Source organism: Hibiscus syriacus, unplaced genomic scaffold (assembly GCF_006381635.1).
Source record: "Hibiscus syriacus cultivar Baekdansim isolate YM2019G1 unplaced genomic scaffold, ASM638163v2 tig00110174_pilon, whole genome shotgun sequence".
In the NCBI taxonomy this organism is placed as follows: Eukaryota; Viridiplantae; Streptophyta; class Magnoliopsida; order Malvales; family Malvaceae; genus Hibiscus; species Hibiscus syriacus.
This window is the reverse complement of record NW_024062612.1, coordinates 2,058,857-2,130,945: the sequence shown is the minus strand read 5'-3', so window position 1 is coordinate 2,130,945 and position 72,089 is coordinate 2,058,857. Positions and strand designations below refer to the sequence as shown.

General features: G+C 34.1%; 1 protein-coding gene and 1 pseudogene across 1 annotated transcript; one reads left to right on the top strand and one right to left on the bottom strand.

Moving 5' to 3' along the window:
* Nucleotides 1-20,827: 20,827 nt before the first annotated feature.
* Nucleotides 20,828-22,876, top strand: LOC120216901 (annotated as a pseudogene).
* A 5,185-nt stretch (nucleotides 22,877-28,061) lies between these two features.
* On the bottom strand, nucleotides 28,062-28,911 carry LOC120216829 (zinc-finger homeodomain protein 2-like). The gene is given in 2 exon segments (XM_039214133.1): nucleotides 28,062-28,236; nucleotides 28,238-28,911. Coding segments are annotated over 2 exon segments (765 nt in total). The 5' UTR covers nucleotides 28,883-28,911; the 3' UTR covers nucleotides 28,062-28,116.
* Nucleotides 28,912-72,089: the final 43,178 nt, after the last annotated feature.

Sequence of the window (72,089 nt, the reverse complement as noted above, 5' to 3'; positions counted from 1 at the left end):
TATTTTATGTGTGCACTTTTAACATTTTCAGTTAGGCATGTGTTAGTAACTTGAGTTTGAACATTGCTATGATCTGTTCAGTTGTTATCACTTATTAGACATTCATTTGACTATCGCAACGGGGAAATCGCAACGCGAAAATGACTATCGCAACGCGAAAATGGCTATCACAATGCGAAAATGGCTATCGCAATGAGAAAATCGCAATGCGAAATGAAAATCGCATTGCGATTTTATCGTTGCGATAGCCATTTCGCATTACGATTCTCTCATTGCGATAGTCAGTTTCGTGTTGCGATAATCTGTTTTACCTTCAACATAATGCAGATTGAAAATCAACAAATCAACTATTATATTTCAATTAAATAAACAAGCACAAATAAGAATTATGTACACATCAATTAAACAAATCAACATTTACAAATAATTTTTTACAAATCAATTAAACAATCAAAAAATAATAATAATTCTTATTTCCTCATCAATTATTGAATCAATGAATCAACTTTTGCACCTGTACATCCATTTCACGCAGCTCACTTAAGGATTAACCTGCAGAAACCAAACATTTGCTCAAACAAGACTTCCTACACATCTAAAACCTACAAACAGCAAATTATTGAATTCTAGGTACTTAACCAAACATTTTCAAACCAAAAGGAGTATATATGTTAACAAAACTTGCATTTAACTTACCAATTAACAATGGATACTTTCATAACGCGGATGCAGGTAGGCAGCGTCTCGAATATATCGCTCTAGCCATATAATGCCGAAACCACAAGCCTACTGCAGATCTATCTCTATCGGTGGGAGGTAGAAACTCTGTGCTTCCCGTCGTCAAACGCGCCAAGCACATACATACGAGAGGACCACAATCCCCTCTGGCTCCCGGTGATTGTTGTGGCGCGGTCTCGTCTCTGACAACTGTGACATTGAACTTCTTTGGCTTCTTGTATCCAGAATGAGTCCAATAATTAATCCCATCCAAGAATTTAGCCAAATGAGAGCTCCATCCCTTGATAATATCTCTCAAATCAGACAGTGATATGTAATTTATCATGCTGTCATATACTATTATCTTCAGGGATGGGAGCTGAAGTTGGACGAGAAGCCAATGACGACGTTCCAAAATAGGGATAAACACCTGCAATCATAAGTAATAATTCATTTATTTTTCGCACTTATTTATGAACACCTTTAAAAAATTTTAAAAATAAACACTAACCTTATCGACCTCCCACCATGCAGGATAAAGTTTAGCTTGTCCATTGCCCAACGAAAATGATTCATCTCGTTGATTCTTCAAGTGAACTGCGTGAAAAGCTGCCGGCATTATTGTATATCGCGAATTTTTTTTATTTTTCCTAAGCTTCCATATTATTAGAAGACGTGACACCCACGCATCGATATGTTGTTTTACAAAAAAAGACATATATTAGTGAATTACATTAATTTTTAAAAAAATTAATCAAAATCATATATAAGACAAATATAAGACTTACCTCCCCATCGAAATAGCCACTGTCTTCAACCCCTAATAACACACCCCACCAAGACCGATTAAGCAACAAATACATCTCATCGTTGAGTTTGCTTATGTCAGTGTAACACCCTTGGCTCCGCTCATGTAGATAAAAATCAACTGCGGTCTTAGCCCAAAGGGTATTATCCAGAATTGTTTCCGGTAGTTGTCTCCTCTCCACTTCAGATACCGGAAGGGTACTAGCCGGTAACTCATACGAGAGCCAACTCTCATCCATCATGTCCGGCAACGGTGGGGGTTTCTCAATAATTCGATATATTACCCCATGTGAATCGGGCTCTGGAATGGTGGGAGGGACCTATTCAACGATGACAGTGGCCTCTTGAACGGTGGGGGGACTCTTGAGGGATGATAGGGGCCTCTTGAACGATTGGAGGGGACTCTTGAAGGATGACAGGTGAGTCGGGCTTCTTCTTGCGGAGTCTTCGCACCATTGGGGTGAACGGAGACATAATAGCACGTGCACGCCGTCTGATGCGTGAACTCCGTCGTGCAAGGAAAACCCGACGTAAAGCATCCACCTTATCGGGCCGTTAAAAAAAATTAATACATAAATCAGTAAATAAACATACATGATATTAAACAAAGACAAATATGTTTCAAACTTGCATTGTATTCACCCAAGTCATTATTCTATCATAGTTCACAAAATGCATCAGATAACATTCCAGAAGTAAGCACTTATTTAAACATTTAAAAGGACAACATATATAAACATTCCAGAAGAAGAATAGTTTACTTTCGCAACACGAAACTTACTTTCGCAACGCGAAAATGGCTATCGCAACGTGAAAATGGCTATCGCAACGCGGAAATGGCTATCGCAATGCGAAATAAAAATCGCAACGACAAAATCGCAACGCGAAACACAAATCGCATTTTGATTTTCATTTCGCGTTGCGATTTTGTCGTTGCGATTTTCATTTCGCATTGCGATTTTGTCGTTGCGATTTTCATTTCGCATTGCGATAGCCATTTCCGCGTTGCGATAGTCATTTTCGTGTTGCGAAAGTAAACTATTCTTCTTCTGCAAATTGAAACTTGAATGGATTGCATTACTTCAACCAAATGACAAAAACAAAACCAAAAACAAATACTAACAAAAACAGTTTAGCAGTATTGGCAGCAACTGAATGAAATTATTAAGCAATCTAAGTGAAATGGTTAATCTAAGTGAAATTACGAGTAAATTTATCATCAAGTTAAATATGAAAAATCTTAAACTTACCTCGTTGCGTAGAGTATGAACCTCATTCTACAACGATGCTACCATCTCACGTAGAGCGGCTACCTCACCGCGTAAAGTAGACACCTCAACACGCCATGCACCATCGTCTTTGCGTAAAGTACCGACCTCCTCACGCAAGGCATTGACCTCATCACGTAACTCCCCTAACTCATCCCGTGGAGGTGGAGAACAGGGAGATAAACGTCGTGGCATCTTTGCCGGTCGCCTATCTTGCGGTGATGGTGGAGAAGAGGCTTGATGATGTGACAGAATAGGTGATGGCTGTCGTTGTGGAAATATATAGTCGGGTCGATCAGGTGATGGCTCTGGGTGAGGTAATAGCTCTGGGTGAGGTAATAGCTCTGGGTGAGGTGATGGCTCCCGAAGTGGAGGCTGCTCATCATCCGTGCCATCAAAAAAATGCTTACTAGCTTGCCACCAATCAGTGGCAAGCTCAGCTTCCGTGGGTGTCAGCCTCTGTAATAGAGTGTTGGCCTCCTAACAATATAAAAGCTCAAACAAAGTTAAACGTGTACTAGTAATAACTTGTTTATAAACATATGGTAGTATTTATGTTAACTTACATTATTTATTGTCGTATACCGTAGTAAATCTTCCCATTGCAAGGTCCGTTTCCTCTTCCAGGAAATAGCCCTGGGAATATCATTTGAAGTTTTTATTGCATATGTCTTCATGGCGGGAAAGGCCTCAAATATCCAAATCTACAAACAATATAATAACAAACATTAGTAATTGTTAAATAATTACTTATATTTTTGGAAACATTATATAAAAATTCTTACCTTAAAGGCCCAAATAAAGCCTGTCAAAGTGTATTTGGAATCATCGCCATGCAAACTTTTTCGATCATCCAAGGCAGACGATAACTTATTCCATGTAGCTTTCCATAAATACGAGCCCCACGGAAACAGGTTCCACGCATTTAGGTCTTCTGCCAATTTGATTAGATCATTCGGAATAGGTTGTCTGGCCTCTCTGCCTAAAAAGCCGGCATGCAAAAGTATTAGAAGGCATACTCGGACAACATCGACGTCATCCATCCGAGTAAAACCATCTTTCTTATTCAATAATCTCGTCAGGTCTTTCACGTGTAGATTCGGCCTCTCCAGCTCAGGAAAAACCCGGGATAACCATGATGGGCGGGTAATGTGTCTAGTGTACCGACTTACATCATCGTGTCCGAAGCGTAGACCGGTGATTAAGCAAAACTCCTCCCGCATTTTTCTTTGTACAGGTGAAAGCTTCGACGCAATTGTTTTGGCCAGGCTGACTTTATTTCTTAAGGTCAATTGAGCCGAATAAAAGTTCTACAAAAATAATAAACATACTAAGTTAGATATACCAAAAACTACACTGTGAAGATATACCAAAAACAATAATAAACATAAAGAGTAATAGTTTATTCTTCAAACTTAAATTTGCAACACTGTGAATTTCTTATTTGTATTTGTTTTTTGGTTGAAGTAATGGAATTCATTCAAGTTTCAATTTGCAGAAGAAGAATACAACAACAACAACAACAACAAAAACCCAATTCCCATATGTATGGGGTAAGGGGGAGGTAGGGTAGTAGGCTGCCCCCAACGCCAGGTTGAGAATAGCTTCCGTGAAAGACCTCCGGCAGTCAGAAAATTAAAAATATAGATAAAATGCAATGCATGTATAAATAATTACATATAAATACATAGCTAAACAGTATTCATATGCAGTCATTAATATCATATGTGCTTCTGTAATGGGGAGTAAATCCCTGCAAAATAATCCCTGCGAAAGAGTCTCTGCATATAGACAGAAACCTAAGACCCGGCTAAAATTAACATAGGAAACATGATGAGAATGATACACATGAGACAACGATGGCAAGCCCAGTTCTAATATTTCATAAATACCAATAACAGAAAAGTATAAAAAGTAAAAGTCAAGGAAATAACTACAAATGTATTTAAAAGAAGACAAAGATGATACACCCTATAGATGTGACCCACACTACTCGACTACCCTAGTCTTAAGCCTCCATAATTTCCTATCATAGGTCATGTCTTCGGTAAGGCCTAAATCCCTCAAATCAGATCTCAAGCAGTCATCCCACTTCCGCCTTGGTCGTCCTTTCCTTCTGGCACCGTCGACTGTAATTGACTCTACCCTCCTGACCGCATCCGACGGTAGTCGCCTAAGGACGTGTCCAAACCACCGTAGTCTTCCCTCCCTCATTTTTTCGGAAACAGACATCACCCCTAAGGACATCCTAATAGCAGAGTTTGTCGTCATATCCCACAGAGTCCTACCACATGTCCATCGAAGCATTCTCATTTCTGCGGCCTCTATCCTCCTAACGTGATCCTTCTTGGGTGCCCAACATTCTGATCCATACAACAGCGCTGGTCTAATTGCCATTCTATAAAATTTTCCCTTAAGTTTTAGAGGCACCTTCTTGTCACACAAAACTCCAGTAGCAGCCCTCCACTTTAGCCATCCCGCCTTTATACGGTGTGTAACGTCATCATCTACACCCCCATCTTTATGTATCATAGACCCTAAGTACTTGAAACAATCCTTTGAGGGAAGAACGTGTCCTTCGATGCATACTTCTACATTTTCATCATTTTGGTTCCCACTGAAGTTTGAACATAAATACTCTGAAAATGAAAATCGCAACACGAAAATGACAATCGCAACGCGAATTTGACTATCGCAACGAGAGAATAAAATCGCGTTGCGATTTTGTCGTTGCGATTTTCATTTCGCGTTGCGATTCTCGGTTGATTTAATAAGCAATCTAAGTGAAATGGTTAATCTATTATTGAAATTACCAGTAAACTTATCATCAATTTCAATATGAAAAACCTAATAATAATGCAAAAATTTCAAAAAGAAAATAATTAAAAAAACTAACCCTCGGTGGTTGATTTGGTTGATTTTCCATTTCTGATTGTGAGGGTGGCTCTGAGAGATGGAGATAGACGGATTTTGCCGGAGATGGGGACGGATTTCGTCGGAGATGGGTGAGAGAGTGAGAGATGGAGATGGGACTGAGTTGTGATTTTAGGTTTTAGGTTATCAGTTGCGATTACGGGATATACTGTGGACGGTTCAGTGTTCCAATATATTAATATTCGTGTTTGGAATTTGAAAATAAAATACGCTTTGCGATACTAGTGGCGCTTTGAAAATCGCATTGCGATTATGTATTATCTCGTTGCGAAAGTCAGTATTGCGTTGCGAAATTAAGTATCGCGTTGTGATTTTCCAAATTTGCATTGCGATTTTCCAAATTCGCATTGCGATTTTCCAAATTCGCATTGCGATTTACTTATTCGCATTGCGAATTGGGAAAATCGCAACGCGAAATTGGAAAATCGTATTGCGATAGTCATAATCGCGTTGCGAATCTGGAAACTGATTTGCGATAATGGAGATCGCGTTGCGAATTAGCGATCGCATTGCGATTTTGTTGGTCATTTTGGCAAATCCGAAAAAAGTTGGTTAAAATCGTATATTATATGGGATTTTTGGTCACTGAGGTTATTTTCTCTTTTTTTTCCTTACAAACTTCTGTCTTTTTTTTTAATTAAAATAATTGTTGGATTTAGACAGCAGCAACTACTGGTTAGTAAAATAGTTCTTTTGCCAATTTATTACAGTTATTTTGGCTTTTGCTTGGAGACAACCCCAATCTTTCATTTTATTTGTAAATAACCTCTTCTAATTTTATTTTCCATTTTTTCGATAAAATCTACATTAAGGATTAAACTGAAAAATGCTAAATTAAAAAACTAATATGGATAAAATTGTTATAGGATTAGATTGAAAAAATGTATATGGAATAGATTACAAAATTGTTTCCATATCAGATTGAAAAAAAGTTAAATTCAAATATTAAATTTTATTCTCTCTTATAATAATTTTTGGTAGATACAAGGCAAGGGGTGTATATATTAAATAGGGGTTATTTTGTCTTTATTAGAAACGTCAAGGATTGGTTTTAACATAATCCCTTGTCTCTCCGGCTCTAAGAATCGCAAAACCCGAAATAGTTGTGTCTCTCCGACATCTATTTAACAATATTTCTTGAATATGTACTAAACTAGCATCTTTTCTTACATAATAAAGGGAAGGTGTGTTTCAAGAAATATGCCTTGTTGACAGAATTAGTGACATGACAAGCACGTGAAAAATGTGTTTCACATGGAGAACCTTTAAAAAAAACCACCTCTAAGTTTGGATGAGTGATTTAAAGTTTTTAGGTTAAATGGTTTAGGGTTAGTGCAAAATTAGAAAAACACAAATATTAAACTCAAAAATGAAAAACAAACCTTGAATTTTAAATTGTAAACTCATAAACGTAGAAGTTAAATATTTATATACATAATCATAAATAATATTTATATGAAAAAAATATAAAATAAAAATTCATAATATTTATATCATTAATAATATTAAAAACATTAAAATTAATTAAAATCTAACAATGTCGTCTTCTTGAATGCGTTTCACATGATGGTGGTTGTTTATTTCGATGAGGGTTTCTTTGTCTAAGTTGGTCATCCTCTTCACTCTCCTCATCTTCAGTATCATCATCATCATCAACACCAACTACATTTTCTTGATTACGAATGGATGACGGTGAAGGACATCTATAGAATAACGAGCCTGGAGAGGTATCATTAACCATCCCACCATCAAAGAAAACTGTGAAAATTATGGGAAAAAAATGGATATCGATGTCTGCAATCCATAAGAAGGTTGAGGTGTTTATGAAGGAGCACCACCCCACCAGATAAGAAGAATATAAAGCAAATGTTGGATCAATAGGCATAAGTGTATAATATCCTTCAGGGGGTGTCATAAAACCTTGAAGGCTCGGTATGTAACCTTGTGAACTCAATATGTAACCCGATAGTGGTGTCATCTAAACTGGCGGTGTAGCCATGTAAACTAGCAGACTTGAGATGTCACCCTACTGTGATGGTTTCGATGGTGGTGTTAAGGATGAGCCGGAAGTGTCTACTCTTCGTCCATGAGTCGGGGACGATGATATTGTGACTGTAGATGTTTTTCTTATCAACGAAGAATTGTCCCCCTCGTGCTTCCTTAGAAAGTATGAACAACTTCCCATTTTTTTGAACCACTCAATATAGTCGTTTGAAACCGAAGAACCAATTTAAAAAATATACTGCTGAGAGGGCATCCATTGATATCGGTTCTCCCACATCATCCAGTCGCTATGCTTCACTACCCAATTAACATCTTTTTTGCCTCGTCTATCAATGTTATGAATACTGTTAAGATTCATAGGTGCTTCAGGAATATATTATGTGAAACCAAACTGATGAAACACATGGTCAATCAGATGTCATTCAAAAATAGCACAACAAATAAGAGGCACAACCGTCAGCCATACGTCTAATTGCCCACTCAAGCGAGGTGGGATGCAAGCCCTCATTTTATCGTTCAAATATGGAAACCATTGGAATTAAAACAAATATATATATTTCTTATCAAAATTAAAAAAAAAGATTCTAATTATATAAAGATAATTAAATAAATAAATAAATTCATTACGGATATCATGATGGTTTTTTCTTGTTGATGACTACCTATTTAATATAAAAATATATTTCAATCTATAGTCAAAAAAATTATTTATAAATAAATTCAGTATTGAAATTACCTTAATAATAATTGGAAGACAAATGACTCATTCACGACCGGACATAAAATATACATGCGATGCCGCACCCAGGATTAGAGAAGAATGAGATAGCCGCAAATAACAGTTTTACTATAATTCGTTGCTCGACATATTTCTCTAAACAGAAATCCCAAAACTGTAGAGCCCCAACTCAATGTGTCGACTACTTCAAAATTAATGAGGTGACACAACCACATATAATGAATTTGGTTACTAGATTTGTCGGGCATCAAAATCCCTCTTATGATTCGTAATATGTATGACCAGTTAAATGCTTTTGCCTCATCATCAGAATAATTTTTGTTCAACTCTTGAAAATGGATTTCAACTATGATAACATCATATGGCTACCGTTGAAGTCAATCGGGGAAGCTCCAAGATACTCCATGCAAAAAGAATGTCAATCACCATCTGCCACACCACAAATAATCATTCCATAACTAGAAGCCCTAAATGAATTGAAACATCCTCTAGGGTAATTGTGCACTCCCCATATGAAAGATGGAATATGTGTCTCTGGTCTCCATCTCTCGATTAGTGCATAAATAAGGGTGGGTTCAATTTTATAGCCTCCAATAATTTTGGCTATGTAACCAAATCCAACCTCAGATAAATACCTCCAAATACGACATAGTGGGTTTATCTTAGTGTTATGAATAAATATTTCTAATAGACGATCATTTTTCTAATTAATAAACATTTTACAAATTAAAATTTGAAATAATATTAAAAAGTAAATTAATAAGTATTAAAAAGTTAAAGTAACATGATTTAATATTTTTACCATATCAGCAAAATGTCTAGAAATATGATCTGCATCCAATTGCAACATCCCGCCTTCCATTTTATAATTGCATAAAAAATTAATAACTACAAGTAATTAATAATAAATAAATAAATATACTAAAGAAATAAAATAAAATAAAATTTATATCTCCAAAATAATTTTGGTGTGATATGAGAAACCTACTAAAAAGAAATTCTAATGAGAAAGATGAGAGAAATATATGATTTTTGGTGTGATTTGTTTAAAGATGGGGAGTTGGTTATATAGGGGAGGGGGTTTAGGTGGGAATCACGGGCGAGAGTGATGGGTGGGAGTAAAGGCATGTCCCTTACAACACGCCTCCCAATTGGCTCGAAAACCCCACTAGGGCACTGCCCCTAAAACGTGCCTTCCACCGTAGCACCAAATCAACTAGAAAGCGCAAACCGTACAACGCCTTATTGCCACCTCAGCAAGGTGCGTTTCACACAACGTGCCTCCCCCTTATTTGGGCAAAAAAGATGTTAATTTGTTACATATTCGAGAAAGAGTGTTAAATCAGTGTTTTCTATTTTTTGGGTATTTTTTGGATAAAATTGTCGTAATGATACAAATTAATAGTAATATAAATCTAATATTTTTTTTATTAATTTAGTATAAGTATATGATAGTATTTGTCTAAAGAATATTCTCAATTATTTGACAATAAATGTTAATATTCCTTATTATTATAATACTCGAACCTAAACCTTAAAGAAAAACATTTCATTTACCATCAAAGTTGTTTGATGCTATAAATCTAATAAATGAGAATTTGATGATACATATATAATAAGATAGTATTAAATTTAACTTTTATTCAAATATATTTATCATTTCAATATTACTAATTATTTTATGTTGTATATAAATAAATTGTAAGATATAAATATTTTTGTAAATTCATTTAGAATATAAACGAATAAAAACGTTAACCAATGTGCATCAATTTAAGTGATATCTATAAAATACAAAATTAATAATAAGTTTTTAGAAAACTCCTAGCCATTAACCATCAATTAGTCAAAAAAAATTATTTTTTCCTTTTAGGAGTTTGATGAGGTTAGTATCATTTAGGTTTGTAAACGAACCGAACGCACACGAATGGAGGTATGTTCATGTTCGTTCATTTAATAAATAAACGAACATAAACGAACATGAACATAAACAAACAATTTTTTTTATTCATGTTCGTTTATTAAGGAATATAACTTGTTCATGTTTGTTCATTTAATAAATAAACGAACACGAACATAAACGAACACGAACATAAACGAACACGAACATAAATGAATACGAACATAAACGAACATAAACGTTGGAGACCTTACCTTCCATTGTTCTTTCATGAAAAATAGTCGACAATGCAAATCAACCAAATCTACAGTGGTAAATAGCGTAAGAGCTTATTAGCAGTGATGAAATGTTTGAAGATATCAAATATTTCGATCGATCTTTTAAAGATATTAAATGATTCACACGACTTTAATTTAACGATATAACATTTATCTTAGTGGTCCATGATTACATATGAACAATCATTTTCCACTACGTTATTCTAATAAATTCGCAGCCTAAAAGTTTTGTGACATCAATGTCTGACTTTAGTGAGGTTTGTTAATAATGGTCCTTTCCGTTGGCAAAGTAGAAAATTTAACCGCATGAAGATTTCGAACGGTACAAATTGGACTACAAGGCAATAACATAGATTCGAAATCCCTTTGATGCTACATATCGTAACTGATATTATTGCTAAACCATCATTCAAAATTTTAACGTACTTAAAGTCTACTCCACAACTAAAGGTCACATTAGAACTATGAAAACAAAAGTTCATTGTCAAAGTGTATTTTCTACTTATTAATGGGTTTTTCCTGGAAAACCCATTACTTTCTCTATTACACTCTTTTTCAGAAATTTGCATAGAAACCTTTGTTTTGTTTTCTGGCAAATTCTATATATTTTTCTCTTTACTGATGCTCATATACTTCCGATTGTTACCTTTATCTTCCCATCTATTTCTAGAAAGAAGTATGATGTGTTTTCTTAAGTTTTAGATGTGAAGATACTCACAATAACTTTACATATCAACTATTAAGCCAAATAAAATAGAGAAAGAGATGAAAACATACTTGTAAAACTCCAGATTGCACTATAATATAACTTGTTTTGAAGCTTTCAGCGATCGTCTCCACTCTCTAATTGGGAAAAAAAGGGGGGAAATGAATATAGGTGCCTCACGGGTTAACATATTGGATTTAATCTCCAAATAAAATTGGGTTAATTATGGAGTTGGTCATTAGAACATCAAATTAATTAATATTTTTAAGATACTTACAAATTGATCACCAAAATTGATTTAAGAAGATTGGGTTAAACATAAATGAATGAACATAAACAAACATAATCAAACGAACATAACCGAACATTCACGAACGTAAATGAACGAACGAGACCTATGTTCATGTTCGTTCATTTAATTAAACGAACACAAAATATTATTCATGTTCGTTCATTTAATAAATAAACGCACATAAACGAGCTTCCCGCCGCACGGTTCATGAACGGTTCGCTGAACAAGAAGCAATAAATGTTACAACGATTAGGAATTTTTTTTCCAACGCCCTACATGGGTGAGTAAGCCCTTAATTTGACTATAAATGTTACAACATTCTTCCATTTTCTTATATCATGACTTTTTTTTTGTAAAACAAAGAAAACATAAGTCAATCATCTAACAATACTAAGGGTAAATTACACCCACGATCATTGGATTATTAGTAAAATTAAGTTTTAGTCAATCATTTTAAAAAGAATATATTTTTATCATTGAACTCATTGAGTGACCTTAGTAGTTAAAAGAGATATTGTTCTTCCAGGTTTTGGAGTTGAACAGTCACATATGCAAGGTGTGTATGTTGTCAATGATTAAGAAAGAGTATGAATGTATACTATCCTATAATTATGTCAAACTATTTTTAAAAACTTTGATATTTATATATTTTAATAAATAATCACAAACGATACCCTAAGTTTTTTTCATATTTTAAATGTTTGGTCCCTAAACAAATAAGTAAATCCCTCTTTCATGTTCACAAAATCATTTACAAGTTAATCACTCAAATCAAAAGAAGGGAGGATAAGATATAAGTAATAATAGTGAATTGGATTATTTGATTTTTAGCTCAAAAAAAATATTACACGCCTTAAACATAACCAAGAAATACGAAGTAAAAGGAATGATAAAACGATTAGGGTTTTTTAAAGTAATTAATAGAAAAATTCGTTCTATTGTTTTATTTTGCATAAATAAAAAATAGAGATTAAGAAAAATGAGTTGAAAGATTAGATGGTGTAATATTGTAGATGCAGAGTTGTATGGATATACAAGGTAGATAGATTGAGGAGCACGTAAAAACGATCCCAACATAACATAAATATTCCACGCTTCTTTACAAGGGAAGGCCCAAAGGCAAACAGACTCTTGATTATGGGCGTGTTCTTTACTCCAATGCTATTCAATATTTTATATATACTTTGGGCTCACCTGTTTCACTATCTAATAATGTATTTTGACGTCACTTTTCTATATTTTTAATGTGTAAGATTCTTTTTCTGAAAATTTTGGGGTCTCGTTAAAAAATCATTCTATCAATATAAGGTTGGGGTCTTATAGGAAAATAGTACCCACTAATCCATTAATCACAAAAAAACCATATCGTTTGTTACACTAGCCTCAATGAAATCGGGATAATCAATATCAAAGAAAAAAAAACATGATGCAAGAAAACTCATCTAGCTAAATCATGAGCCACTCTATTGGCCTCCCAACGTATATAAATCATCATACAACTAATGAACTAATTCCACTGATCACGAATAGAACGTAGATAAATTTCGATAGTAGACTTGTTCAGCTTGGATTAAATATATCACAACCATAATCGAGTCAAGTTCAAAGAGAACATGTTGCCAGCCCTGTTCCAACGCTATATTAACCGCAGCCCCGAGACCGTGCAATTCGGCCAAACCTAAATCAAAGCACCCAGGCGAAGGAATAGCGAGTCCACCCTGGACCATTCCCTGCTCATCAAGTACAACTCCCACGACAATAGATCTAGAAACCAGATCATATGCACCATCAGTATTCACCTTGATTGTTCCTCTAGGAGGCAGTATCCATTTCTTCTCGGTTTTGGATCTCCCACTCGGCGGATTGGTGGAGGCTTGGGCAACAAGGAAGTCTTTATGGATGAGTTTAGCATTTGCCACTAATAACCAAGACGGTTGAGAACGCCCCTCATGAACCAAAACATTTATCGCATTTCATATATTCCATAAAATCATTAACAGTCCCACAAAGCTTTCCACGTTAAGTGTGAACCATAGCCGATTCCAACCACTACAACGGAGACAGACTACGAGAATAAAGGATCGTACCTGGGACATTTGCAGCTTAGAGAACATATCGGGCAAAATAACAATCTCACAGAGCATGAATAGTCATTTCGATATCATAATGGCAAAATGGGTAGAGACCGTTACCAATGTGTGCATCCTGAACTCTAGAACCCACTAGTAAAGCCCCATGAGCCAAATGCCAAGCGAAAATCCTTGCTTTCGGGACTATCTTTAGTTTCGCCATAAATTTCCAAAGTTTGGAACCACCTTAAGTGTATATGTAGGTCGTTGGAGCCATTAATAAACTGATGTGATAGAGTAGGCGCCCGAGTCATGATTACTTCATATTCTCTTGTCTGTAAAATATGGATTTGTAGTATTGACTCAGCATCGTGAACCGTGAATGTTGTCAGAACCTTCTCCCTATCCCACTAAGCCTTATCGCGAATTATGAAATCACCAAATATAGCTTCAAGGAGTCTACTATTTGTGCAAGTCTCTACAAACATATTTAACTTTATGCCTCCCCATTATCCTTGAACAACCGTGTAGGGCTATTGCACCTTACCCTCCAAAATAAGGCCGATACCAGCTCCTATATCACCTTATGAAGGCCTTTCCACGTATACAAGTTGTTATGTCCAATTTTGCATTCAAGATATCACCATCCGAGTAATACTTAGCGCATGAAACACGAGCAAATAAAGAGTGTGATTCTTCAATCAACCTCCATACATGCTTACCCAGTATAACAATATTGAAATTACGGAGATCGTGGAATCCAAGACCGCGTACACACTTAGGCTTACGGATGATTTTTCAATCGAGCAACGGTCATCCACGTGTCGATGTTTTCCCTTTCCACCAATATCGATGCTTAATCCTTGTAATCTCATTCAGTAAATATATCTTTCATAAATATCATGACATAACATAGAGGAAAGCGTGTGCCACTGCTTTTAGAAATACTTCTCTACCCCTATATGATAGTAATCTGTTAGTCGAGCCAGTCACTCTATCCACCACTTTATCTCGTAAATACCCAAATGTTTCAGTCTTATTCTTACCAATCTATAGCGGAAGCCCTAGATAGTGTCCTAACGTGTCTAGTGCCTGTATACCAAAAATAGTTGTCATGCAATCTCTATATTCAGGTATTGTAGACAGACTAAAATAAATAACAGACTTATTTATATTAATCCTTTGTCCCGAAGAAGCAGGATACAACCCCAAAATATCCTTGATATGATTAGCTTCCACAGTCGAAGTTTTAAGGAAAACCAAACTATCATCGGCAAACAAGAGATGGGATACCCTTGGACCATATCGAGAGGCTTTAACTCCTTTGATAGCTCCAGTAGATTGGGCTTTGTGAAATAGAGTCGATAAACTTTGCGTAACAAAAAAGAAATAAGAACGGAGATAAATAGTCACCTTGAGGGAGACCTCTACTAGGTGTGAATTCTTTTGTCAATGATCTACTCACTCGAGCTGCAAACGAGACTGTAGTTACACAAGACATGATCAGTGCAACAAAGCGATTGTCAAAACCTAATTTTAACAGAACTTGTCGAAGAAAGGACCACTCGAATCTATCGTAAGTTTTTTCAGTGTCAAGCTTCAAAGCCGCTCCTTTGTTAATGTCGTTCGTTGAAAAATTCAAATGGTGCAATAGTTCTTGAGCAACTAGGATATTATCTGAAATATGTCGCCCTGGGAGGAATGGTGCTTGATTATTTCTTATACACATTTCCATTAGGGGCTTTAATCGATTGGCTAACACTTTAGATACAATCTTGTAAATAACTGTGCATAAACTAATGGGTCAAAATTGCTTCATGTGTTGTGAGTCCTCAACTTTAGGGATAAGCACGATTATAGTTCTGCTGACCATGAACATATCTTGCTTTCCATTAAGAAGATCCAAACATAGATTCACCACATCATCACCAATAATGGACCAATGTTGTCTGAAAAAGCTAACGGGTAATTCATCCACCCTGGGAGCTTTCTGATGGTTAATGTCATTGAAGGCATCCGTGATTTCATTAATAGTAAACGGCTTAGTGAGCTTTCTATTCATATAAGCTGTTATAATCTCCTCCATCGCATCTAGTATACGGGCATCAAGCGTTGCGTTAGACGTAGAGAACAACGTCTCAAAGTACTCGATCATGATTTTATGAATATCAGTGCTATTCTCCATCCATCGTTCAAGAGCATCGTATAAACCTGTTATTCTATTCTTCTTTTGTCTTTGTGTAGATCGTGCATGAAAAAAGGACGTGTTACGGTCCCCAAAGGCAAGCCATTGTACTCTCGAGCGTTGCGACCGATAAAGCTCATCTTTATCCATCAGGATTTGTAATTCACGCTTGGCTTTAATAAAATGGCCTGTGTTTATAACCCTACAATTGCTCGATAAATTATCATTCAAATCCTTTTAAGCTTGGCTATACGAACTTGCATGGCTCTATAACGCTTGTGTTGCCAGTCTTTCAATGTTTCTCCAAACGCCTCAACCTTAGCTAAAGTTAAGTCGGGCGTATAATCCCACACTGTTTTTACATGCATTCGACATGCATTTTGATTTGCCCAACAATTGTCATAGCAAAAGTAGTCATGTGTAGTAGCATTCCAACTTTTTTGTTACTTGTATATAGCATCCATCACTAAAAAACAATGATCTGAGCTATCAGCGTATTCAGAATAAACACGAAAATGAGGGTACGTAGTTAACCAGTTCGAGGATGTAACATAGAGATCAAGTCGTTCAACAATAGCTATTTCCAGTGTATTCCCATGGTGCTACGTAAACCATCATTTAGATGATTTACAATTCGACAAATCATTACATGATAAGACTGATCGAAATTCATCTAGTTGCACACGTGATTTCCTTCTCCCTCCTACCTTTTTCGAATCCATTAAGATTTCGTTAAAATCGCCCCTGATTAACCAAGATAGATACCGTGCTTGTAGAAGACTATCTAAAGTTTGCCACATTATATGTTTAAATTGCACCTTATGTATACCATAGATTCCAGTAAAATGGAATTGTTCAAGCCCTTTTTCAACAACCACATCAATATGATACGAAGAGTAGAATAAAAGTTTGACATCAATTTCATTATTCCAAAGTAACATGAGATCAGTACAAGAAGTACTTCGGTCAACAGTAATACAACCCTTTATACCTAACTTATTCCTAATGAAATCACTCTTATTTTGTCGCAATCTAGTCTCAGAAAGAAAAATAATATTAGAAGAAAGCTTGGCGACAAATCGCCCAAGAGATTGAACTGCTCGAGGACTACTTAATCCCTAGCAGTTCCAACATAATAGGTTCTTGGCGTCCGACGGAACTACCCTACAGCCTTTGCGGATATCTTTTTAGTCTTCTCAGCTGCCCAACATATGGGAACAAGGGACAGCCAGCCAGCCAGTCAGTCAGCTGCCCAACAACGTTTCCAGAAGTAGATGACACTTTGGATCTTTTTCGCTTAAAAATTTTGCGCCATGTGTCATCTTTACCGCCAAAATCAGTCTTCGATGCTACAAGTTTTGATCCATTGTCTGACTTAAGCTTGTCGTGAGTAACATTGATGTTGGTACCAACCAAGGGGGCTGTGATCTCCTAGCCGTTTTGATTGGTTCCACCACCACACTAGCCTCCTTTTCAGTCGTGACCGTTGCAATAGTATTTTCCAGTTCGACTAGCCCCTCTGTCTCGATTTCATCCATCAGGTCATCACCATTCAAAACCTTATTAAGTTGTTCCACGAAAATATGACTACTACCTTCATCAATAATATGTTCAGTTGCAAGTGGAAGCTCCTTAGGGGAAGACCCCGTCACTTCTCCTTTAATATTATAACAACTAATATTTAATAATTTACAACACTTTAATATATATTATTTCCCCTTTATTATTTAAAAAATATTAATTTTTAAAAATTTATAAAACTTTCGATTTTAATAGGTATATTGTATCATTCAATCATTGTAAAATTATAATATATTATTTTTCCCCGCCTTCTAATTATTGAGATATAAAAAAATTCCTTAACAATTTAAAATAAAAAGAAATTAAAAATTTAGATTTGAGACCTTATGAAGGAAAGTTATAGAGATTTGTGCATAATTTTTAAAAGTAAAATGCCGACATTAGAAGGATTGACGGAGGATTACTTAGAAAATAGGGTAATTATACCATTAACCAATAAACTATTTAGCCTTTTTACTTTTATCATTGATCTTTTAATTTTATTAATCAATCCACTTAATTATTTAATTGTTATCAATGAAGCCACTTGCCGATAACATTTAACAGATTAGGTGAAGTGAAAGTTAAATATTTTAGTATACTTACACATTTGATCATTTTTATTTACACATTCTCTCAATTTAACCCTACTATTAATAAATTAAAATAAATTTAATAATTGAATCAAATGGTACCACATGTCACCGTTCAATTATAAGAATGAATTTATTTTATTTTATTATAATATATTTATTTTCCACCAAGGTTGAATGGTCTAAAATTACAACATCTTTTATATAATTTCTACTTTAATGTATACATACTTAACTTATATTCATACAATACTTTATTTATTAACTTCAAAAAATATTTATTAAGTTCTATAAAATATATGTTTTTAAGTTAAAATAAAAATAAAATATGTATTTTTAGGAATAAAATATACAACATCATCTTATTTTTATCAAAACTAAAATAAGATATTTTTTATTCTTATCAAAACTTAAAAATGTATATTTTATTTTTATTTTTATTTTAAAACATATATTTTATATAAGTTAATAAAAATAAAAAATATTATGAATATAAGTTAAGTATTTATACATTTTTAAGTATAAATAAAAATATACATTTTTAAATTATGAATAGAAATTAAGTATTTTATACAAGTTAATAAATAAAAATGTATACTGTGAATATATGTTTTTAAGTTAAAATAAAAATAAAATATAAAATTTTAAGTTATGATAAGAATAAAAAATATCTTATTTAAGTTTCGATAAAAATAAGATGTTGTTTATTTTATTCTTAAAAATGTATATATTAATTTATTTTAACTTAAAACATATATTTTATAGAAGTAAATAAATATTTTTAATAAATAAAAGTTATTATGAATATAAGTTAAGTATTTATACATTAAAGTAGAAGTTATATAGAAGATGTTGTAATTTTAAACTAAGCAGTGACTTAAGCTTGGTGGTTTGGTGATTGGTTGGTTTTCCATGCATCCTTAGAACAAGTGCCCTTTTTAAACTTTACATTTTTTTGGGACTTTCAATAAGAGAGTGACATCTAATTGGTGGAAAATAAAAATATTATATTAAAATAAAATAAAATAAATCATTTCCTTCAATTGAATGGTGGTGACATGTGGCATCATTTGATTCAATTATTAAATTTATTTTAATTTATTAATATTAGGACTAAATTGAGAAAATGTATAAATAACAGTCATCAAATGTGTAATTATACCAAAATATTTATCTGTTATGTCATAAATCTGTTAAATGTTAACGATAAATGACTTGATTGAGAATAATTAAATAGTTTAGCGGTCTAATTGATAAAATTAAAATATCGATAATAGAAGTAAAAGGGCTAAATAATTTTATTTATAAATTTTAATTTATTTAATTAAATAATTTTTCTATCAGATCAAGTGATGACATGTGTCAACACTAAATTGAAGTGAAAAATAAAGAAGAAAACTTTACACTCTAAGGGAATTAAACCTATATGTCAAGTGCAATGAAGGAGCAACCAAGCGCTAAACCATTGGGCCAAAGGCTACCAATGGTTTAGAATATGCAACAAATAATATTTGTCTTTTAAAAACTTGTTAATGATAAAACAAAGTATAAATAAAAGAAATAGAATTATAACCTACATAAATTATAAAATAAAATATCACATAAATAATTAAACAAATATAATATTTATTTTTATAATTAAATTTTAAATTTTAAAATAATTTTAATATTTAAAATAATTTTAAAATTTAAAATAATTTTAAATTTTAAAATAAAATATTACATAAATAATTAAACAAAACTAATACTTTAAATTTTAATTGATGAAATATTTACAATAAAAATAAATTAAAATAATTTAAATTTTAAAAGTTAATTTAAAATATAAAAATAATTATAATTTTTTTTTAAAAATTACATAAAAATTAAAAAATCTAATATTTATTTAAATATTTAAATATTATATTTTTTTAAATTATTTATATGATATTTTATTTTATAATTTATGTAGGTTCTAATTCTATATTTTTATTTCTACTTTGTTTTATCATTAACAAACCTTTAGAGGACAAATTGTTTTTTCGCATATCCTAAACCATCAAGAGCCTTTAGCCTAATGGTTTAGGCGTTTGGTTGTTTTCTTCACTACTCTTGACATAGGATTAATTCCCCTAGAGTGCAAAGTTTTTTTCTTTATTTCCACTTCATTTGGATAAGAATAATTTAATTAAATAAATCAAAATTCATAAATAAAACTTTTCAATCATGTATTAATATGTGTCACTTTCAGATTGAATGATTAATTTATTAAATTAAATTTAAATTAGAACCAAATTGATAGAATATATAAATATTAAGGACTAAATGTTTAATTATATCAATATTTTTAACTGTCACATCGATATTCCCGTCAATTGTTAACGAAAAGTTGAACATAATTAAATAGTTAAGTGATTTGATTGATAAAATTAAAAGATTGATGGTAAAGTAAAAGGTCTACATAGTTTAGTGGTCAATGTTATAGTTTACCCATATTTAAATTTAAAATTAAAATAAAATTTGTTGAAAACTGAATGAGTAGAGAGATAATGTAGCCTATGTAATGTTGCGTTATCGAGGAGCATGTGGCGTAAGCAAGTGGCAGCTGTTCGCCTGGTTTACAAAGTTGAAACTTGGTTCGTAAAGAAAGAGGAACGACCGACAGCTATTGAAAGAACATCTTCCTCACGAACTTTTGATTTTTGAATTTCGATCCCTCTCCAGATAAATAGCTTTCCGTAGTTTAGCAATTCAATTTTCGTTTTTTTTTCCTTTTCCTTTTCCTTTATCTGATTGGAACACAACGAAACCATGAGCCAGCCGCCGACCGTTCATGAGAAAGTTCCGGAAGCCACACAGTCAGCTTCATCCATGGAGTCAACCCAACCGCCGACTGTCTCTTCTGCTTACGATCCCTACCCGAAATTAGACCCGAACGACGTCGCTCCTCCACCGGAAAATTGGACCAGCGTTTCCATGGGTTCCCAATCGGATCCCAGTCCACGGCCGGCACCGATCTCTAACAGTGCTGCCACCACCATGCCTGCCGTGTCGAACTCGAATCCTTACGTTTCTTCGGCCGGTTCAATCATCTTCCGTCAAGAGTAGCCCACTTGCTTCACTTTTATATTAAATTGGAATTTTGAAAACTGTTTGAATTCTATTTAAATGTAACCGCTTCCTTTTCTAAGAGCAGATAAGATGGAATCAGTGACAGACGCGTTGGGGAAATGGGGAAAGAAAGCGGCGGACGATACTAAGAAGGCGAAAGAGATAGCTGAGAACATGTGGCAACACCGTAATTATTTCCATCTTTTGATCATTACCCTTTCTGCACTGTTTTACATATTGTCAAGTGAATGAACAGTATTGAGTACAATAATTGGCTTAAGTTTGTTGTTTTCATTGTTGCAGTGAAAACTGGGCCGGGTTTTGCTGACGCTGCTGTAGGAAAAATTGCTCAGACTACCAAAGTTATTGCGGATGGTGGTTATGAGAAGATCTTCCGGACAACATTTGAGACTGTTCCCGAGGAAAAGCTTCTGAAGACATATGCCTGCTACTTGTCCACCTCGACTGGTCCTGTTGTGGGAGTTTTATATCTGTCAACCGAAAAGCTTGCTTTTTGTAGCGACAATCCTCTGGCTTATCAAGTTGGTGACCAGACTCAATACAGCTATTATAAGGTAAACAGGCTCGTTTCTGTTCTGGTTCGAATTTTTGCATATGCAACTAAGGGCTAGGGTCGAGTTCAGTTAATGCTGCTTTTTGATGCTGTGACAGCATATTGTTATATTTTGGCAGTTCCATATCATGTCAAAGATATGAATTATCATTTCATTCATTTCTTGGTTTACATGTTTCAAACAATATTGTAATGCTCCAAACTTGATGATTCTATGTGAATTAGTGAATCACTTGAAGTTGACAATCCGGGATGCTTTGTTATCTGAAAACTCTTCTTAGATAACCTAGATTCTTTTTGCATCTGCGTTACTCATCCCGGTTATTTGCAACATCGTGTGGTCATCTTGTTTTTTAAGAACTTCATCTTGTTGGCTCGACTTCTCCCTTGTCGCACAAATTTTTAGTTCATACTTTTGTATTTTAAGTTTGTTTCATTCAAGTAAAGAGTTGTTGATGAACACTAGTGGCAGTGGAGTAGGGACCTTAATTGGCATTTTGAATGTAGAATATCGTATATGAGATGAATCGGGGTGGGACATTTGTCAATAGAGCATCCTCATTTTTTACTAATTTTAATTGCTCATATGATTCAATGCTATTCAAACCCAAGTTGTTTTGCCAAATTAGTTCATGTTCCCCATATTAGGAGAATCTAAACCTTTTTTCCCCCTTTGTTTAAACTGTTATACTATTTAGTATGTGATTTTGTGTCCTGTCCACACACATTCATGTAGGTGGTTATTCCATTACATCAGCCGATGACAGTGAATCCATCGGCTAGCAAAGCTAACCCTCCGTCAACAACCATGAATTCTGGTTCATGGGGTTTGTACACTATGACAGTGCTGTTAAGAATCTTCAAGGTGCATTGCAGCCTGGTAGCTCTTGATGCGAACTCTACACCATGTCCCGAAAAAGGTATCTGCATTGGTAGATTGATGTAGATAAGATACATTGAGTCAGAATTGTAATAATTGAGATATAGCATGTTCATAAACATGTTTTATATTGAATTTATTTATTTTTAGTGTCTCTGTGAGATGACTCCTTTCGTTGTTGAACATAAATTGTTGGTGAATATGTTCGAGTGTCGGTAAGATATCAGCTTGTATAAATGGTTTGCTACCATAAATTTGATTATTTGTACTATTTTTATTTTTATTTTTTATAAGTGCAAAGAGTTTGATTCTATCATATGTTGACATTACTGCTGGGTAGATGTGCACATTTGTCGGATTTCAATCCGATCCGGATCGGTTTTTATCCGATCCGGTTTTTTCCCATAGAAAAAAAACCGGTTTATAAAATAACCGGTTCGGTTTCTAACCGGTTTGGAGGGCCGGATATCCTAACCGGTTTCGGTTTTAAAAAAACCGGTTTTTTTAAAAAACCGGTTATAAAAAAACCGATTTTAATATTCCAGATTGCTCATAGGGAACCGATTCCCCCCCAAGGGGGTACCGATTCCTCACTGAATGGTTTGGCTCCGAGATTTCCAGAATGCTCGGAGGGAACCGATTCCCCCATAGGGGTACCGATTCCCCCCTATTCAACGGTCGAAATATTTGAATTTTACACTTAGGGAACCGATTCCCTATGAGAGGAAACCGATTCCCTATGAGAGGGTACCGATTCCCCCACGCTCCAAGCATTTTTATTAAATGTTTTCACACTTAAACGGCTATATTATCTTCATTAATTATCACTAACGTTCAGAAGTGATTCAAGGTGTATTTAAGCAAGCTTAGAAGCCATTGATCAAAGAAAAGAAACATCAAGCAACTAGAATCAAGAGAGAATCAAAGAGAAAGCATCAAACCTCAAGTTCGATAAATTTAAATATTTAATTGAAATACTTAATTAACTCAACATAATTGAAATACTTAAATACTTCCAAGTTTGATAAATTCAAATACTTAAAAACTTCCAAGTTCGATAAATTCAAATACTTAAAAACTTCAAGTTCGATAATTGAAACAAAGTTTACGATAATTGAAATAAAGTTATAAAATAAACTACATTGCCATCTCTTCTTCATCATCTTCGCCTTCTTCGTTTGGAGGGGATATTCCAAGTTCGACTTCTTCAATGTGTAAGTTTGCTTCCAAATCGACATCAATTGCATCTTCTAGGGTGGTGATATGTTGCTTACGAGCCGCTCCATCCAAATAATCCTTTAAACAAATGCATACTTCCACCGACTCGGGACTTAGTCTTGATCTCCGTTGCGATATAACCCTGCCACTAACAGAAAAAGCGGATTCCGAAGCTACCGTAGAAGCTTGGACGGTTAGTAAATCACGGGCCATGGCGGCTAGAATCGGAAATTGTGCTTCCTTTTCTTTCCACCAAGCCAAAATATCCAAACTTTCAAACTCTTCAAATGTCATTTTTGATAGAAAATCGCATGACATGTAATTTCCCAACTCGCTACTTGGGGTGGTAGTACGTGATCGTTTGGATTGAGAATTTACAAGAGTGTTAAAAAGATTCAAATTTATGTTACTTGGACGTCTACTAGATGATTCCGCATTCATTCTCATTTGATCGTGTATTACACTACTTGATCCGTATTTAGTTAAATAAATTGCAAACATGTCTCGAAAACATTTGTTAAAATAATTTATTTGGTTTTGGACAAAGTTGGGTTCATCATCGGTTAGATTAAAAGCAAATGCAATTTGTTCAATTAGTGTTTCAATCCCACCAACATTTAACGTTGGGTTTAAAGCGGCGGCACAAGTAAAAATGGGGGGAATCTCCTTAAAATATTTTAAAAGTTTTTCCTTCATTGCAAAGCCAATTTCTTGAAAAACTTCGGTTTCAAATTCAAAGTCATTTAGTCGGGTAGCCAACAAAAATATTTGATTAAGAACCAACGGGCTAGTAGGGTAATAAACACCGGATAAAAAAGTTGTTGCATTTTTAAAAACCTCAAGCAAATCGGTTATTTTGGCTATAGTTTCCCAACTCGAATCCGGATAAATGTTTGGGACATGACCCCTCTCGAAAAGCCGATCGTGAAATGTTTGCAATGTTTCCCTTTGCCTTAAGGCAGTATGCATCATCATCCAAGTTGAGTTCCAACGAGTTGGACAATCCAAATTAGGACCCAAAGTTTTTTTATTAACAGACTTACAAAATCGTTTATAATCATTTAGTCTTTTGTTGTTGTTACAAAGAACCGATTTTATCATTGTTTTAAATTCTAATCTAATTGGCTCAATAACCTTCAAACCGGCTTGCACGGATAAATTAATTATGTGTGCAACGCAACGGGTATGAAAAAACGCACCATCTAAAATCGGTGAAAGTAATATTTTCAATCTTGGAACCGCGTTTGTATTATTCGATGCATTATCAAAGGATATAGAAAAAACTTTATTTTCTAATTTATAAAGACAAATTACCCTTTTTAAAAGTGTAAATAAATTAGCACCGGTATGCGGCTCACCGAATAATTCAAACGCGATTGTTCTTTCATCATTTGCCAATTATCTTGATCTAACCAATGTGACGTAACGGCTAAAAAGAATTTCCGGTATTATGAGGGGAACTCCAAACGTCACATGTAAGCGACACACCATAACGGTGTTCTTGGAATCCTAAAATCATTTTTTCCCTCGCCGTACGTCACATTTTTATAGCATCTCTTCTAAGGGTAGTACGACTTACTTGAGTATAACGTGGTTGCATTAGTTGTTGAATTGTTGTCGTGAAATCTTCATCATCAAAGTGGTCGAACGGCAATGCTTTTGTAATCACGAACTTTGTAAACGCTTCTCGTAATTTTTCGTTGTCGTAAACAAAAACACCACATTGCGGTGTAAGATTCGATTGACTAGGATCCGATCTTGAGCGAAGTGCCTTGCATGATTTTGTCAAATGGTTCTTCAACGTTGTGTTTCCTTCCGATGCAAGAAACTTTAGACAAAGTTTACAACGCGCCCTCCTCGAGCCATTTGACATCTCACATAAATCGTAGTGATCCCAAATATCTTTGTTTCGAGTGTGTTCGATCACTCTCACGACTTCAAGGTTTCCCCCGACGGAAGATTCAGCCGTGTTACTCATGATGAATAAAAAATTACAAAACTAAGATTTGAGAGATGTTTAAGTGTTGTGTAATAAGATTTGAGAAAGTTGTAATCAACCAAATACATCCCCAACCTATTTATACATGTTTAGGGTGGTAAAATGGTAATTTTTTAAAGAAAAAAAACGGTCAAAAACGGTCACAAACGGCTATATTAACGGCTAGTTTTTTAAACCCAGACCGGTTTTTTTTTCCCGGATAAAAACCGGTTTTTTAACCGGTTTTTTTCAAACCGGTTTTTTATCCGGTAAAAAAACCGGTCTAGGTTTTTTTCTCCAAACCGGTTAAAATAACCGGTTTAAAAAAATCCGATCCGGTTAAAAAAAACCGATTTTTCCCAAATCCGGTTTCAGATATTTTTTCGTAAAATCGGATATTCGGATTTTTTGTACACCCCTACTGCTGGGCTTTTGAAACCTCGGCGTCAAAAGACCCACCAATTTAACAAACAGTTTGTTTGATGAGGTGTGCTTATTGGCCCAAATGTGGTGGAACCGACAGATCCACTAGTAGGTCCAAAATCTGACCGAAGAGTGGATGTTGTGGCCAGGTCAGCTTGTCTGTCTTCATCTTTAACTGGCAGCCTGATAGTGGGAAACATACACCTATTTTAGTGGCAGATGATAATACATTGATATCATGGGCCATGCATTCCATATTTTCACATTTTTTAGCTAATCTCAATTCTAATCGTCCGTCCCAAAATAAGACCTATAATAACCAAAAGCTGCAAAATTGGTCCTTTGCCATTAATAGTACTGTAACAGTTACATATTCTTTGGATGAAGCCAGTAACTGAAAAAAGGGGTATTTCATTTATTTATTTATTTACGTGTAAAGGTATGGAATGGAAGTGAAGGGTGAACATTGAAGAACAACAACACAAGAGGAAGAGAGGAGGAGATGATATAGAATAGATGTAATGTCAGTGCAATTAATAAAATATTATTCCAGTTTACTTTTGTTTGGAGACAGAGAGCCCACATGTTGTTAAACAGGGACAACCCCAAAAAGAACCCCCCCCCCCCAAAAAAAACAAAAAAAAACAAACTCCAACTCCTTTTTGAAACTCTTATTTCCGACAGCTTCAACTCTCCACGATGCCATCTGCTCTTTACTTGACTTTCCCCAACATCAAACATGTTCAGTTTCTTCCCACATATATTTTCATATTCTGCTTTCTTTTTCTTTTCTCCCACAATGATATAAACATATATATCTCAAACGACTCTTCCTATTTTGTTAATTTTTTGACATATTTTTAATATATTTTTAGAAGTAATTATTGTGGATAAATAATAAAAAGGTGTTGTTAACGTTCCATCCATGGGACCTTTGGGTGGTCAGAAGAAGTCTGAAACACTACAATAAAACTGGCAGAGACTGTGGCTTCTCTGCCATGTTAATAAACACTCCTAACTTCTTCTCTGCTCATTTTCTTTTTAAGTACCAAGAAAGAAAAGGGAAAGAATCAAGTATACGACGTGAAGTCAAGGAAAAATTAAGATTATAAATAACAAAGAAATTTAAGTGATAAGATGAAAAATGAAAAGGTAAATTATTAATGGAAAATGGATAATTACTAATTAGTATAGGTGAAAATAAACCAAAACTGAGAACTCCCGTAAGCTCATTTGTCAACTTCTTTCCTGAATGGTGATTTGGAGGAATTGTTCAGCTGGAAAAGTGTCATGAGAGTTTGCAAAATATAGGTTGAAAGAAATTAATTCAGGTGAGAGAAAATACATAATTAATATAACTTATAGTACATAGAGAAAATATTCCAGCTTTGCATGCTAAATAAGTTTTAGTTCAACTTGGACTTGGAGAAACTCTCCATCGATCCTTTGATGATGAATTTATGATCACAACTTAACCTTGCTTTTTTTCTTTTCTTTCCTTTTCTTTTCCTTGATCCCCTTGCACCACTGTAAGTTGAGCTATGTACGAACTAAAAGTGAAGTTTCGACCATAGAGAATTGGAATTATATGTAAGAGATGAAAAGATCATAAATTAATACTATTAATTAATGAAAAATGGGAAATTTAATGAGCTAAAAGAACTCTTAGAATAAAAAAGAAAAAGTAGAGTTGGCAACAATGTACTCATCAGAAACTTCAGATCATCATCATCATACACTGATCACCACTGATAATAGTAACGGAAACTAATTCAAAAACAAAAACAAAAAAGAAGAAGAAAGGCAAGAACCCTAATACCAAATTCCCATTATCGTATGCTTCTTTGATGTTTTTTTTTACTTCCCAAGTAACATTATTGAAGCATTTTTCTTGTTGGAAATTAGGGTTTCTTACCGATAGTGTACTTGTTGTTATGCATCCAGACTTTAAGAACTTGCCTCTTCAACCCAGTTTCTTCACAAAATTGCTCCACAGCAGCTTTATCATGCTTTTGAATCCTCCCACCCAAGCCTCTTAGCGAAATCAAGCATCTTATCTTTTTGTTCAGGCGTAAATTTTGTTCTAAATCTCTTCTTTAATCCCTCACTGCCTCCACCTCCACCGCCACTGCTACTAGGATTCGAAACATCTTCATATTCTCTACTGTAGGCACCGGCAATACCACCTCCCGACGTTGCCGGCAAGGCCAAGGGCCTTTGCCGTGGCGTTTGCGTCAGGTGGAGATACCCGGCCGGTGGCGGCGCCCTATAGTAGGGAGAGAATTGGGGGTGTTGAATCTGTTGATGGTGGTGAGGATAATAAATATTACTGCCTTCGCCTTCAGTTTCTTTACGGTGGAAGTTCCTGTGACAGTTACAAGCAGCACATTTCAAGGTGTCAAGGGTCCCCTCATCACCTGCCGCAATGAACTCGCCGCAGCCATCCACCGCGTGTCCTCCGATACTCACCGCATGGTTCTTGAGACACTCACGATACCGAATACCGGACCCCACTTTTCTCGACGCCGCCCCACCTTCGCCACCGCCGCCGACGGGTCCTATCTTCGACCAAACAGCTGACGAGTTGCCGAGCGAGTCGTATCCTGGTGGAAATGGAACGGCCACACCCATTTCTTCTAGTTGCTCTTCATGTTCCTCGATATCCATCTCCTTTTTATATAATATAACATATATATGTAATATTTCAGTTCACTGCCCACTCAAGAGAAGATCTACAAAGCCGATGCTAACTCAGCTTGAGATCCACCGTAAACAATAAAAGAAGAGAGCTTAAATAAATAAAACAAGGGGTCTTGTTGTTTGAGAGTGAAATGTTTGGTTCTTTCAGCACAGAGAAGAAGATAAGAGAAGGGAAGAGAGTGTGGCCATGAGTTTGCCGGGCTAAGCCTAACCTGCAAAAAGAAAAAGGGTGTCTTACTCCAAAGCCTTCATGTGCTTTCCATTTTGTTCAAACTATGTAAGCAAACAAACCCAATTTTCATCCCTTTCCCCCCCTTTATTACATTCTAATTATTAGTTTTTTTTTATATTATTTTCCACAATGAATTTCAAATTTCACCTCTTTGATGTTTTAGTTATTGGAAATTCTTGTCTTCTTCTTCTTCTTCTTTTTTTCTTCTATTTTTGTTAAGAGGTGTGGGGATGGCAAGAGTAAAAAACAAAGGAAAAATCAGGATTTATTGCTTAAAAACAAATAGGGTGTTTGGTTCCAAGGACTAGCTATTTCATCATTGGCACATTCAAATTGAAATGATTATTGTGCAGAGTAGTGGAATCCGACTTCATTCTGCCATTAATAACGTTTTGTTATACCATCTCTACACATGACCTTTTATGTTAGAGGTGATTCTTGTTTATATCATAATCATTGACCAAAAAAATTATTAACTAGGTACTCAGGAATCATATATACCCAAGTAAATCACGACTTATGTGATCACGTCGAAGATATAGTTTTAGACTTAAACAAGGAAGCCAAGATTATTGTTTAAATTTTCATAACATTGAAGCCATTCGTCACTTCTGCTTAGTACTTAATTAATTACAGGATAGATCCGGGAAATCAAATATGGAGAGATTTGTTTCAACATTTGGGAGCAGATCAGATCAAAACTTATTGATAAGCAAACGAAATTTAAATGGAGGAATTAACGGATTAATGTTTATTGTTTTTGTCATAAATTATAATTATTTAAGCGTAAACTATTTGAATGGTCACTAATGTTTGAAGAAATTCCTTTTTTTTCATTGAAATTTCAATAGTAACAAATTAATTATTAAAATCGATTTATAACAAATCGACCACTCTTCGTTAACGGCCGTTAACATGGGTGATGTAAAACTTATGTGGCTCGTTAACTGCTTACTTGGCAAAGTTGATGGCCACGCTGGAAATCAAAATCTTGTTGACCGATCAACTCTTTAACTTTAAATAAAAATCCAACCCATTAATCTAATTTACCCAATTTTTGTTCATATTTTTTGTAGAAATTTTCTCTTAGAATTCCTGTTTCATTTGGTAGCTGCATAGGATTGAGAAGATTTTGTTGGAGACCATGGAAAGATGGCACATTTGACTCGGGTTGTTCTTGCATCCGATGATTATTCGATCGCACCGTTTTGCATAGGAAGTTGGGACGGTTCTTCTTCTTCTAATGGATGCCGCTCACAAGTGACGTTACTAAAAGGAGCTGTCATATTTCATAATCACAAGAGGACCTAAACCAGTTAGCATCCCAACAACACTTCCACCTATGAATTGGCCTTCTTCGCCGACTAAGTATATGGTTAGATCCTTCACCGAAGGCGGTGCCAAAGGAGGCAAAAACGAACCCAAAAATGATAATATCTCGAAACGCACATGTAAGCTCACTACTGCTCCAGTTGAGTTTTAAGTTTCAACAATTCTTTAGCTTCTATTAATCTATAAAGGGGTATATTTAATTCTTGCTTTTACATCGTATATAAAGACTTGAGGTCACACTAACCATGCTCACCTATAACAAACCTACAACTGCCAAGGGTCCCACAGAAAACAACCCATTGCAGCTGCCATGGACCTCACTTGTCAACACTCTCCGAATACTTGTTTCACATTCACCCCACTTAGTCAAGACTCAAAAACTCGACATGATAACATGGAGTTCCTGCCAAAAAGAAGAAAAATAAGAATTAGACAGAGGCTTAGTGAACCCATCTGCCAATTGAAAATGACCTGGAACATAATTGACACGAATCGATCCATTCGCAACACGTTCCTAAACGAAGTGAACATCCAGCTCAATATGTTTAGATCGAGCATGAAAGACTGGATTGGCACTCATCGCAACTGTGCTTGTGCTATCGCTCCACACAATCGGAACATCAGTAGTCGTAACACCAATGTAACCAAGTAATGCCTGTAACCACATGATTTCCGACACCACATCAACTACACCTCGATATTTTGCCTTTGTTGTGGAACAAGACACATACCTTTGTTTCTTTGAACGCCAATAAATTAGATTATTACCAATATACACACAATATCCCATGTTATTAGAATTACTAGCCCAATCCACGTCTGGGACAACAAATCACCTTTAAAAGCATGAAATAACACTCCATAATCTTATGATACCAACCAAATAACGTAGAATATGTTTGATAGCTAACCAATGCAACTCACATGGTTCATGGATGTATTAAGCAACACATCCAACACTAAGGTGGCGTTTGGTTCGTTGTAATGTTTCTGAGGGAATTGGAATCTGTCAGGAATTGGAATATGAATCTGAAATCTGTTTGGTTGGCAGGAAAATGAATTGGAATCTAATTCCATATTCTGTTTGGTTCGCAGACATGTCAGATGAATTTGATTTTAGTAATGTAAAATGACAGAATTGCCCTTCTTATTTTTTTTGCTTAATTTTAAATTTTTTTATAACTTACATGTAGCAATATATTATAAAAATTTAAAAAATATTAAATTTTCATTTTATTGATTGATTATTCATTTCAATAAATTATAAAAATCATGCTAATAAACATTATAAGTTAAAATCATCCCAATCAAAATATGTTAATAAGTTACCAAATGATAGATCAATATTTCGATACATCCCAATCGAAGTATGTCAATTAGTTACGAAAAAATATACCGAAAACTTACAAGTCCAAAAAACCAATCAACGTAACAACCCAATTGATTTCACTACCCTTCCAAAATGTATTTCACCCAGGCATCTTTATCGCCTTCTTCCAATTGCAAAAAATGTGTATGATTCGAGAGTCAGTTACAGTCAAAGAAGGGTTAGCACCCTTGAACTGCCCTTTCGGTACTACATAATTTCCAGTTGTCTTTAATTAAGAAGATTGTAACCTTAGATTAAAAGAAAAAAAAATAAGATCTCAATCACTTACCCCTGATGGATTTGGAAGTGTACCCTTAAAAGAGTCGAGAAGCATGTTAGAAAAAAAGGCAATGAAGATAAATAAACTAAAGAAAAATAAAATAAAAGAATTAAAAATAAAAATAAATGAAAAAAGGAAAATAAGATAAATAAAAGACATAAAAAATAAAATAAAGATAAAAAACTAAATAAAATAAAGAACATAAAAAACAAAAGAAATAAGAAAAATAAGAAAAATAAGAAAAATAAATAAAATAATCAAAATAAAGATAACGAGCAAAATAAAATAAAAATAATAATAAAATAAAGGAAAATATTAATAATTGTATATACATAATAAATAAATAAAAAACAAGAGTAAAATACAAATGAAAATAAATATATAAATAAAACTAATATAAAAAAATAAAATAAGAAAAGAATAAAATAAAATAAAATAAAATAAAATAAGAAAAATAAAAAGTAATATATGAAAAATAATGATGAGGGTAGTATGGTCAAATTTCACTTTCCCTCCTCAAAAGGATTTTAATTCTCTCATGTTATGGATGAAATTTACTTTCCCCCTTTGATGGAAAGTTGAAGTCATTTAAGATTCAAATTCCCTTTGAAAACTTGAACAAAACATGGGAAAATGGTAGAATTGGATTCCAATTCCCCTTAATTCCAAGGAATTCTTGCGAACCAAACGCCACATAAAGGTAATATCAGGCCGAGAATGACTGAGATATAATAATCCTCCAACCACACTTTGATATACTTGAAGATTTTCCAGAGGTCGACCACCATCACGAGACAGTTTGAGGGTGGAAAACATCGGTGTTGGAGCAGATCGAGCATCGCTCATACATGCACGTTCTAACAACTCTCGAATATACTTACACTGACTTAAGAGCAACCCTCCACGACATCGATCAACTTCAAAACCAAGAAAAAAGATCCAATTCACCAAGATCTTTCAATGAAAATTCTTTACCAAGCATACCAACAACATCATTAACCAAGTCATCACAATTGTTAGTGATTACTATATCATCAACCTAAACTAGGATATAAACACATTTAATACCATTACACTTAATAAACAAGGACACATCAGCTTGAGTGCCAACAAACCTATTCTCAAGTAAAATATTTCGAAGCGTGGCATACGAATTTCGAGGAGTCTGTTTCAATCCATAGAGAGCCTTTTCTAACTTACAATACAATCTGTATTGGTCGATTCTTGCTCAAAACTGAGAGGTTGAATCATAAACACATCCTCAACTAAATCACCATTAAGAAATGCCTTATTAACATCCACTTGTTGAAGCTTCCAATTATGTTGAACTTCCAAAGCTAACACAACATTTATCGTAGTCACCTTCACAATCGAACTAAAAGTCTCACAAAAATCTTGACCTGAAACCTGAGAAAATCCTTTGGCAACTAATATTGCCTTATAACGAGCTACAGAACCATCCGGATTCTTCTTCACATGAAACAACCATTTACAGCCAATTGCCTTCTTATTCTCAAGTAATGGTACAATGGACTACGTACCATTTGCTATTAGCGCATTATACCCATCAAGAACCGTTTGCTTACATTTAGGGGAGGGAAGAGCTTGCTTGATTGTTTTTGGTTCAACGTCCGCATTGCTTACTTCCATCGCATGAAACACACGAGGTTTAAAATTTCCAAGCTTGCCTTGACTATGCAATGGACAGTAGTTGAAGGCCTTTCAGATTTAAAGCTTTCTGGTTAACCCATGATGATTTCACTTTGGTGTTTAGTAAGACATGAGAAGCAAAGAATGACTTTTTAGTGGAAGATGTGGCGGAAACTAGCAAGGTTATATAAGATTGGAAAGATACAACTTTCGAAAATATTTCAAACAGAAGAGGAATCTGATTAATCGTTTGAAGGGCATTCAAATATCGACGAACTACATCAGATCAAATTATTTGCAAAGACTGGAGAAGTTACTCTTAGAAGAATACCAACAAGTGTTGAATCAAGAGGAGGTTCTGTGGCTCCAAAAATGGAGACTAGACTGGATTCTCAAAGGTGAAAGAAACACTAAGTTCTTTCACTTAACTACTATGGTTAGACGCAATTAGATTCAAACCGACAGTGAACATCAAAAAGTGATATGATCTCACAAAATCGTTAAACATTGAGGAAGTCCACGATGCTCTTTTCTCCATGAAAGGCCTTAAAGCTCCATGACCGGATGAGATGCAACCTATATTTTATAAGAGAAATTGAGAAACAGTTAAAAATACTTTATTCGAATTTGTGAGGAAAGCTTTAGAAACTGGGTCGACTAATCCTAGAATTCTGAAAGTCTACTTGGTCCTCATTCCCAAAGTGAATGCGGCTGATAAGATTACCCTTTTTCGGCGATCAGTCTCTTCAACACTTCATACAAGGTTCTTTTGAGGATTATTGTTCAACGATTACGACCGATCCTCCAAAGAATTGTGGGTCCTTTCCAAAATAGCTTTCTTGTTGGTAGAAGTATTACGGACAACATTATTGTGGTCCAAGAAGCTGCTCATACTCATGAATTTGAAGGGTAAAAAGGGTTATGCTATCTTGAAAATTGATTTACAAAAAACTTATGATAAGGTCAGCTGGACTTTCTTGAAAATAAAAACTATGCGATTTCAACCTGCCGAACTCTCCAATTGAGATAATTATGTATTGTATAAGTTCTAGCACTATTAAACCCCAATGAAATAGTGATACCAGGGCAAGGCCTTCGGTAGGGGATCCTAGGTCGAATTACCTTTTTATTCTTATTATGGAGAGACTATCACACATGATTCTTGAAAAAATCGATAATGGCAAGTGGAGAGCTATGAAGATTTCAAGGGGAGGTCCAAAAACCAGTCATTTATTTTTTGCAGATGATCTCCTACTTTTTGCCGAAGCAGAGGATGAGCAAATTGCCATAGTGAGAGAATGCTTAAACACTTTCGGCTAAGCTTCAGGATTTGATGTAATTTGAATAAATCAAAATTATTTATATCCCCTAACATTGATTTTGTTGTAGCAGGGCAACGGGCAAATTGAGCGGCATTCTGTTGACCGAGGATCTTGGGACATACTGGAGTTCCTATTCTTCACAAGAGACCAAATGCTAACACATAAGCTCATATGGTTAACAAAATCAAGAGGAAACTTGTTGGCTGGAAGGGTAGAGTACTATCAATGGCGTGTTGTAAAACTCTCATCCAAGCTGTTACTTCTGCACTCCCAGTTCACACGATGTAGACTACACTGCAGTCGGAGTAAACTTGCGAAAAAAATTGACAGATTAAATCGAAATTTTCTCTAGGGAGGGACCACGGACTACAGCCACAACCATCTTGTTAACTGGGAGACTGTCTGCAGACCTAAAAATCAAAGAGGCCTGGAAAATCAAAAGTCCAAATCGATGAACATTATGGCAGAAGGTCTACAAAGGCAAATACCTGAAGAATAAAGATTTTCGAGAAGTTTCAGTTCAAGCGAACTGCTCTTCCACCTAAAAGGGTTTGCTATACGAGTTTTTGGCTTGATTGGTTGGTGGGCGACAAACCTCAGAAGGAAATCTACCCAGACGTCCAGATTCAAGATAGAAATGTGAAAGTGGCTCAATTCATTACTGATAGAAATACTTGGAATTTACGAGAAGTCGAGGATATTCTAGACGAGTCAAACATGAATCAAATCCTAAGGACTCCAATTGCAGGTTCGATGGGAGAGCCTAGGAGTGACAAAAATCATCTGGGACTACTTAACAAAATAGAGAATTCTCTATCAAATCAGCATATAAAGTCCTAAGCCCGAATGAGTTAGAGGCACAAGATCAAAATTTTAACTAGATATGGAAATTCTATACTACTGAGCGAATACGAGTCTTTGTTCTATATTTCTTAATAAACTTAACACCAATGAGATTAGAGTGACTAAGAACATGACCCAGGATATTAACTGCAGTAAAATGCTGAAAGACTCCAGAATCGATCGAACACATTTTAAGTATTTTTTGGGTATCACTACGAGTTCGGGATGAAGTTCAGGCAAAAAAACACAACAGTCATTTCGATGTGAAAATTTTCATGGATTGGTTGAAGATGAACTATCGAAGAAAAGGACAGGAGATGGAGTATACTGGGGTACCATGTTCATTTCTACAATTTAAGGATTGGGGAAGAATATGAACGATGTGGTGTTTAACAACAAAGGCGATAATCCAACTCAAATTGTAAATCATAGTCAGTCTTTTGCAAGGGAAATCAAACTAGCTACTGAATCGAAGATGAAGAAAGTTACCTTAGATTCTGTTTTGTTAAGATGGAAAAACAATCTCCAGAAGGTGCTTGGATTGTAAACACGAATGGTGCATGCAGACCAGGATCCGGAACCGTCGCGGCTGGTGGTTTAATTAGACAGTAATTTCTCTGTCATCAGTGAATGCTCTTCCTTTAGTTGGTGTTTCAAGAAACTTGTTAAACTAAGGAATGAGGCCCTTCCTATTATTAGCTCTGGAATTTCGAAGAAAAGAGAAATATAGGAGGAAATGAGAGTCCATAAAGCAAAGGTCTCATGGCACAAAATCATCGCTTCATATTCCCAAGCTGAGTATTATCTCCTGGATGGTTGTGCTGGACCGTCTCCCTACTCGGGACAGGCTCTCTAAAATGGGGAAGAAATCACTTGTTTGTGGAATGTTCTTTTGCTACTTCGCTGTAGAGTTCAATCATGAATCTTTTTAATATGTGCAACACGCATACTTCTTGGGAATCAAGGATAAAATGGGCTTCTCAACATTGTAAAGGTAGATCTATGCTTACTACCATTCTAAAACTTTCTTGGACAACTTTCATTTACTCGATATGGGAAAAAAGGAGTAGACGAATTTTTAGAAGAGAATCAAAAACACCTGAACAAGTCTTACAGATTGTAAAGGACCTTGTTTGAATCAATCTTTGCGATAGAAACTTCAATAGAACAGACGATGTTAATATTAACTTATGTAATTCTTGGGGTATAGATTGATCATTTTTTGTTGTAAGTAGCGTTTATACTCCCTTTTGGGATGTTTTGGTGTACTTTCTTCATTTGATAATAAAAATTTTACGTATCCAATAAAAAAATAGTACAAATACTGAACTCCAGGGAGTGAGAGATGGTCTGCTGCTCGCGAGATAATTGGGAATCAATAACCTAATTGTCGAATTGGATGCCAAAGAGATAGTTGATGTGCTGAACAACGATTCTATAGGATATCAGAAAGAAAATACATTGTTAAAAGAATGCAAAGAGTTCTGACGAGAGGGCTGAATGAAGGAGATCAAACATATATGGAGGGAGGGAACAGATGTGTGGACCTGATGGCGCAGATGGCCTTAGATTTGGTAAAGGAGATTTTTGTTTTGAAGAACCACCACAAGAACTATTACCACTTCTGTCAGCAGATGGTAAAGGAGTTAGAATGATAAGATTGAAAGGAGCTTGCCTCCATCGTGTCATCTTTTCTAAAAATAATAATAACAACATTATAATTATTTATAATTAAATTTAAATAAAGTTTGAGTTATAAAATCAAGTTTGAGTTATAAAATATGATTCATCAATCCGAATAACTCAAAATCGTTTTATTTGAATCAATCGAATGTCCACCCCTAATAATCATAAGACGACTTTCTAAATATGTTATCAACTGTATAAAAATAGTTTATACTATCAAATATGATATAAATAATTATAATATAATTATATCCTGTCAATCAAACATAATTAAAGAGTTAAAATTTCTTTTAGTTATACGGAGTAAAATTATATTTTCATACAATGATGTTTAAACATAATAAATTTTAAATCTATACTTTTAAAATCTGAAGTTATAAAGGTAAAACAATTATAAAATTACATTTTGTTCTCTCCAAATGATAGAGTTCTAATGCAACTGTTTTAATATATATATATATATATATATAATTACAAGTGAAAATAATATAAAACTTTATTTTGATATTTCAAGAATATATAATTTAATTATCACCTTTAAGAAGATTTCTATTTCATACTTATCCAAATACATGTATTATTTTTATTGAATTTTATATTTTGTCTCCTTTCAAAATCAAATAGGAGTTTTATGTGAATAAGATGTTGGCAAGACGTGAATCATGATAAATAAATTCAAATTCAAATTCAAATTTAAGAAAATTACAAACACCTAAAAGTTAACACTGTTATGTTGTGTTAATTCGTGTAGGGTGTACTTATCTTGAGAAGAGCAAATTGTGAAATAGAAGGCATGGTTTGGATGCGCTCTAAACTGCAGCAAGCGACGATCATCGCAATCGAGGTCGATCTTTGCCACCTCATGCATGCACGACACAGTCTTGGATGGTTTGGTCCAAAAACCTAGAATATCATTACACCTTTAAACGCTACAATATTTATTTAGTTACACTGAACACAAAAGGAAAGCGCTGTTACTTTGTGATGAAACATCGAAACGTAGTTTAGATAGACCATAATACCTACAAGTTGTAATTTAAATAGATGCCATTCGGTACTGCTTATGTAACTTATGCATGAATTGTGATTAATAAATTTGAGAACCAAATGACGTTGCCAAATTCTTACAAGTCAACCACTTAAGCGTGTTCTTAGGGATAATATAATTGTCGGGTTCTCACAGGCTTTATTGGAATTCTAGTCAGAGTAAGCTTACAATAAACCCAAAAAAGTAAACATAAGAAAAATGTTCATGTTACGACTCGAAAATTTGTTTTATGATGGACGTAGTATCAAAGCAAAGAATAAATAGAATTATGGAAAGTTAAAATGTAACATTTTCATTGCATTAACGTGTAACTTTATCATTTTTGAAGAGATTAAACGGATTTTGGAATGTCCAATATGCAAATTTTGAATGCATTTATTTAAAATTTTACAATTTTAAAATGATTTAAATTGTAATTTTTCCATTTCAGAGAGATAAAGGAGCCACTACTTACCTAGCTACACACCTGGAATATTCCGTGGGTCATAAAAGTTACAAATTAATAATAAAAATGATTTTTTCAAGGTATAAATATTAATATAGGATTATATGTGTGATAAAGAATCTTAATAATTTAATAATAAATATTATATAAATATTAATGATCAAATTTAATTTTTTTAAAAAATAATCATCTTATTAATAATTAAAATAATTTAGTTCGTAGATATATGTATATATATATATATATATATTATTTTGGGATTTGACAATCCCGGTATTAGTATATATCTCCCTCTCCCTCTCCCTCTCTAACCGAACCAATGTCACTCTCATGTCAGCTAACAGGAAACTAATACCCGCTATAGGCATTTATAATTCAGGAGTCACAAACTTTACAATTCTGCCATCCAATCCTCTCTTATTCTTGCTGTTAGTTACCACTTGACCCTGTTTATCTTTTCAACTTAATTTACCTCTGTAATTGAATCTTTTACAGTCGGATTTAGAGTGACACTGACAATGAGGTCTTGCTCTTAAACCGTACCTAGGTTATCCAGCCGTGGTAATTAATATTTTGTTCCGTTCCGTTTCAACTTTCACTATAATAGGTCAAGAAATGTGGAACCCTACGGAAGATACTTTTTAATCATTCGCGTCTTTGGTTAGTGTGGGAGTTAAATAAAAAGAAAAAGACAGAATGCGACAACACGAGCAAAAGGATGAGAGAGAGAGAGATGGTGAGGCCTATGCTTGGTTTCCATTTCCATGTTTTTTTTGCAGCTTTTCTTTTCAATGCAAACAAATTAATCATTTAAAGGTAAAATATATTCATATTATTTAATATTCAGTTCACTTATAAATCACTTTTCAAAAAATATAAATTTAACTATTTAGTTAAAATATTATTTTATTCTTAAGTTGATATATATAATATAACATAATTTAATAATTATGTTAATCCCAAAATATATACATTTTATCGATTTGGTCCTAATTGTGATTATGGTAAGCCATACCACTTATAAAATATATAAATTTTAGTGACTAAATATTTATTATACTAGACTTTATCAATATTTCGTCTAATATTTTTTTGATTAATCTAGAGTGATTACTTTTTTATAAAATATAAATTAAATTAAAAAAATAATTATGAATTTATTTTGAAAATTTTGAATTTTGGTTTAATTTGAAATTTGGAGTCGCAATCGACCTTTAGGTTAGGTAGGTCGAATACTAAAATGTCTTTTAAAACAATTTTAAGAAAAATTATTTTTAAGATAAAAATTGGTTTGTGTTTCATATAAAAGGGTTCGAGAGTCGATTACACGTGGGAAAGGGTTAACACCCCCACAATGCCCAAAATTGGTACCTCTCGATTATACATTGTCTAAGTAGTGGAACTTTATATATTCAAATCCAAAATTTAATTTATTATCCTTTTATTTCGATGAATTTTAAAATGAGCGAATTTATTTATTTTTTTAACACTTGACTCAATAAAATATGATTTAATTAATTCAACTTTATTTAAAAGGATGTCCTCTTACTACGTGGATTAGTGAAAATTGAAATTCAATTATGTTGGACGTAATTTTATTAGTCCACAAAGCGAGATGACATAACCTTTGAATAATTAAAATCACGAAAATAAATGCATGATTTATGAATGCAACAATAATAAATGACATGAAAATGATGAATAAAATGTCTGAAATGCACAAATTTAAACAAATAAATTAACGCACGATATATTTATATTAATTAAGTTGAAATTGATGGGTCATTCTTTCACTCATGCGTTTTTAAAGAATCTCACTCCAGATATTTGGAGAGTTTCCTATAGACCGCTCGTCATTCGAGATTTTTCCATAAAATAAACTATAATTTTTATTTTTTATTTAAATAGTTCTATATAAAAAATAAAAATATTTAATATATATATATACACACACAAAAGGGTCAAAATGTATTAAATAAATATAAATATATAAAAAGAAACGTGTACAAGATAAATAAATAGAGTGTTTTGCAATTTTCCATAACATTACCAAAAAAGAACATTGGCAAAAATATAGAAGAATATATATATATAATACATACAGATAAGAAAACATGTAAAAAAAAGATACACGTATATTAAAAATTAACATGCAAGGTAGTAATTATATAATGCACATATATATGTGTCTAAGCATATATCATAAACTTATACATAAAATGGAAAGTATTTAATATTTATAGAAAGGCTAATTGAAATTTAGTTAATAATTAAATGCATAAATGAATGAAAGATATTTAACATATATAACAGGTATTTAATATGCATAAAATACATACTATATATATATATATATATATATATATATATTATATATATACCATATAAACTTAATACATTTAATATATATATATAATATAATAATATATATATATATATATATATATATATATATATAAAGGTAAATAAGGACTAAATCGTGATGAACTATAAATTAATAAGAAAATCAGGCATTAAACCACAACACAACAACAAACAAAATAAGGACTAAAATGTAATAATTTTTCAAATTAACAACTCCAACTAAGCATTTAACCATAATATTAAAAAATGCACGGTGACCATCAAATAAGAATGAAAACATTCATGAATTAAAACCACAAATTTAGGACCACAATCGAAGGCTACAAAGGTCGAATGACCAAAACTATAATTTACCCTAAGAGTATAAAAGCGGGTGAGAAGTCCAAAACGACATTATTTTGGGTTTGATATAAAACCCTAAACCAAGGCTTAATTTCACACCCTCCTTCATTTTCCTTTTGGGTTCCCTTCACTGGAGGCGATGATGGCTGGTCACCGGTGGTCTCCACCGCTTTCCACGGTGGCGGAGGGGAATTGAACAACCCAAAATTTTCCATTTTTATTTCTTAACCTGAATTCGAACTCCTTTTGTCCTAAATCCCATCCTAGGAGCGTAGATCTACAATAATACCTTTCGAAACTTTCGAACTTCGATGACCTTTGGCTTTCGACAAGTGTCGATTTCGATAATATTTCTTTTATTTTTCTTTTTCTTTTCTTTTTCTTTTTCTTTTTGTTCTCTATTTTTGAACTATTCCTCTCCTTTTTTTTTGTCATGTTTTAGTTTGAATGACCATTTTTTATAGTGATTTTTGGTTCTCCCTTGTCTTGCATGTGGATGGATGATTGACTTTTTTATCTTTTATTCAGTGAAATGTTGATAACTTGATGATGGGGGGGAGCACTTGGTAGAGACGACGGTGGTAGTAGGTCTAAGGTATAGCCATGGCAGCAACAGGTGACATAGGCGACGACGACAGGTCTAGTTGTAGGCGGCGGTGGCTCCCTAAAGTTAGGGTGAAACCCTAGTATCACATCATCTGGGCCGTTGGATCAAGCACAGATCCAATGGCTAGGATCAAGCAGTGGCTAGACAGAAAAAGTGAAAACCCTAATTATTGTTAGGTTATTCAGTTATGCCTATTGTTGGGTCTTGGTCTTGCTTGAAATTTGGGCCTAAATAATAAAATAAAAAATAAAATATTATTTGTTATTTAATATTTAATATATATAAAAAATAAAATAAATAATGAAAAAGACAAACCAGACAAAAATAGGTGTCTATAGCTGCCCATCTTTATCAATTCTTATGTTAACAAGAATAGGACAAAGATAAATAGACAACTAGCTTTTGTCTGATTCCACTTTTTAAATTGAATCATGATATTGTCTCAAGAGAGACTAAAGATTATATTTATCTTAAGGGAGATATTTTCATTTCAAAAATATGCTTTATGAGAAGTATTCTAAGAGAAATAAATTTTTAAGGAAAACGTATCTTGTTTCAAGAGAAACGGTGACGAATGCTTTGGGCTTCAAAAGAAACTATTTTGAGAGAGACTAAATTAGTTTCCAAAGAAATTATCTCATGAGATAAAATTTGCTTTTGAGAGAAAACTGCCTCTAGAGAGACAAAATTTGTTGTGTTTCAAGAGAAACTATGATAAGCAAGATAAAAATTTTTCTTCAAGAAAAGCAATCTTAAAGGATACAATCGATATTTGTTGACGGTGTTGTTCCATCATGATGAGGATAACTAGCCATATTTTAATGACTATGTATCTGAAGACAATATTGTTTATTCTTGTTGAGGAAATTTGATTGTTTGGAGATAATTTGATGTTGGAAACGACACTATTCATCCACGTTGAAGAGAATCTGGCCTCCTTTGGGGTGATTTGCTCAATGTCAAATCTGGTGCTGACATTGCTCCTTCATGTTGAGGAGGTCAAGTTGGTGGACAACATTGTTCCTACTTGATGAGGACGTCTAGTTGTATTTGGGTGACTACACATCTGAAGACAACATTGTTCATTCTTGTTGAGGAAATCTGACTGCATATAGATAATTTGATGTTGGAAGCTACAATGCTCATCGACGATGAAGAGAATCTGGCAGCCTTTGGGGTGATTTGCTCGATGTCAAATATGGTGTTAACATTGCCCCTTCATATTGATGAGGTCTAGTCAGTGGATGACATTGTTCCTACTTGATGAGGACGTCTAGTCGCATATGAAGACAACATTGTTCTTTATTGTTAAGGAAATCTGATTGTATGGAGATAATTTGATGTTGGAAATGGAACTGCTCATCCATAATAAAGAGAATATGGCCGCTTATGATGACATTGCTCTTTCATGTTGAGGAGGTCTAGTTGTCATCAGTCCTTCTTGTAACACCCTTAGCCCGTATATGTCGTAATACGAGCTACAGATGTCACATCAACTCAACTGACATTTGCTGAACTTAAATGCTTAAAATTTTTGTTTCATTTAATAATTTCCTTTTTAAATTTAATTTTTTTCTTAATCATATAAATTTATAAAATATTGTTTGATCATTGAAAACAAATCCGATTTCAGTCAGTAATTAGGAAGTTCAATGTTGTTTCATATCAATATACAACTGCCTAATACTGATTGATTTTAAACCATTTAAAATATAACATTTATACTATTCACTCATAAATACGATTAATACTAAAATTAAACAAAACTAAAGAAAATAACCTTAATTACTATTACAAACCCTTTTAAAATAAACATGATAAAGCAACCCAACATATATAATGTACATGCCACTAATAAGTCAAAGTTAGGATGTCTTACTGATACTTTTGGCAGGTTTGATTTTCCACAAGATGTTGGCAAGCTCTTCACTTCACGTCCACTACTTTATTCGAACCTACGTATGAAAATCATCACGTGCTAAATAAAGCTTAGTGAGGCAAAGTATAGCTAAAACATAAAATCCATAAAATATAAAAAATAAAATGAAAATTTAAATAAAAACAATTAAAAATTCAAACAGGGTTAGTCTGGTTATTTTCCTTCAAAAATCCTGATAATTATCATCTCATGATTTTATAAAAAATCATGTAAGTCATTATCAAATATCATAAATAACTTTTGTTCGTTTCATTCTAACATATTTCATAACTTTCTTTTCAATTCTATGTTTTTTTCTTTTATATATTGTCATAACTTTCACACTTACTGTTATAGCCCAATGTATATATAAGAGAATACAAGGTACATGAGTATAAGGTGCGCACTAGGCACAACACAATGCCGAATCATAACTAAAATTGTGATATGATGCACTTCAGTGCAATCATAACCTGAGCATCAACAGTGCTGAACACTGGTAATGAATGTACCAAAGCTGAACTGATAACTTATAAGCACTCACTTAATGGCATACCAAATGTACCTACGACTCTCATTGAAACATACAATGAATTTATATTTATCATCATAGAAACATTTATTAATCTACGTGTAATAACTGTAAAACATCTGATAACTGTAATCATCTGATAACTAAAAATCATCTGATAACTATAAATATATGATAACTAAAAAATCATCTGATAATTGTAAATATTTGATAATGTTGAAATGTATGATAACTGTAAACATTTAGAATTCATCATCATAAATATCAAATTGCCAATTCAAACCCAAAATCATTCATAAAACTTGATGAAAAATATTATAGAAATATTCCATACTAAAAATGTATAAATCATATTGGAAAATAAAATGAGGTTGACTTATCACAAGTCGTCCTCAATTAGAGTAATTAAATAAATAAACTATAATCATTTGAAAAATTTACTTATAAATCAAATATAATCCTCGCGAAGCTTTAAAAATTGCTCCACTACAATTTATTGAAATTTCATATTCTGGCAGTTTACTACCTTCAAATAAATATTATTCTGTATTAATATATATATATATATATATATTGAAAAATTATTCTGTTTATATCAATGAAAATTAGACTCGAATAAGAATCTAGCCATATAAGGAACTCCATCTAATTCCACTTGTACAATTTATAGTGAATTTTCAAAATTGATTGACATAAGTTGTTTTGGACAGAATCGGCTGTCCTGTTTTCTAATCTATCATTGATTAAAAATTCATATCTTTTTATATACTCCTCGAAATTAGTTTCCTTTTGTTCTAAACTAAACTAGACTGATAGACGTATCCAATGGTATAATATTTATCGTCTAATAAATTTTTTACAATTTCTAATGATTTTCTAAACATACTATTCAAAACATAATTTCTAGGCAGATTTTACCAAGTAGTGTCCTTACTTATTCACTAGTTCTATTAGCTTACTAAATAAACATAGAAACTTAAATCACACTTCACGTAACACTAGGAGTCACTTCTTAACGTAGCTCTAACACTGACTCATCGTAAGCCAATGTTTGGTCGAAACATATATACAAATGAAATGCACTCACCTTTGCCTCATTATCGAATCTACTCCACGATAATTTTCTAATTCCACATATTTTCCTTCTCTTTTGAGTTACTTGATCACTAAATTTATCATAGTCTGATAACGTCATATAACATCATAAAACATTCAAGCTTTATGTTAGCATCGAACTAACATAATTTAAACTTAAATATAATATTCGATAAACATAAAATCGATAATTAAATCGATATAAAACTAAATCGTACTTCCATCATATTTCAAACTTCTCAAAACATTCCTTAAATTCCATGAATATTTAGTTTCTCTTTCAACTCTTCAACTTTTACTAATTTCATAATCTAACCACTAATTATGAATTCTTTTTAGAATTCATATCAACTTTCCTATTTAATCCATAATGTCCCTTCACCATTATGATCACTTCACATTAATCACATAAAATTTTCAGCACCTTAACAAAAATTCAAATCAATCCTTTAGCATTTAAAATATTGCAATTTCAACCCAAACTTACCTAAACTTTCAATTTCAATCACCCAACTTCACAAACTTATAATTTGATTCAAGCTCATTAATTAAACTAAAAAACCAGCATGATAATAATATTTTCCAGCATTGAAATTTCTTGTTCAGAATAATACCATCACCTTTATAAAATCACAATCAAGTCACTAAAGTTTTAGGAACATTTCGAATACATCCATTAAAATTATCAAACTTGAAATTTAGTTCCCAACAACTTTCTAACTTATAAATTCCAGCATATTATCCTTATAAATCAATATTAAACCGCTTAAATTGTACATTTTCACATTAAAGTCCCAAACTGCTCAAAACTTGTACATTAGCCCTTTTTCCAACTCAAGCTTCCAAATTGATTCAAATCAACCTCCAAATCACATAGAACACTTCTAATATTCATCCTAGATCATAGGAAAATTTTCAACATTTTCCCCTTAATTGCTTCCCTATGGCCAAATACATATGTCACAATAGGTGAGCTTTTTGTTCAATCTCAAGCATGAATTCAACCTCCCATGATCAAATTCATGCATTTCCAACCAGTACAACGTGAAATTAAATCAAAATCCATCAATTCTCCATAAACCCTAAAGTGTCCAAACCTAATATAAGCATGTATACATAATGTAAATCATCATACATACTTTATAATTAATCTCCAACCTTAAAAACATAAAAATTCTTCATAAACTCTTCAAAATCACCAAACCCTTCATAATCCTCATCATCAAATCTCATCACACAAACATATTCACCATACAATATTTATGCCAAATGATAGAGAATTTCATGTAAAATAATTCTCTATTTCACAACCTAGTCAAAAAATCATTCAAATAGCTTTAAAAATTGAAACAAAATTGTATTACCTTTAACAAGAGGAGTTTCGGCCAAGAAGAAGATATAAGCTGAAGATTTTGATTTTTCTCAATTATTTTAGTATTTAAAAGCTATTACGCTTGGTTTAAAACTAATTTAATTGAATTTTAATTCAACTTTTAAGAAATTCCATTTTAGCCATTAATGAATCCTAAAAATTACCATATGTGATTTTCCCCAATAAAATATTCCTTAGTTAAAATTATCTCAATTTGGATTTGAATTTTCACTTTGGCCATGAAATTTTTGAAAATTGTATTTTAGTTACTAAAATTTCACTATTCAACCAAATTTGAAAAATTACGTTGATTTGAGCTAAATTTCTCTAATATAAATTATGTAAATAATATTTCCAACAATTTTCTAACATCCTCCAAATTTTCATGAAATTTTGACTCGATTCGATTATTCGATTCGTATACCGAACTTTATCTCTTTATAGCTTTTAACACAAATCGTGCCGAAAATCTGATTCCCACAAAAAAATCCTTGTTTTAGGCCAAATTGTTCATTTATGGGCTAAAATATATAAATTTTCAAAATTACATTTTAGTCCTTAAACTTTTACAAAGTTTATACTTTAGCTCTCAAACTTTTAAAACTTACATTTTAATTACTAGTCAAATTTCGGGTATTACACTTCTTTCCTGAAAGACCTTTTTTTTATAAAAAAATAGTGCATGTATGAATGTAATTATTTTGAATGTTTTTTCAAGAATGTCATAATGAAATCATATGATGAGGTAAGATGTAATTTCAAGAGAAATTTTAAAGGCATTCTTGTGAGAGAAGTCCAAATTTAATATTGTATGCGGTGATGAATGTTTGATGGAAAGGTGAAAATTCATGTATGTCCGTGATGATGCATATTTTCTTTAATTCAATATGAGAACTAAGATTTTCTCTCTTTTTGGTGAACAATTTTCAAACCTAGCAGATAAAATTTCCCCTTATTGTCTACTTTGATTGAATTGGTCCCTATACTATTTGACGCTTAGCTGTGGTATTCATTATGCTTACAGTTACCTTTAATTTGTATATTCTGACTTGATCGAAGAAACAAGTCTTTTTGCGGAGGTCGAATCTTCTGGCGGAGGTCGAATCTTCTTGAAATGATTCAATTTGTTAAGATCAAATATAGGGTATCCCTTGAAATTTTTGACTTGTTTCAATTTATTCTTCTTGCCACAGCAAATTTTGCCCTAAAATTTTGACTTTTTTCCCCTAGAATTCATTAACAAGCTTCTATGTCTAAGAGACATTTATCAATTGCTGAGTTATTGTTTAAAGATGTTTTTCTTCCTCTTTTTGTTTTTCAAAAGGTGAAAAAGTCTGATAATTTATGAAAGAAATTCTAATAATGAAAGAATTTTGAAAAATGTTTGATGAAAGAATTTTGAAAAATGTTTGATGAAGTTTTGAAAAATGGTGCCCCTTACTTTAGGATCATAATTGAGACAAATTATAGAAAAAAGTTCATTAGATATCAAAGAATTAACTACTCTTTTAATTTTTCAAAGTTATGACTCTTTGACAAGTGTCAAGGGTTGATGGGTTAATTTTAGGTTGGCTTCATAAATTCTATGGTTTTTGTCATTGAACTACCTTATTTGTCTTTATCCATTTGAACATTGTGACATGATCTTTTTCTTACAGCTTGACATTTTAGTCGGACGCAGAAAAAATATTGTAACTAGGATACTCAATTGTTGGACCTTTTAGAACACTTATATTTTTGTTCTCCGAAATCTTCCATTTTTTCAAGTTCGTAGACTCCTTTAGTATAGGTAGTGTAGGAATATCGGTCTAAAAATGAAATTCCTGATTGCTTGTGTAAAGTCGATTATAACATGTGTTTCTTAACTCCCTTAGTCTATTTTCATCGAAACCCCTTATTTAATTTAATTTAATTTTCCTTTGTTCGGCTAGATGAAGGAATCTATCCATAAAGCCAGGGCTTTTAACCAATTGCTTTAGCGAAATAGCTCAACTTTATTGTATGTATGTATATATATATATATAGTTTTTCTTTGTCTTTATTTGGGTAGCTGAAGGATTCATCTATCATAAAGTCTTTGACTTGACAACCACAGTGGAGAAAACACCAAATTGCCAGATATCTGATCAATATCATGGTTTGAATGTAATTTATTCATAAGGTCAAGGCTTTTGAGTTAATTTCATAACCAATTGCTTTAGAGGAATAGCCCAGCTTTATTGCATATATATAATTAATTTCGTTAATTTTCTGGATATACAGATTCAATTTCTTAAGCTCGTCATGAAGAACCTGTTATAGTCTGGATGTCGTTGAAGGTCATAAAATTTTATCCTTAGAATTCATTTCCCAAGCAATTGACATAGACTAAATTCATCTATTCCACTATTCCATCTGTTAATATTACGATCATCATTGAATGTCATAAATAAAAGCAAAAACCAATCAACTTTGCAACCTTATATGCAAGATGCCCCATTTTGTCCACTTTTATACATACATGAATGTCAAGCCCTTTGGCCATCTCTTTATGAGAGGATAAGGTTATGTCGGCCCTTGCAAGAGAAGGGTATGGTGTTCGGGTGTATCTACTGGAGCAGGATCAAGGGTCCTTGTTTTACGAAGGTTTAATCTTGCCTCTTGCCAAGAGGCCATAACTTTTATTCTCAAGAGAACATCTAATTCAATTGATATTTAAAAAATTTCAATATTAAAATTTTCTCATTATTAATAACCTCAGAAGGTAGCATTTTATTTAACATGTTCAAAAAAGTTCAGTGACTTATAAACTTGTAAACACATGAAGAAATAAAGAAAAACAAGTTCAAACAAGATGAGAATACCCCCCATCATTGATCGAATATCCATGCCCCTAAATCAATCATTTTTGGACCTTAAGCTTCAGTGCACCACAATTCTTAGTCGTGTGCCCCGAGCTTCTTATGTGGTAATTATACATTACGTTGACATCATAGCATTCAAGATACAAGGGTTCTTTTGGCTTGGACCAACTGGAGTAACGAGACTCTTTTCAATGAGTTTTAGAAGTAATTCCTCATATGCCATTGGAATCGAGTCAATATGATTTCCCCCTCGGATCATCCTATGTTCGGTTGAATAAGATAACATCGTATTGATTTCATTTTCATTCTCAGTTTTAGTATCGTAAGTGCTTCATAGATTGCCCTTCTTGATAGTTCTTTTAATCATATCTCCACACATGAAAATATCAGAAAATTTCTTTGTGCCAACCCCTAGCATATGATTGATATATGGAGATTTTAGGGTGTCGATGAGTATGGTGATAAATTCTTATTCGATCATTGATGGGTGCACCATGGAAGCAATGTCCCTCCATCGTTGTGCATATTATCAGAAGCTCTCGTTATGCCTTATCTCCATGTTTTTGCAGTGTTGTTTATTCATGAGGTAATTCAGTCATGTGCTTGTATTGACTAAAAAAAAGCATGAGCTAAATCCTTCCATGAACGAATTTGAATGCGGCTCAACTGATTATACCACTTAGAAACTAGTCCAATCAAGTTATCTTGAAAGAAGTGGTTTAACATTTGATCATTACTGGTGTATCCAATCATCTTTTGAATAAACATCATGAAATGAGCAGTAAGGCAACTAGTTCTATTATACTTTTCAAATTCGGGCATTTTGAATTTGGGTGAGAGCACTAGGTCGGGGACCAAGGCTAACTCACTTGCATCCATTTCATTTTGGGAGCTTTGTTCTTTTATTCCTTTGAAGTAGTCTTCGCACCATTCCTTCAAGTTCTCAAGGATATCATTTTCACCTTTCTTTATTTGATCAAAATCAAACATGTTATGATCGGTGGGGCCATACTGAGGATTTTTCATGGATGCTTGAGTCTTAGGGGCATATAAACTTGTTTTGTGGCTTTGAAGCCTCCCAGGTGAAATGATTAGTTGTGGAGCAGAATGTGCTATCACACACTTAGTGGTTTCCATATTCAGGGAAATCTTCTCTTTGCCTTTTGCCTTATTGAGCCTAACTAGTTTCTTAACAATCTGGATGGCCATGTTGGTCTGGTTTTGCAAAATGGAATCCATAGCGGTCTTTTATGATTGATCTAATTTGGATTCCAACTCTATTTGCATTTTTTGTAGAATCTCTTGCAGTTCTTTCTTTAATTGCTCAAATTTTGCTTCCATTTTGAATATCTTGTCATATGATTAGGACCACTATCATGAAATTCTCCACGAATTTAAACCCATGTTTTCATGAATGATGCATGAGAAAATGTTTAAATAAATGCAATGTAAATGTAAAATGTAGATATGCAAATGCAATGCAAAAAGGTATTGATTCCAAAGATGAATATCCTAGAACAAGTTTTATTAAAGACAAAAGTCTTCATTATTCAATATAATCCATTATTCAAAATAAATGCAAATGCAAATGCAATGCTTGTATGCTTGCTCTAAAGTAGGTAAATACTTTGCCTTGGAGCTCCATCATTGAAAACTATGCCCCTCAAGTGGTGTATGACCTATCTCGAATAATGCCCCTACAGTGCTAGAGTCGTGCCTCATTCCTTGATGATTTAGAAGTGAAACGGTCGTAGGTAAGGTCCTACCACTGAATCACTTCAGGGATTAAATGATCATCTCTCAAATCTTGGATGTTGTTCAATTGATCAACTTTGATGTTTGATCTTCAAGCGAACTTCATCCTCATTTTCTTCGAATCTTTAATTAGCCAATAGTTCATTTTTGTGTATGTGACTACTTCATTGATAAACCTTTTCTCTATCTATGAAAATTTCAATTAGAGAGATATCTATGGATCAACACCTTCATGTTATGCTATTGTAGACACCCATTTTTGTGTGGGTCAAAAAATTATTATTATTATTATTATTATTATTACCCGAGCACTAAACCTAAAAATCCACTAAATACACTTATCCCATGTTTTATGCCTTCACCAACCTTTCCACCACCCCATGTTTTCTTCAATGTTTTATTCCATGTTTTTATTCTTCCACTTATACTAATGCTATATATATATATGTAATAGGTTATGGAGGAAAAAAGAAAGAAAGGGAGGAAGCCATAGATAGAAGAGAGCAGGCCATACATGGGTGAGAGGGAGAAGAAAAGGAAGAACAAAATAGAAAACAACATTTCTTGCAATTTGTCGGATTCTCGTCATTGATCGGGAAGTCTGATCAATATTCTAAACGATCAAAAGTTGCGTAAGGCCAACAGGAACAACATAATGAAAAATCAGGACGATCGGATGGTGGACGATGGCAGATCAAAGAAAACAAATTCGGACGGTTTTTGGCCTCTTGCCGGTGATCGGGATCTCTAATCAACATTCCAAACTGTGAAAAGTTGCGCGACGTCAATACGAACAACATATTGAAAAATCAGGACGATCAACAGTGGACGACGACAGATTAGAGAAAATAAATCATATAATTATCTTTGTATTTTTCTGATTTTGACACTTTAGTTCATGTTTTTTGCTAGATCTATTATTCAAGTAAAATAATTTCTTTAATTAATTAATTTGAAGTAAGTTATTAATATTTAATAAATGGATCATATTTTAACTTGATATTTGATTCATGATTTCCACCATTACGACAACGTGTAAGCGAAACAATACCAATTTTGGGCGCTGTAGGGGTGCTAATCCTTCCCCATGTGTATCCGACTCCCGAACCCGTTTTAATCGAATCTTTGGTAAACGCAGACCAACTTTTGTCTTAAAAATGTTTTTTAAAAAACGTTTTAGGTATTCAACCTACCTAACCCAAATGTTAATGCGACTCTATCCAATTTAATTTAAAATTACGCATTTTCCAAAATTAAAAGTCGTAACCCTTTTTTAAAACAATAAATAATTATTCCAACCTAAAAGTGGTTATGACAGCTTGGCGACTCCATTGGGGACCTTTTAGAGAGTCAGGCTGTAAGTCGCATACATATTATCGTTTGGTGGAAATTATGAGTTCGAGTATTTAGTTAACTTATGATCATTTTATTGAAGTTTGTAATTGCTTCATTTATTTTGTTATACTAACATTTTATTTTTTTTGTTTTCAGATATGTTCAAGTTTTTATCGAGTGGTTTCGTTTTCCTTTTGAGTTAAAGGGTCGAATGTTCCTCCTTACACACATCATGTTCATTTGCATACCATAAGCTCACTTATGAGCTTTGTCCCTTTTAAGTTGAGATGAAAGCTTAACCTACGTGAGATAATTGTTTCTTCGCACGGGTTTTAGCAAGTAATCTTTGGGGTTCATATACCTTATGTCTATGTGAGATAAATTGTTTCTCCGCATGGACATAAGGGAATGTATCCTCTTGAATTGAAATCGATCCGCACGAGCCTGTAATGGGCCAAGATTGAGGGTTTGGTAGCTCAAGGGAGCACTAACATTAAGGACAATTCGAGTACCTTTTTCATGTTAGAGCCGAAACTATGCATATAGCGAGCCTTAGAATAGTCGCTCTGGATATAGTCAATAGGTACCTAAATTAAGTGTACACAAAGGAGGAGCATTTCTAAACCTTTTATTTTTCTGTTGAATAACAACATGCGAACTAGATACCATGCGGTTAGGATTAATTTCTTGAAAATAATTATTTTGGATAGAAAGCATGTTTGGATAGATCGCTATCTAATAAAAGCATGATCGGGTAGATATAATGATTGGGTAGGTGTTAAATTTATCTTTAAATAGCATCTTTCAATTTTATTGATTATTCTGCCCACACTAATTTGTTTCTTTTCTTTTGCGTCTTTCTTTCCATTGCATCACTTTTACATCTGTATTTGCATCTTCACATTCCCATAATCATCATGAATAAAAGAAAGGTATTGATTAAACCTAGTAATCATCAGATTAGAAGAGCGATCATTGAAATGGGAAAGAGTTTTCATGACAAGGAAGAACCTAATCCAGCGATTCTAGATTGATATCTCTTGTAAAGATGAAAGCTCTTTTGGATAAATGGAACTCTTTCTAAGAATGACTACTTTTGGAAATCGATACCTTTATTTTTGTATTTGCATTATCATTTGTTTTTCTCTAAATGTTTACATTATAACAATTCATTCATTAAAATCCACTAAATAATAAAATATAATTTCCAACCATTTGTAGTTATCCTGGAACTCACCTCACACCCTTACGGTACTCGTAGAAAAACCAAGAAAAGGGAAGCAAGAATGACCTAAGTTGAAGAAGAAATGAGAGAGAGGCTGAGTAAGATAAAAGCAAAAATGGTAAACTCGCAAGTCAGTCTATTGTAAAAGATCAAAGAAATGTTTAATAAACATTCTACGGTTGGAAAAACAGTAATTGACCAACCAATATCATCTGAGCATGAGCCTTTGCATCCCTCAGTTTTCGGGTCGGGATCGTCACATCCTGTTGGGTTTACATCCAACCCCCAGAATCCATCGGGATTTACATCAGACCCCTCGGATCCTCCTGGTTTCACCGCAGTGAATATTCCTGTTAGATCGCCAGCTTTGCAGGAAGCTCGTCCAGGAGTCTACATTACAAGTTAAAAGAATCATACTGAGCCCGCATGTCAAACCAATTACCCACCGACTGTCAGGGTAAAACCTATTGAATCAGGTGTGGAGGAGTTGCCACTAGACTTTCAGGAAGTATCAGAAAAAAGAAAGGTTAATAATGAAATATCCCAACAGTTGAGAAGTCTGGAAGAAAGGATGAGATCAATAGAGGTGGAGTCATTCTACGGAATAGACAAGGGAGCTAAGCTTGGTTCCCGGTCTAATACTGCCCCCAAAGTTCAAAGCACTAGACTTTGAAAAATATGACGGGACCACTTGCCCATCTCATCATGTTCTGCAGGAGGATGTCTGGCCATACTGAGAACAAGAATCTTCTGATACATTGCTTCCCGGACAGTTTACTAGATCAACAACCAAATGGTACAACCAATTGACCAAGTCTCATATCAAATCATGGAGGGATTTGGCTCGAGCGTTTTTGGAGCAGTATCATCACGTCACTAACCTGGTACCTGACAGGTGGATGCTCCAGAATATAGATAAACGACATAGTGAAACCTTTAGACAATACGCCCAAAGGTGCGATGTGGCATCCCAAGTGCAGCCCCCATTGTTGGAAAAAGAGGCTACAATCATTTTTGTGAATACCCTGAAAGCTCCATATCTGGGGCATCTATTAGGAAATGCTACCAAGAATTTCGGACTTGGTCATTTCTGGTGAGCTAATCGAGAATGCCATTAGAAATAGCAAGATTGAGGGAGGGGAAGGGTTAAAGAAACCCTATTTCAAGAAAAAAAAAATAAAGTGAACCATGCGAGCACTTAAAACAAGAATTGCGCAGTCAGTGTTACAATTTCTCAGCCCAAGGCAGAGAAGACAAATACATATGAAAATAGAGGGCCTAGAAGGGAGAATACGAGACCAACTTTCTCACCAGTGCCAGTACTGTACTCAGAAATCTACGCCTCACTCTTGAAGGCAAATTTAGTACGCCCCTACAAATTGGCTCCGCTGCAGCCACCTTACCCTCATTGGTACAATGCCAACGCCTACTGTGAATATCATGCAGGGATCGTTGGACATGATATCGAGAACTGCTAGCATTTTAAGAAGGTTGTACAAAACCTCATCAACGCTGGAGATTTGGAATTCAAAACACTAGTTGTAAACACTCACCCTTTACCCAATCATGGAGGGCAGAGAATCAATATGGTTGAAGAAAGAGAGGTTAGGACGACCAAAAGAAATTTATCAAAAGTCAAGTCTCCCCTCTGTTGGGTATTCAGGCAGTTGTGTACATCGAATGATTGAGGGTAATCCCGAATCAAAGCCATTGAAACGAGAAACATACTATGGATATCAATAAACTGAAGAACATGAATCCATAATTGTCTCGAATTTCGAGGATTGCTTCAGAAAATGATGGATAGTAGAGAAGTGGAATTTTTCAGTAAGGAGGAGAAACCACAAGAAATAGACATCTGTATGGAAGATGACTCGGACAAGATGCCGGGGATGAGAAAACCAGTAGTCATCACAGTTAATCCAAGACAAGAGAGATCATCATCAACAACTCCAAGGGTGGTGATTGCAGTTCTGTCTCCTTTTCATTCAAGAATACTCGAAGGTTCCTTTGAGCTATGCAGCCAACATTTAAATATCGGAGGGGTCCAAGATGTCTAAAAAAACAAATGAGGAAGAAGTAGGTGAGGTGGGCCACTTCATAAGAAGTGGAAGATGCTATTCACCAGAAACGTCCACTGAGGTAGACAAAGGAAAAGCTAAGGCCAAAGCCGTCGTAGTGCCAAAAATTTTCAATGAGGAACATCCACCGGTCATTAATGAAAATTAACCGAAGCTCAAAGTCATGAATTTTTTAGGTTTCTTAAGCACATTAAATACAATATAGTGGAGCAGCTTCACAAACAGCAGGCGAAAATTTCAATTTTGGATCTTTTGATTAACTCTGAAGTACATCGGAATACCTTGTTAAAGGTGCTTAACCAAACGTTTGTCCCTGAGGATACCTCGACGAATAAATTGGATCGCATTGTGGGACACATAGCCGCTGACAACTATATTACATTCACTGATGATGAGATTCGAAGGAGGGATGGGATCTATTAAGGCTTTAAACATTACAGTGCATTGCCACGGTCATGTCCTACCAGGGGTTCTTATAGATAATGGGTCAGCACTGAATGTGATGCCCTTAGCTACACTGCAGAGGATGCCCATTGATAGCTCACACACGAGAGCATATCATAACATCGTTAGGGCATTTGACGGAACCCAAAAGGATGTGATGGGAAAGATGGAAATACCTTTAATGATCAGGCCTGCTATTTACAATGTTGATTTTGTGATAATGGATATACACCCGACATACAATTGTTTGTTAGGGAGACCTTGGATCCATACGGCAGAGCAATCCCTTCATCCTGCATCAGAAGCTAAAGTTCGTAATTGATTGAAGATTGATCAGCATTGGCGCTGAACAAGAAATTATAGCTTCTGTAACGTCCGAGATCCCACATATTGATATTAATGAGGATGCCTTGGAATGCTCATTCAGGGCTTTGGAATTCATCAATGCAACCTATGTGGCTGAAGGTAGTGGAATTCCACGTCCCGCATTGTCAAATTGTACTAAGATGTCAGTGAAGCAAACCCTAGGGAAAGGAGCGAGAATCGATAAGGGACTGGAAAAGAGCTGCAGGGGCAAGTGCGACCCATAACTGTTGAGTAGAAGAAAAACCGTTTTGGACTTGGATTTAAGCCCACTTTCAAGCAACAGGGCCAAGAGAGGAAGAAAAAGAATGAGGTGAGAAAGGCCAGATTGAGAGGAGAGGATGTATATGGAGAACACATGTCATTCCCTTCCCTGAAGAGCTTTTTCAAATTTGGAGGAGTCTACAGCGCAGAACAACAACTCACTAGTTCCATCGAAACCGAGATGACAGGTGAATCTCTAGAAGGACTGTCAATCAACATGATTTCTGGGGGCAACCAACCCGGGAAATTTCTAGCTGGAATCCGTCCGTGCTTGTCTGGTGAAAAGCTCGACAATTGGACAGTCGAGTACCTCCCTATAGTTTTTAGGGTTAATCCAATATAATGCCCAAAAATAGTTTGTATTGGCATTTGAAAAATATCTATTGAATTTTTTTGTGAAACTTTACACTTATCCCATTAATCAATAAAAGATATTTTTCTCAAATGGCAATCGTTTTCATTCTTTGCATTTTTCATTACATCATATTTTTTTTCTTTTTCTTTATCTTTTTTCCAATATATCCGAGTCAAATTTCATGTAGATGTCATAATAATGCTAGCATAATTGTTCTTGAGGTTAGTTGCAAGATAAATTTCGAGCAACCACTATGTCTGGAAGAAGTCAATGAATGTGAAGATGAAGAAGACTATGAAGTCCCTAGTGAACTATTAAGATTGGTGAAAAGAGATGAGAATCATATCCGACCCTATAAGAAAGAAATAGAACTTATAAATTTGGGGACGGTAGAAGTACAAAGAGAGATAAAGATTAGTACTACTTTATCCGCAGAAGTAAAACTAGAGTTGATAAGTCTACTCCAGGAGTTCAAGGATGTTTTTGCTTGGTCGTATCAAGATATGCCAGGGCTAAGTACTGATATAGTAGTCCACACATTGCCGATCAAGCCAGAATGTAAGTCGATCCAACAAAGACTCAGAAGAATAAAACCAGAGATGTTACTCAAGATTAAAGAAGAAGTAACAAAGCAGATCGATGCAGATTTTCTTCAGGAAGCAAAATATCCTGAGTGGGTAGCTAATATAGTGCCAGTACCTAAGAAGGATGGGAAGGTCCGCATATGCGTAGATTATCAAGACCTTAACAAGGCTAGCCCAAAGGATAATTTTCCCTTACCTCATATAGACACCTTGGTGGATAACACTGCGGGACATTCATGGTTTTCCTTTATGGATGGTTTCTCAGGGTACTATCAGATCAAAATGAACCCTGAAGACATGGAGAAAACGACGTTTACAACCATGTGGGGGACTTTCTACTATAAAGTAATGCCATTCGGTTTGAAGAATGCTGGGGCAACCTATCAAATAACCATGGTGACTCTCTTCCACGACATGAAGTACAAGGAGATAGAAGTATACGTGGATGACATGATTGCCAAGTCCAGAACGGAAGATCATGTACAAAATTTGAGAAAGTTATTCCAACAATTAAGGAAGTACCAATTGAAGCTTAATCCAGCTAAATGCACATTCAGAGTAAAATATGGGAAATTATTAGGCTTCGTGGTGAGCCAGAAAGAATCGAGATAGATTCGGATAAGGTTAAGGCAATTCAAGACCTGCCAGCACCACGCACACAGAAAGAAGTTCGAGGATTCCTAGGAAGGTTAAATTATATATCGCGATTCATTTCCCAGCTTACTAACAAATGTGATCCGATATTCAAATTTCTCAAAAAGAATAATCCTGAGGCATGGAATGACGAATGCTAGGAGGCTTTGGAAGTCATAAAAAGGTACCTGTCCAATGCCCCCATATTAGTATCACCAATACCTGACAGACCATTAATTCTCTACTTAACAGTTTTTAAGAATTCAATGGGTTACGTACTAGGGCAACATATGAATCAGAAAGAAAAGAAAGAGCCATTTATTACTTGAGTACCGATTGCGAAGCTCGATACTCAGCAATTCAAAAGTTATGTTGTGCCTTAGTCCGGGTTACCCTAAGACTCAGGCAGTAAATGTTATACCATACTACATGGTTAATATCGAGGATGGATCCATTGAAATTTTTGATGGAGTCCCCTGCTTTGACTGGCAGATTGGCTAGATGACAGATATTGTTATCCAAGTTTGACATTGTCTATGTGAGTCAAAAGGTGATAAAAGGGAGCGTTATAGCCGACTTTCTTGCAAGTCATGCCTTAGAGGATATGAGTCTTTGAACTTCAATTTCCCAGATGAAGTTTTAATGTGTATTTCTACCGAAGAGGAGAGCTCCGAAGGCAACAAATCTTGGACTTTAACTTTGATGGTGCCTCTAACACTTTAGGAAATGGAATTGGGGCAATTTTGATTTTCCCAGAGGAGATTTACTATCATTTCACAAGCAGATTAGATTTCTTTTGCACCAATAACATGGCCGAATACGAAGCATGCATTATAGGGTTAAAAGCGACCATTGAAAGAAAGATCAAAACGCTCAAGGTATACGGAGATTCCTCGCTAGTGGTGTACCAACTAAGGGGAGAATGGGAGACGAATGACTCGAAGCTAGTCGAGTATAGAAGTTTAGCCCTCCAATTACTAAAAGAATTTAAGGATGTCACGTTCAGATATCTCCCCCGAGAGGACAATCAAATGGAAGATGCATTAGCTACCTTAGCAGCAATGTTTAAAGCTAATAAGGGAACGAACATGATGCCCATAAGAATGCAAGTATACGAGTCCCCTGCTCACTAATGTCACCTAGAAGAAGAAATAGATGGCCATCCATGGTACCACAATATTGTGCAATATATGAGATACCAAACGTATCCCCCCGGTACATCTAAAATTGACAAGAAAATAATCAGAAGAATGGCGGCCGGATATTTCCTTGACGGGGAAATTTTATACAAAAGAGGCTGTGACCAGGTTTTACTGAGATGTGTAACTTCCAAAGAAGCAAAGAATGTGACAGAAGAGTGCATGGGAATGTGCGGAACACTTGCAAATAGTTTGTCTATGGCCAGAAAAATCATGAGATATGGGTACTATTGGGCCACGATACATACAATTGCGTCAATTACGTGAGAAGATGCCATAAATGCTAGATATATGCAGATAAAATTTAGGCAACACCGTCACCTTTACACGTCATGAGTTCACCCTGGCCGTTCTCTATGTGGGGCATGGACGTCATTGGGGCGATCACGCCGAGAGCTTCAAATGGACACCGATTCATATTAGTGGTAATTGACTACTTCACAAAATGGGTAGAGATGTTTCCTACTCCAGTATCATGAGGTCTATAGTATGTAGATTCATAAAGAGGGAAATAATTTTTCGATATGGATTACCAGAAAGAATCATCACGGATAATGCTACTAATCTGAACAACAAGATAATGGATGAGCTTTGTACGCAGTTCAAGATAAAACATGCCAACTCTGTAACCTATCGACCAAAAATGAATGGAGTAGTAGAAGCAGCAAACAAGAACATCAAAAAGATAATCATAAAGACTACAAAAACTTATAGAGATTGGCACGAGAAGTTACCATTTTTCCTATATGGATATAGAACGATTGTGCGTACATCAACAGGGGCAATGCCTTTCTCTATGGTTTACGGAACATAGGCAGTCATAGTTATTGAGGTTGAAATCCCATCACTTTGAGTCTTGAATCCAGTCCCGCTTTGATCAGTTGAATCTTATTGAAGAGAAAAGACTGGAAGCTATATGTTATAGGCAAATGTATCAAAAGAGGATGATGAGAGCCTACGACAAGAAGGTACGTCCGAGAGAGTTCAGAGAAGTAGATTAGTATTAAAAAAGATTTTGCCAATTCAGAAAGATTTCCGCAGTAAATGGATGCCTAATTGGGAGAGGCCCTATATTATCAAAAAGGCCTTCTCTTGAGGAGCTTTGATTTTGGCAGAGATGGATGGAAGAATACTGAAAAACCCTATAAATTCAGAATCTGTCAAGAAATATATGCCTAAAAAATAATAAAAAGAAAAAAGAAAGAAAATGAGAGGTTCGAGGTGAAAACCCGCAAAGGGCACCTTGAAACCAAAAGGATGATTTGAGTTGAAAACCTGAAAAGGGTGGCTCAAATACATTTCGATATGGAGGCATCTGGCAAGTAAACCCCTAGCGGGACTAGTGGTTCATGAAGAACTTCACTTCAACAAACAACTTTATCACATTGAGATCTCTGAGACAGAGGATCACCTCGGGGTATCAAATCAAATGGTGCAGGAATAATTGTGCTAGAATTCATTAGGATATATGCTACTTTGTTTCCAGAGTCTTTGTTCAATTTTGTCGATTTCCATGACTTTGTATAAAACTTCTCTTTTGTTAATAAATTTCATGAGTATCATTTCGATCTTCGACTCATTCTTTTATGTATGACACAAGTAACCTAGCATAATACAAATTCAAGAAATTGCTCGGTATTACTTTTGATCATCTGTAAAATGCTGGGAATCCAAGGCCGTCCATTCAGTCGATATTTGCACCAATTAAAGCAAAGGACTGATGAAAGGGCGAAACGAGAAACGATAGTAATGAGAAAGGATTACGAAACAAACAAAGATTTAGCAAAGACAGGTATTCGACAATGATAAATTGGAAAAACAAAGGCTTATAAGACCCTAAAAGAACCAAAACACACACACACACACCATGCACACGGCATGCATTCACTTAATAGGAGCATATGCATACACCAAGTTTTAAAAACATGACAGGAACTCCGAGAGTCAACGAAAGATTCATTTCACAAATCAAAGCAATTCGAAGACTGTTTAGAACTTCTCATGAGAGAGTTTATAATAAGAAAAATTTGTTCAAATTTTCGCTCAAATCCATCGCAAAAGGAGTTGAATCAGCGTCAACTTTTTGCTCGATTCTATTACAGAAGGATGTAGATCAACACAATATCTCATTCGAATCCATCACAGAAGGAGATGATCGACATTTTTCACTCAAATCCATCACAGAAGAAGTTGGATCAACATCAACTTTTAGCTCGATTCTATCACATAAGAGGTAGATCAGCACCGACATCTCGTTCAAATCCATCACAGAAGGAGATGGATCAACATTTTTTCAAATCAATCGCAGGAGTTGGATCAACGTCAACTTTTATCTCGATTCTATCATAGAATGAGGTAGATCAGCACCGACATCTTGTTCAAATCCATCATAGAAGGAGGTGGATTGACATTTTTCGCTCAAATCCATTACAGAAGGAGTTGGATCAGCGTCAATTAGCTCGATTCTATCATAGAAGGAGAGGGATTGAATCAGCGTCAACTTTTTGCTCGATTCTATCACAGAAGGAGGTAGATCAACACCGATATCTCGTTCGATTCCATCACAGAAGGAGATGGATTGACATTTTTATTTTGCTCAAATCCATCGCAGAGGGAGTTGGATCAGCGTCAACTTTTTGCTCGATTTATCACAGAATAAGGTAAATCAACACTGACATCTCGTTTGATTCCATCACAGAAAGAGATGGATCGACATTTTTATTTCGCTCAAATCCATCGCAGAGGGAGTTGGATCAACGTCAACTTTTTGCTCGATTCTATCACAGAAGGAGGTAGATCAGTACTGACATCTCGTTCGATTCCGTCACAGAAAGAAAAGGATCGACATTTTTATTTCGCTCAAATCCATCGCAGAAGGAGTTGGATCATCATCAAATTTTTGCTCGATTCTATCATCAAAAGGAGAAGGAGATGGATCATCATCGATATCTCGTTCGATTCCATCACAGAAGGAGGTGGATCGATGTTTTCATTTCACTTGAATCAATCGCATACGGAGTTGGATCAACATCATCAACATTGTCATTCTTACTCGATTCATCACATATGGAGTTGAATCAACAACACTGCACTTGAGGGATCAACATTTCCCTGGAACACCCACATTTGAGACTGTTTCTCATGAAACAGCAAAGATCTTTGAGATGATTCCCCTTGCAAAAGATTTTCTCTTTTGAGACAACTTCTCTTAAAGCATCATCTATGAGTCGGTTTCTCTTAAATCATGTTATCACCCTTAGATGGCCTGCCGTCCTCATCACGTAGGAACTGTGTCATCACCCGACCTGATCCTCACAACGTAGGAGCCGTTCCAACCTCAGATAACCAACCTTTCTCATCACGTAATAGTTGTGTTGTCTCCAACACAAACTATTAAGTCTCCAAAAACAAAACAAAACAAAACGGATAAAAACTGTTTGTCTTTTTTTCGTCTTTGCCTTATTCTTGTTAACACAAGAATGTGCAAAGAGGGGCAGCTGTAGACACCATTTTTGTCCGGGTCAAAAAATTATTATTATTATTATTATTACCAAGCACTAAACCTAAAAATCCACTAAATACACTTATCCCATGTTTCATGCCTTCACCAACCTATCCACCACCCCATGTTTTCTTCCATGTTTTATTCTTCCACTTATACTAATGCTATATATATATGTAATAGGTTATGGAGGAAAAAAAAAAGGGAGGAAGCCATAGATAGAAGAGAGGAGGCTATACGTGGGTGAGAGGGAGAAGAAAAGGAAGAAAAAAATAGAAAACAACATTTCTTGCAATCTGCCATATTCTCGTCGTTGATCAGGACATCCGATCAACATTTCGAATGGTTAAAAGTTGCGCAAGGCCATCAGGAACAACATACTGAAAAATTAGGACGATTGGACGGTGGCAGATCAGAGAAAACAAATCCGGACGGTTTTTGGCCTCTTGCCGGCGATCGGGATCTCTGATCAATATTCCGAATGGTGAAAAGTTGCGCGACGTCAACACGAACAACATATTGAAAAATCAAGACGATCGGACAATGGACGACAGTAGATCAGAGAAAATAAATCAGAATGGTTATCTTTGTATTTTTTTGATTTTAACACTTTAGTTTCTGTTATTTTATTTTAACCTTTTAATTTTTTTTATCATTTTAATCCTTTAAGTTCATGTTTTTTGCTAGATCTATTATTCGAGTAAAATAATTTCTTTATTAATTAATTTGAAGCAAGTTAGTAATATTTAATAAATGGATCATATTTTAACTTGATATTTGATTCAAGATTTCCACCATTAGACAACGTGTAAGCGAAACAGTACCAATTTTGGGCACTGTGGGGGTGCTAATCCTTCCCCACGTGTAACCGACTCCCGAATCCGTTTTAATCGAATCTTTGGTAAACGCAGACCAACTTTTGTCTTAAAAAATTATTTTTCTTAAAATTGTTTTTTAAAAGACGTTTTTAGGTATTTAACCTACCTAACCCAAAGGTTGATGGCGACTCTATCCAATTTAATTCAAAATTACGCATTTTCCAAAATTAAAAGTCGTAACCCTTTTTTAAAACAATAAATAATTATTTCAACCTAAAAACGGTTATGACAGCTATGATGATGCAATACAATGCAAAAAGGTTAAAAATAACAAAAAATGAGAAAATTGAATTAGTACAGGTAAAATAATCGATAAATATAAAAAAATAACAATATGCTTTTATTAAAACAGCAATCCTACCTGGACATGTTTTCTACTCGACATGATTTATTTCAAAAAGTATTCCTAACTGCATGGTATTTAGTTCGCATGTCTTTATCAGGAATAATTTATTCTATGAATTTAAAGTAAAGATCGAAGCTTCAAAATCATTCCTCCCTTGTGTACACCTATTAGGGTGACTACTATCGGATAGAACTTCGACATTACTTCTGACTGCAAAGGTTCACTATATGTGTGGTTTCAATTCTAAGGTAATAAAGGTACTTGAATTGTCCTTGATGTAGGTTCCCCTTTGGGCTACCAAACCCTCAATCCTCATCCATTATAAACTTAAACGTATCGAGTTCAATTCAAGGAAGTACATTCCTTATGTATACACGAAGGGTTGCTCACGAATATCATAAGGGCATATACTTCGGGAGTGATTCACTAGCTTGTGCAAAGGGCTACTCACGAAGGAATAGCGACTTACTCCCACTGAGCGGGACAAAGCTCAATATAGATATTATGGCATGCAAATACAGGTGACTATTGTGTGAAGAGGAACTTACAAACCTTTTGACAAATTAAAATAAATACTCATTTTTTTAAAAAATTTAATAAGTCTGAAAACACCAAAATCAAACATCAATACACTATTTACAAAAGAAAAAAATATGCATGATTATGAAAGTTGAAATTAAAATGATCGTAATTCAAGTATAGATTCAAATTTATAAAATTCAAACTACTCAGACACCATATAATCGATTAAGGCCTCACTCTCAAATAGTTCACAACAGAGTCACCAAGCTGTCATAACTATTTTTTATAAAATATAAATTAGATTGAAAAATAATTGACTTTATTTTGGAAAATTTGTATTTTGGTTTAATTTGAAATTTGGAGTCGTCATCGGCCTTTGGGTCAGGTAGGTCGAATAACTAAAAATGTCTTTTAAAACAATTTTAAGAAAAATCTTTTTTAAGACAAAAATTGGTATGCATTTATCAAAGATTCATTTAAAAGGATTTGAGAGTCGATTACATGTGGGAAGGGTCAGCACCCCCACAATACCCAAAATTGGTACCTATCGATTATACGTTGTCTAATCATTGAAACTACATATATTCAAATCCAAAATTTAATTTAAGATCCTTTTATTTTGATGAATTTTAAAATGAGTGAATTTATTTATTTTTTAAACATTTGACTCGATAAAATATGATTTAATTCATTCGACTTTATTTAAAAGGGTGTCATCTTGCTACGTAGATTAACGAAAATTGAAATCTAGTTATGTTGGACGTAATTTTGTTAGTTCACAATGCAAGACGACATTGCATTTGAATAATTAAAAACACGAAAATAAATGTATGATTTATGAATGCAACAGTAATCAATGACATGGAAATGATGAATACAATGTCTAAAATGCGCAATTTTAAATAAATAAGTTAACACATAATATATTTATATTAATTAAGTTGAAACTGATGGGGCATTCTTTTACTCTTGCGTTTTTAAAGAATCTCACTCTAGGTATTTGGAGAGTTTCCTATTGACCGCTCGTCATTCGAAATATTTCCCATAAAATAAATTATAATTTTTTGTTTAAATAGTTCTAAATAAAAAATATAAATATTTAAAAAAGGAAAAAAAGAAAAGATAGATAGATAGATAGGTAGGTAGGTAGGTAGGTAGGTAGGTAGGTAGGCAGGCAACGACAACTCCTTAGGGTGTGTTTAGTTCACAGAATGTAAGATTACCAGTGGTAATAGGATTATCGGCGGGAATAAGATTACTGAGAATGTTGTATTTTGTGTTTGGTTCGTTAGCAGGATGTAAATTACAGTGTTGGTTAAAGGATAAATTATTGGAATGTATTTTATCAAATTGTCATTATTATATCTTTATTTTTTTAACAAGTTGAATTCTACTATAATTACTATAATAATTTATATCTTCTTTAAAAATTTTAAATTCAAAATTTATATAATTTTTTACAAAATTGAAAAGATAAATAGGTTTAATGAAAGGGTAAAATTTTATTTTAACCGTGAACTTCATATAAAATTTTAATTATGGACTTTTTTTTGTAAATCTAAAATAGTTTAAGGATAAATTTGTAATTTAACCTTCATAGAATTTTTTTATTCAACGACAAAATAAGGATATTTTTGAAGAAAAAAAATTTAAGGGTATTTTAGGCCAAAACGTCGGTAATCCAATAATACCTAAGAGAAGGGGTATTCACATTCCCGGAAATATACCCCAAAATACCACTATTGGTAATAAAAGATTACCAGGAATATGATTACTTGTCAACCAAATGGGGGAATGACATTTCATTCCCGGTAATCTAATATGACGTGAACCAAACACACCTTAGGGTTAGGAAGAAACCCTAGTATCACATCATATGAGACGTTGGATGAAGCACATATCCAAAGGCTAGGATCAAGTGGTGGTTGGGTAGAAAAAGTGGAAACCCTAATTATTATTGGGTCTTGGTCTTGCTTGTAATTTGGGCCTAAATAATAAAATAAAAAATAAAATAGTATTAGTTATTTAATATTTAAAATATATAATATATAATATAATAATAATAGTAATATAAAATAAATAATGAAAAAGACAACTCAGGCAAAATCGGGTGTCTACAATTATAATGTTGTATTCGTTCTAAAGATTCTTAACAATTTGACAATGAATACTCAATACCCTTACAGTCTCTAGTGCTCAAACCTAAGACCGCTAGGAATATCAATCATTTTTTAACCACTGAAATAATTTGATTCGTGCATATTTCGTCTAATATTTAATAATTAATTATATGTTTGTTATAATATTTTAATTGTGATACGTATTTTATGCATGATATAAATATCTAAGGTTTAGTATACAAATCGATATACAAAGTTAATAACTTGTTTCAGTTGGTACTTGATATATTTTTATTTTAAATTAGAATTTGAGTTTGATTTTTCTTCAATATATTTGTATTGATGTACCGCTTCCATAATCAATAAGGCTATTGACGTGTCATAATATTGATATCAATGTTACATATTATTATCTAATCGATTGTTGATGTATCATGTAACTTGTAAGAATCACATGCTCAAATGAGACTTTTTTGATTCTAAATTTCAATTTAAGATAAAAAGAGGTTTAAGGATCAATTTGAGAAAAGTTGATAAATTTACAAAACAATTTATATAATTTTAAATGTTAATTAATATATAAATAAATCAAAAATAGTATAATATGAATTGTTGATAATATCTCATAATTGTTAATGGGCAGTGATTTATACTTTGTCACTTTTATTGATGACAATTTTAGAAAAGTTCAGATATACTTATTGAAAACAAGAGACTCAGTGATTGAGGCATTCAAGGAATTTCACGTCAAGGTGGAACATGTGACTGGAAGAAAATTAAAATGTATGCGATCAGACAATGGGATAGAGTATCGAGCACCTTTCAAAGAATATTGTAAGTCTTATGGCATCAGACTCAAAAAGACTCCACCTAAAGCATCTAAATTAAATAATGTTGCTAAGAGAATGAATCGAACAATTGAAGGAATAGTTTGAAATATGCTTTCAAATGCTAAATTATTGAAATCATTTTGGTTAGAAGTAGTGAAGATTGCCACCATGGTTTTCAATCATTCTACTTCTAGTTCTTTGGATGGAGAAATCCCATAATAGATTAGATAATAAAGAAGGTTTCATAAGATTAAGGGTGTTCAAAGTTTGGTTAAAACCAATTAAATCAATCGAATCAAAGTTTTTTCGGTTAATCAGTAGGTTAATTTTAGGTTCGATCGATTAACGGTTAATGTTTTTTTCAAACTTTGGTTATCGATAACACCCTAATCTAGTCCGATTCGAAGATCATTGGATCACGATGTCACACGTGACCACTTAAGTGGGTAATCCAAAAATTTCTTTTAAAATATCTGAATAAAAAATATCTAATAAAATCACCCATAGTAATAATAATGAAAATAAAAAACAACTGAGTTTACAAGTACATGGGAGCTCCCATGTATCCAAAATAATAGAATATCGAGTTAAATCAAGAGTTATAACTGAATATACAAGGGTCCATAATCGTGCATGCCCTCTAAAAGTGACTCAAGACATACTCTGAAATACAAAGCTGCTCTGTTCTGCTACACTAGAATGCCTAATGACCATAACTCCCCACGAACGATTTCCTAACCTACGCACGGAAACACATTTCAAACGTTAAGCTTGCGAGCTCAATGCCTCACTAAAAACTATAGTATACTACATGTATTAATTAAATACGCTAGCTGATGGCATATGTGTAAGGGCATAAAAGATATTGGTCTACTATACTATGGCGGACATCATGGTGCGGCTGAGGGATTCTATATCTCGGAGCTCACACACCCCTCTAGTCTGCCTGAATACCTAAAGGTACACTAGGTGAGATCTGAAATCTGCATCAGAAATGTACACCAGACCAACTCACTCCGTCTAGTCTTCGAGCATCTGCGCCCAGCTGACAATAGGTGCATTGGCACTGACTGGGATATCTGATTGTACGATTGTATCTGTTAAAGTGACTCGGGTGTCCTGACTATGTCCCGAGTGTCAAACAAGGTTAATTTTATTTCATCCTAGTTGTTGTTTCTAACTATTCTGGGTTAATTTAATGTTCTTATTTGTATTTTTATTGTGTGGCATTCTCGTATAATGGGACCCTAGAACCTACCCTTAATTTCTTGGGTTCTCTAACAAAACTGCTTGTGGCTATCGATAGTAAGCCTTCAGTATCGGTACTAACCCTTGAGTATCGATATTGTCCCCTAGCTTTGATATTTTGATAATTGACCGAGTATCGATACCCCTATGGAGAGTATCGGTACCAAAATTTCCTACTGTAATTTTCTAAGTGATCTCGGTATCGATACCACCCATGGGTATCGAGATCGACCCTACAGCATCAATACTCCATGAATGGTATCAATACTCCCTTTTGAATTTACCATTTGTTTTAAGAACAATATCGTATTGTTCTTCCAATACCGATACCCTCCCTAAAAAATACCCTGTTTGGGCACGAAAAATGCAACCTTTCTATTCTAAAAATACCTACTAAGGGTCCCAACTATTTTTAAAGTCTTATGTATGATTACAAGGGTCATAAAGGGCCTATAAACATGTTGGAAACATTGATTTTCGATTTCTACCATGAACATGCTACTTAACTCATGCAATCTACTAAACACATTTAATTGACCTACATTTGGTATAGTTGAGTCTGAAGTGAGTTACCTTTGATTTCTAAATTGCTAGAATGGTCCAAAGCCCAACCCAAAGTAAGTTTTGCTTTCCCCTTGTTCTTAGAGCTTTCTTCAATTTCTCGTACTAGACAAGAATCAAACATATATGTTACTAAAGTTGTTTAGAAGCTAAGAGGGGAATCTAACATGTTTCTAGGTTAGAAATCTCCCAAAAACGGACTGGTTTGCCATGGTTTTCTAAAACCTCCACTAAACCCACTCTTGGTTTTCCATGATGAAAAGAAGGGATTTAAAGCTTGAGATGAGTGTGATATGATTCTTACCTTTAGAAATCTCAACAATAGGTGATGGACTATCAAGTTACCACATTTCTTAGCTACTAAAAGAGGAAGATGAAGGGATGAAGAATGAGAAAGAAAAGACAAAGGAGAGTTGGGAAAAAGAGGAAGAAACAAACGTAATATTATCCATTTTTAATGGTTTTCAACTTTTGTTTTAAAAAATGGTATATTTACCCTCTTGGTCACTCTACTTTTGGTTAACTCTCATAATCCTCATTTCTACCTACTATTGGGCTTAATTCCAAGCCCAACTCCACTCAAATTGGGTCAAGGCCTTCCATAGGCTAAGGAATTTATTCAAGGACCAACTCGAGTTATCCCGAATCTACCAACCTAAGTTTCGGGGTGCTACAAGTCAATCAAATGAATTAATAAAAATTATTAAAAAAGAAACATATCATACATATTATTTATATATTATAGTGTTTACACTTTGGTTTTGAAAAATGGTATATTTACCCTTTTGGTCACTTTACTTTTGGTTAACTCTCATAATCCTCCTTTTTACCTACTATTGGGCTTAATTCGAAGCCCAACTCCACTTAAATTGGGCCAAGGCCTTTCATAGGCTAAGGAATTTATTCAAGGACCAACTCGGGCTAGCCCGAATCTACCAACTTGAGTTTCGGGGTGCTACAAGTCAATTAACTGGATTAATAAAAATTATTAAAAAAGTAACATATCATACATATTATTTATATATTAGAGTGTTTACACTTTGGTTTTAACCGAATTAATCATAATTATTAAAAATTTAATAAATATATATATTATATATTAGAACGCTTAAACTTTGATTTTAACTAAATTAGTTAAAAAATAAAATATTTAATATGTAATATATATTATTTATAAATTTTGATTAATTCAGTTAACTGACTGATTAACCGAACTTTGTTCGGTTCGATTAATTATTTTCGAAAAATTTTGGTTTCATTAAAGGTTAAAGGAAAAAATTAGTTAATGAAATTTTAGAAGTTCAGTTTGGTTGATTAACCGAACTTACCGATTGAACACCCATACATATGAAAACTTTAAGGTGTTTGGTAGTCAAGCCTTCTTCTATATTCCTAAGGACGAATGTTCCAAACTCGATGCAAAGACAAAGTAGTGCATCTACCTTGGCACACCTCCAGATGAATTTGTTTACTGATTATGGGATTCAGAACAAGTAGATTATTAGAAGTCAATATGTTTTATTTTTTTAGGATCATACCATCGAAGACATCAAGTAATCTGAGAGTCATGTGACTAAGGTCATTACTCGAATTGTTAAAGATCCGGCGTTAATGATAAGACATTAAATTACTAAAGAAAAAATGTTGAA